Here is a 72,089-nt window from a genome sequence, read left to right as displayed (position 1 = left end):
TTGAGTGACTCGTTTGTGTGTGATTATTTGGCCACTGAGTGCCCTTTCTATTTGAGTTTTGTGAACGAAGCCGAAGAGTAAAAAGTACTCACGTTGACTGTTTTCGCTGCCTCCTGACTCCTCCATTTGCCCTGAGAATACTATCAATATTACACTGGTGCCGAAACCCAGGAATGGAGGATAACGTCATCATGGACCCTTCACCACTGGGCAAAGTAATCAAGTTCCTCGCCAGCATCCAGCAGAGCCAACATCAGGCTCTCATGGATTTATGCCTGGAGCAGGAACAGCGTTTCCAACTCCTGCTCCAGGCTCAAGCGGAGGATCGGCAGGCGTTCCAGAGCCTGATCGCCAGAGAGGGGGCTTCACCTGCGACCCCGGAGCCCACAACCCCTGTTACCTTTGTCAAGATGGGGCCGAGCGATGATCCCGAGGCTTACCTCTCCTTATTTGAAAAGACGGCCCAGGTGTGGAGATGGCCACCCGACCAATGGGCAGCCCGCCTGTTACAGTTGCTCTCTGAAGAAGCGCAGTTAGCAGCCCAGCAACTTCCTGCCACCAGCCTCCTCAGTTATGGACACCTGAAGAAGAAGATTGTGCAACGAGTTGGCCGTAGTCCTGAGAAGAGCTGTCAGCACTTCCGGACTCTGAAATTTGAGAAGTCCGGCCACCCATTTGCTTTCGTGCAAGAGCTCCTGGATGCCTGTCAAAGATGGCTGCTGGCTGAAGGAACCCACAGCGCCATGGATATCATCGACCTGGTGACACTGGAGCAATTCATCTCTCATGATTGAGGGGATGATCGAATGGGTCCATTGCCACCGCCCGGCGTCACTGGAAGAGACCGTCCAGCTGGCAGAAGACTACATGGCGGCGGTGAGTGTGCGGTGTGTGCACGGGGATATTCACATGTGTCCGGTGATTACCACTGAAATACTGTTTAGGGGGAAAAAGCATAGAGTAGATGCCACGGTTAATTCCCGCCTCACCCATCCACTGATTTTGGGAATGAATTGGCCCGATTTTAGGAATTTATTAAGGGAAATATGTGTGGATGGGTCCTGTAAAATGTTGTCTCGGTGTGTGATGTGATGCTATGCTGTGGAGGCAGTGCCAGGGCCATCTACGTCTGCTCTGCATCAAGATGACACAAGAGGGGGAATTCCTGTCCTCAGGGGGTTCCCTGAGGGGGATTTCCCTCTAGAGCAGTCACATGATGAGTCCCTCAAACACGCGTTTGACCAAGTTAGAGTCATCGATGGTCAACAGCTCCAGTCTGACGTCACACTCACATACCCATATTTTTCCATTATTAAAGATTGATTGTATCGAGTGACGCAGGACACTCAAACAAAAGAAAATACAACCCAATTATTAGTACCAAAGAGCTGTCGAGAAACCCTCTTCCAGGCAGCTCACTATAATCTAATGGCTGGCCATCTAGGTCATGAGGAAACGCTTAACCGAATAATGGCCAATTTTTTTGGCCGAGCATTCAAATCAAATCAAAATCAAATCAAATCACTTTATTGTCACACAGCCATATACACAAGTGCAATGGTGTGTGAAATTCTTGGGTGCAGTTCCAATCACAGGAACGTTCACAACTGGTGTGTGGCATGCTGTGAATGTCAGTTGGTGAATACACCGGCCACCCCAAAAGCGCCATTGCGCCCTCTACCGCTAATCGAGGTCCCCTTCGAGAGAATTGGCATGGACCTCGTTGGGCCATTAGAACGGACCGCATGTGGGCATCGCTTTGTATTTGTTCTGGTGGACTATGCAACGCAATATCCGGAAGCAGTGCCCCTGTGCAACATCTCAGCACGTAGTGTTGCGGAGGCACTCTTCAGTATAATCTACCTAGTGGGGATTCCAAAAGAAATCCTCACTGATCAAGGCACTACATTTATGTCACAAACACTATGCAAACTGTACAAATTGTTAGGTAGAAATAGGGATAAGTGGCTTGAACCCCTATTGTTTGCAGTGCGAGAGGTCCCACAAGCCTCCACAGGGTTTTCTCCATTTGAGCTGCTGTACGGGTCTTGGCCATGTGGCGTGCTCGACGTGATGCGGAAAGCTTGGGAGGAGGGACCTTCAAACAGTAAAAACGATATTCAGTACATTCTGGATCTTAGAGCAAAACTTTGGGTCAAATAACACAGGAGACCTTGCAAACGGGCCAAGTTGGCAGGCCGAATGTTGCCCTGGCCTGAGTCAGGCGGTTCCAAAGTTGGAGATGATGACTCCAGAAATATTAAAACCATCTTAATATCCTTTTAGATTCTGGTTTTACTATTAACATTTTTATTGATTCTTATGTGAAATATGGAATAAACAAAGCATATACACACAGAATCAACTTAACTCCCAATATTTCCCCCTGCCCCACCCCACCCTTTCCCTCAACAAATATCCCTGTGGTCAAAGCCTAAATTACACCATTCATGCATATAAGCAAACAAACAAAATGAAATATTTGAGAAAATAAAAATATAAAAATCAGCAAACAAAAGTGAAAAGAAAGAATTTCACAAGAATAGAATTTAAAATTACCACCACAATTTTGTTTCTCTCCACATGGTCCTCACTGAGAGCCCTCCAGAAAGGCCAAATACCTGTCCCATTACTTACCATATGCGTCTATTTTGATAAGCTGTTTATATGACATCTTTTTAAATTCCGCCACCCTGCCCAATTCAGTAAACCATTCTTGAAATGAGGGAGCACCAATTGACTTCCATCCACTAAGAATTATATGTCTACCAATCTTACACTAGTTTGGACCCGGCTTTTTTTTATATTTGTCACCTACTTTAATGACCGCCCCATCACCCAATATACAAAATCTGGGGCAGAATAAAATTTTAGTATCTAAAACCTCACAGATAAAATTCTGGACTCTTACCCAGAATTCTTGAATCTTAGCGCAGAACCATAGAGCATGGGCTATGTCTCCATCCTCCAACTGACATCGCCAGCAGGTAAGTGTGTCTTTTAAACCAAGCCTAAAGAATCTAGAGGGAGTCCAGTAGAAACAATGCAAAATCTTAAACTGAATAACAGATTCTGGTTTTGAACAAACTATGCGTAAATTGTTACATTTACCTATTTTCAATGGTCGAAAACCAACTGTGGGTGACATGTAGCTAGTTTTTGGTTGAAGTACAAATTAGTTTGAAACTTGAAATACCTTTATTTCTTCACATAAAAACAATAATGTCAAAATGTCGATTTTCAAGAGTCCAAAAATACACTACTATAAATAATAAGTGGCACATATAGCTCTACAGTTAGTTTAATACCTATATCTGGTTTTTGGATTTCAAAAAATGTACATCTGCAAAGCTCTGGAATGCATCGTAGGGGGTCCAAGCACCACAGCTGCTGACAATCCTACTGTACTTGTACTGATTTTCCTATTAAATAAAATACTCCGATTTCAGACAGACAGGGAAAATAAAGTGGCTGGAATAACTCTGCAGTGTGGAAATGGTGTGTCGGTCAACTGAATGAGAGCAGCATCAGGTTTGTCCAGCATTGTTGATTATAATTAGAGCAATCAAGCGTTCTTGGTGTTGTTGTTAAAAATTTATGAGGTGTGGACATTATCCAACCCCCCGGCCACTGACACTGACCCTGTGGTTCCAAGTTCCAGACCAGCAGGTTAAAGGGGTGATGCAGAGCTAATTATTCCAGTCCTAAACCACCTTTTCTTCGGTAAAACTGCTTAAAGAGGGCCAGTTTGGGCACCAGCAGTTGCTTCGGCACCAGCATTTGTGTCTGTAGACATTCCTTGAGAGATACAGCAATCATTTATTTTAGTGGAGAACACAAGCACAGGTGCCTCCAGCTGATGCATCCACAAATATGCTCAGAAATCAATAAGAACATGTTGAATTATACATGCTAACAATCGCTGAAATACTACTCCACAAAAGCCCTGCTGACATTCAATCAGGCGAATCAAAACAAATCAGTTCAGCATTTATTCTTGAGGTTTTTAATCAAAGAGCAACCGTTGACAGACAAAGTCGGATGTGAGACATATTGTCCTGTTCTTGGACAGAGGCTTTATGGTGGATGATGAAATAACAAGGATTGACAGTAGTACTAAAGTTCTACTAGAGTTCGGATCCAATCACACACTTTTTCATTCCCTCCTACTTTCCCTTTCCTGTTTTTACATTTGATCACTCTTTCTTCTCAGGTTCTCAGTCTTACTGTCACTTTCTGAGAAATGAGGCTACCAGAGCATGTTTCTTGTAAAGAGAGTGTTTCATGAAGTGTCTTGGATTGAATTTCCCATGTGTTCTGCTCACATGCTGCTTCCCGTTTCAATGTATCTGCACAGCACTCCCCCATCGCTGCCCACCAACCACAGCAAAGGTTTTATGAAAGCCAGCTTCAGGATGTTGATACAGGTGCCTCGGCCATCCCACTTTCTCCCTCTCTTTTCTTACATTCATCCAGAGACTCTTTTAACCTCTTTCTCCCCTTTGATTTCTATCCATCCATCTAGTTTCATCTCCCATGTGCCTTTGCTGAGACAGACCTTGGTAAACTAGACCCATCACAAAGAATAGCCTATTTTCTCTGCCCTTGAGAGACAGACATTTCTCCTATCGGATTGAAAAGTCAGTGAACAATATGCGCAAAAGACATAAAAGGCAGAAAATCCAGAGTCTCTCTATTCAGGCCTTTACTCCTGTAGATATTCTGACAGATTGACAGCTCCAAATCCAATTACCATTCGACAGGAAGTAGGATGGTCAGAACATGTCTAGTAGCCATTCCTATGGAAATGCAGGACACCAGACTGCTAACGCATTGCACAGAGTTCTGAGGGCCTGGCCTGGTGCCATGAGTGTCGTCAAGACTACCATGACATCAGTGAGTGTTCTTTAAAATTCAGTTGAAGCAGCAGGGGCTGCTCTACTTTCAGTGAGGTAAGAACAGACTTGTTGCAGTGACGCGTGGAGATGGGCAGATATTAACTAACCAATAGCAGAACACAGCATCTAAATTAGGGCTGCACATTTCATCTACAAAATAATCTAGATTACAAATTCGGCTGCCGCAATAAACTAATCGCGAAAACCGTTGATTACAGAATTCCTTGTAGGTCAACTCCAGTTGTGTCAAAATTTTTGCTACATTAAGCACTGTAACTAATCAGAGACATGTCCCTTGTGTTCATGGATGCAATGATGAATTAGAGTTTTTTAGATTAGTCCAGGCCCAGACACAAACTGACTTTTTTTTTTTTTTTTAATTTTGTTGGAAAATTTTATATTAGCGCTGTCTGATGCATGTTATATGTCTCACAAAAAAAAAAAAAAAGTTCTCAGCAGGCTTTGCATGTGTAGCCTACAAAGTACATAAACAACTCAACAGGATGATGTGGGCACTGTTACTGACTACGTTTACATGGACATCAGAAAGCGGCTTATTGCGAGAAAGTGGATTATTGCAAGAAAACAGCGCCCCGTTTACATGCACTGTTTAAGCTGCATTTTATTTACTCCAGTATACATGTGGCTCCGTCAGTGAGCAGCTCTCAACAGCAACGTAATTTTCCTTCAGTGCTTGTGTAATAAATAACACACATTGTATCCGAGGAAGAATTCACTATTTTACTCGCTGTTGATTCGCTTTTTTCCAGATATTCCAGAGTTGTTGCTGTGTTTGTTTCCTTAACCTACTATCGCAACCTGTATCTAAATTGCACTGCAATAGTGGGGATTCCCTCTTACATAAAACTCTGGGATTCCCCCAATGTACAAGTATATTCGGACATTAGGGACAGTCGATATTTTATATTTGTTTTTATAAATGGGTATAGTTTATAGTGGATGTGATTTTCCCTCTTTACTCCCAGAAATGTTGAATTCTTTCCATTGTGTTGACATGTTGTTGAGCTACATCCTATGACGTTTGTTATCCCAGTCTGTTTCACTCACATGCACTCTTCAAACACCCACCAGAACGCTGCTTATGAGTTTGCATGGCCACAATAAGCCTCGTTCTCTGAGAGAAACCTAAGCGTCAAACCACTTTCTCTTAATCGCTTAAACAGCACAAGGAAATCAGCGTTCTTGTTTACATGACGTTTCAGAACACCACTTTTTGCTAAACCGTTTTCTTAAGTGCATGTAAACATGGTCACTGAAAAAAGTCAGAAAAAGAACTCATGTTGCACTTGTTTCTTTCCCACACAAAAATCAAGCACAAAAACACACAGGCATACTCATTTCTGCACCTCACTTAGTTCCTATTATAGGTAAAGCCACAAATCTGCTCCAATCTAAAAAAAAAAAAAAAAAAAATCTTATTTTCTTCCACTATTTAAAAGCATGGAAATAAATTACAGAGGCAGCCAGTCAATATACTTAAGAACTTAGAAAAATTGCCTGAGCAGTCTATGGGATCTCACAAGGGAAAGATTTGAGCATGAGCTCACTGTTCTTATGATGAGCTTGTTGCAACAGGTTTGATACATTGGTTTAATGGGCAAAACTCTTGCTGTTTTTTCTCTAGTAAATGCTCTTGTAGATTCCTTTGAAGTCCTCAGCTCAGAACAGGATTCTCAGTTACACAAAGGATAAGATGAGATGTACAAGTCTCTTTCATAGCATGTCCCAGTTTTAGAGGAGGGCAAAAAGTGGACCTTGAAGCAAGCTGGAATAGCTTCTAAAAAATGCTAACTATGCCCATTTTCCCCTCTCCCTCCTCAAAGAGTGAGTCCAGCCCAACTTAACCATCCAACCCAGAGCATTCCTGTGTTCTTTAGCTCCTTTAACAAAACACATTGTAAGAGAGATGTTGAACACATTAATAACACAACTTTCCACTCAGCTGACCCAGACATCCCTTTTAAGGGCAAGCGGTTCAGATTTCTCTTTTCATTAAGTTAAAAAAATACTTCAGGAATAGAATGAGCGAGAGAAGGGAAGAGAAATCATTTTGTTGCCTGGTTTGAGCTGACAACTCGTGGCTTTGAAGACTAGAAAAGAGAACAGCCCTTACAGACTTGGACAGACCTGATAAAAATCCCCTGAGGCCACAGCCAGAAATATATGAGTCTGTCCAGAGGATTCAGAACACAAAAGTAATGTGACAGAGAATTTTTTTTTTCTCTTTCTTACTTCTCCAGTGATTCCTCTCCAACATCTCTGCCCTGGAGCAACACTCTTCAACCTATTCAAATGTTTTGAATTCTAATGTTACGGGAGAAACTTGTCCACTTTAGACCTTACAATCATCTTTGGAGCTAAAGTGTGCACTTCGCCACTAGAGTCACCAAACAGAGAAATACTGATTGTGTCCAAACAGGTTTCCTGCCTGCTATTGGTTGGCAAACAGATAGCCTCGCCCTAAAACTCCATGCTCCATTGGTTTATTTATATTTATTTTAATTTTTTTGGCCAGCTGGACGGAATGCTCAAACAAATAGAACAATGCTTCGACAGCAACACAGAAAAGCGTACTTATAGTAGTCTCTGCTCTGAAATATTTTCCCATCCAGTAAGACGCTCTTCCTAATGTTTTTTTGTTCATTTTTCTAATACATTTATTTCTGGAAAGAGAAAACAACTCTCTGAACATCTGCACACAATGTGTGCCATTCCTAGAGGTCATTTCTATTCTCAGGCCTTACACAGTATGAGCTTTTTTAGAACATTCTTGGAATCCTGAATAAGTTTGGCTTTGTCACTACACTAAAAAAAAAAATGACAACAAAAACCCAATTGTTCTTTATGCACCTTACAGATTTTCTTTTTTGTGGTGCTTGATCTTCATTCATAGTTTTCTTTTTACAGAAAGAGCTCTACAGAACTCAGTGGGATGACTTCTTTACATACAATGCTTGTCTTTTTTTACATTGCCTTTTTTACATCTTCATATAGCTACATGTGCACTGCTGAATCATCGTTTGTCTAAACCTATACATGAATACCAGTCAGTCAAACACAGGAAAGGGATGCTGCACAGGGATTCTAACAATTCCTTATCTTTTATCCCAGTCATGCTAAATGCTGGCAGTACTTTAAACTGCCAATCAAATATTAACATGTTCCCTTTAGCTTGATGTGTGGCATCCTGCAGGGCAACATATTAGGCCCCTTCTTTTTCAAACAGACTGTGTTTGCATGTAGCTGATCACAATGAATGGGAACTGGAGCTTTGAAGTTCAAAAAGGATTCAAAACCATCATAAAAGTGATACATGACTTGTGAGCTAAATTCTATGTAAATATTATCCCAAAATTCATTGGGTTTCAACAGGCATAATAAAGCCATATTTTTATACCCATCCTGATGGTGTGAAGTCCACCCTAAAGGCAATGGCCTTACTTTGTTCACATCATCACCTGCTGCCCCAGTGGCCCCCAGGTGCTTTCAATGAGATCTGCCAAAATCAACTGATGCACTGCACAATTAAAAACACCAATCCACACACCCATGCTCCCAGTGCATATCACACCCACACAGGCTTTGATGCGAGACTGTATTGTATGCACACCATCAATGGAACAGAATTCCATAAATGACCCACCAATGCCACTTGTGATTATTATTCCAGTCATGCAATCAATCACATTTATAATCACACGGTCACACAATAAAACACAATTATCTGCACATGCTCACACATTTGATGGTTACTGTCTTCTACAGAGCATAAATTCCTAATAACAGTGATGGCAGAGGTTCAAGATAAAGGAAATTCTGCTGTCTCCTCTCCTTTCACGATTATCCTCAAACTACAGTAAACATACAGTGGGGTTCAGCTGTTCACATTGAAAATATGGGATTCAAAATCTTATTTAAACTTGGGAATAAACAACAAATTTTAAGATGATTTTTTTTTTAAACAAATAAACATCATAATGTGAATTTACAGTTTTTTGCTAAATTGCTAAAACACTTAACCCCATTCTCTGAACCAAACGGTCAATTGCCTGAACCCATTTGTCCAATCAAACACTCTTTTGGGAAAACCTTAAACCATATTGGCCTACTTAGACACAATATGCAGAACTCAGAAACACTTTTTTTTTTCAAAACTCTAAGCACATTCTCATACTTTAAAACTAATTTTGCATGGAGATGCATTTGTGATGAAAAATGATAAACACAGGCTGCAAAAGTTAAACACAATTTCAACACAGTTGTCCATCATTTAAACACAATGACTCCAAATTGTTAGCACTTGTTTCTAATGATGAAACCAATTAGTGAATAGCATATAAGCCAGTGCAATTGGCAAGGGCCAGTTGAATGTTGATACCAACAATGGAGGGCACCTATCGACGAGGCAGAGGGGAAAGAATTCACGACAGAAATGACGATGAGAGAAGCTGGACAACAGGTTCAACCAAACCTGAGCCGGTTCTTAGTGTTTTAAGACCAATCAAGTGTTTAAAGTCCATAGTGGGACTTTCAGACAACATAACAGGTACAGTACAGTAATTGGGTTCTTGGTCCTTGAATATTTACTGTATGCAAATATTTCAGTACAGTACATCACTTTTCCAATAGTAAAGCGACTGGAGAACAACCTGTATCACCTATGTATTGAAGTCAAGTCCATTACTGTACTATCTTCACAGTACTGAAAGTGTATGTTATTCCATTTTTGCTTTTGGTAGAACTGCAAGACTGCCTCGAGGAGGTGGCAGACATTCCATGTTTACGCTACAGCAAGAGGCTCACACTGTTGATATGATCCTTCAAAATAATGCCATCCATCTTAGAGAAATTCAAGACCAAGTAATCAAAGATGATGCCAATTTTGAAGGTAACAACAGCACGAGCCTCTCCACTATTGACCTTATCTTGCAGTGAGTGGAACAGGGTATGCTTGAAACAAGTGTACCAGGTACCCCTTTGACCGCAACTCTCAAAGAGTGAAAGAGCTACGCTTTCTGTATGTGCAAGTGTACATTCCAACTGAGTTTCAGTTCTTACAGTACCTTACTACATACAGTACTGTAAAACTGTCAAATGTCTGTACTATAATGTAGTACTTAAAGCAGGGCTGCATAGAGATACAAAGAACAGAAGCGGTCAGTCATTCTGTAGCACACATACAGTTACTGTAAACCTACAAAACCTTTTGTATATATTTTACCTACGGAGAATATTTGACCTGGATTCAATGGAAGGGCCCCATGAGCATATTTATACTGATGAGGCTGGAATCAATCTGATGAAAAAGGCGAGGAAGGAACATAACATTGGCCAGCGAGCCATTGTGGAAGTCCCTGGTCAGCGTGGAGGCAATGTGACCTTTTGTGCGGCCTTCAGTAACAGAGGAGTTCTCCACCACCATGCCACCTTGGGGCCTTATAACACTCAACACCTTCTCACATTCCTGGGTGGTCTTCGGGATCTCCTGTTTGGAGAGGATCTTGGCCAGGCAGAGCATCTAGTCTATGTGGTTGTTTGGGACAACGTGAGATTTCACCGTGGTGCCCAGTGGTTCAACATCAACCAGCATTTCTTGAATGTTTTCCTTCCACCCTACTCTCCTTTTTTAAATCCAATTGAAGAGTTCTTCTGAACATGGAGATGGTAGGTCTATGTCCAGAACCCCTACACCAGGGAAATCTTCAGCAGCCCATGGAAATGGCCTGTGGTGATATATGTGTGGAGTCCTGTCAGGGTTGGATTCGGCACACCAGAGGATTCTTCCCCTGTTGCCTGGGATGGGATAATGTGGCTTGTGATGTTGAAGTCCTCTGGCCTGACCCAGCACAAATGTGTGATGCTGAGGCACAGTAAAATCTTGAATTTTGTCACACAGTGTGTACTGCACTGCATTGTAGTTTGTTTTCATTTATTCAATTTTCTTTTTCCTTAGGCCTTTTGCAGTACTGAAGCTATATTCTGAACGTGCACTACTGTAGTTGCCACTTGCTGTATACAATGCTGTAAATAATTATTCTGAAAACAATGTGTCTTTGTTGCAATTGGTCTCTCATTTGTTTTTATGCACTTAGCAATGGAGAATGCAAAACATAAAAGACCTTATGCACAATAAATATTTATTTCTGTACCTATATATCCTGAACACAGTGTTTAAAATTTGTGTATTGTCTAATGGTTGCTCAGTAGTGTTAAGTTATTTTGACTGGCTGTGTTTATGATCCGAGAGCATTTTTTGGTTTTGGCCAAAGTTAAAATGGTTTTGAGGCAATTGTTTGATTTAGGTAGAAGTGTTAGGGGTGTTGTAAATGTAGTTTGAAGATTTGGTTTTTGTGTTTGCAGTTGAGGGGAAATGGGTGAATGTTTCAAGAAATGTGTCTTAGCAATTGTGGAAAAACAAGAAATATTTAAGCCTCTGCATTATTTCTAGGTCACTAATCAAATATGCTAATTTGTGAAGTCACTGACCTTGTTAACTACATTGTATGAAAGGTCATGTTTTGGTCCATTCATTGAAGCACACCTTTCTGGAACATTCTCAAATCATGCTGGGATCATCAGCATTGCAAAAACTTGTAAAGTCTATGCCAGCTCGAGTGCGTGCAGCTCGAATCATTAAAGCAAAAGGGGGGCAAACCACATCCTAAGAAATGTATGTTAACTTTTGTATGTTTTGCTGATAATATAATTTTGTAATGAAAGCAAAACTGTTAAATAAGGAAAAAAGAAGCATTTTCACAAGTGGACTTCACTGCACCCCACTGTAGGAATATTAATTTGTTTTTAAAAAAATAAAAAAATCATCTTTGACAGATACAAGTTACTCAGATACTCAATAGCATTCAAATGTAACTTTACAGCACTGTACAGACAGCAACATGGCCTGTCAGCTAAAACTAGAGTTCTTGCATCAGTGAGAAACTGTGCGGCAGGAAGGCACAGATTCTTTCCCTGCCCATGACTGAACCTAGGCTGGAAATCAGGTCAGTGCTGAGCCTGAGAGTCCCTGCTTGTGTTTCGATGAGGAGAGTATAAATAGGTAGCACAGTGCAGAACTAAGAAAGCGAGCAGTCTCAAGACAAGTGAAGAGTGAATCCTGGGTCACTGGAGTGTGACCTTTTGGATGACATGAGCATGGGACTGAAAACACATCACAATCACTATTTGTGTGTTTTTTTCCAGTATAAGTATCTAAACATCCTTAAAACAAGATCAAATTACTTGGGAAGCAAAACTGTGTAAGATATTAAGACTTACACAATTATTTATTTCATTTTACCCCATTGGCAAATAGATTTTTCTTCAGTGATGTTTATGCTTAAAACAAGAAAAATTGTCAATCAAGAAAGACAAATAAATGCAATTCAAAATATATTCTCCGACAACAAGCCTTAATACAGTATACTACGCATTTTTTGCTTCACAAGTAAATGTAGATTATCTTAAGGATGTTAAGAAGCAAAAACAAGAAATTTAATGATTTTTTTATATATATAATTATTTTTTGCAGCGCAGTGCATGTGAGACATACTCACCCTTGAATAGATGTCAGACAGAGAGGGTGATCTGGGTAGGGTTGCACCAGCTGTGCGTAAGTTCTCACGTAAGTTAGGACGTAAAGTTCACACTAAGGGCTTAGTAACTACTAGTTAGTTTGTAACTAAGTCAGTGCTTAATTTGGTTGCACCACCTGTTCTTAAGGCAAGACTTAACTAGTAGGTTGTAAGCTCTCTGTAAAGTAATGTGTAGTCGCATAATATGACATTTACCTGTACTGATCCAATAAGCAGCCTTCATATTTGTACACAGAAGTGTTAAAAAGCTGTGAATTTCAGTTTGATCTTGTTACGGTTGATGTTCAAACCTTGTAACCCGTAACTGTCAGCTGTAATAAATTATATCCTCATTAAAAATACGATACGTAATAAAAGTAGCTACATTTGATAAATAGTATTTTTGCCCTGTGTAAATAACAATAAACTGGAACTGTATCTAAAATAAATAAGGGGTGATAAATAAATACTAATACAACAGGCTGGAAAAATAGACATTTATTCATTTTAATATCTTATATATTTCGTATATGTTGAAACTCGACACCGGGCGACGCACCCTGAAAACTGCACCATTATCGATCGGTTTCATGCTGAAGAGCTGCTTAAAAGTACGTTTTTTTTCTCTCTCTCTCTTAAATGACAATAAGTGTAAATGCCAACATCATCATGTACGTCGAAATGATTGAAGCCTGTCATGCAAAACATGAGCTCATAGATGTTATTAAATGAGTCTACTTCTTATTCCATCCATTACTCCTGGTCAGAGGCTTCCATAAATATTTAGTTTATACGTAGAGTCACGTCCTACCTTGGTTTAATGGTGCAACGCTCAAATATTTAGTAGTGCGTAAGTTGTGACTTAGTGCCCATTTACGCCACAACTAGGCTCAGTTGTTACGCACGTATAGCTGGTGCAACCGGCCCCTGTAGACTAAATCTAGGAAAACCTCTGTAAGAAAACTCTTACATCTCCATGGCACACTACACTTTATCAGTCCAGACTTTATTCCTCTAAGGAGGAAATCAGGACAGTGGTTGAGAGCCATAAAGCCAGATCCCTGATGGAATTCCCCATCTCCAACTAATACAAACATGCACATAAACAAGCGCACAAGCTAATGAACTTAAGGCCAAAGTATACTTCAGGTGTGCAAGTTGCGGAATGCTCCGCGCACAGTATGTGTGACGCAAATTGCGTCATCAGCACAGCTGCGTCTTCGCGGTCCTCGGCTGTGCGCATAATCTGCGCGTGCGCTGGCCAATGACTGTACTAAAAGAGTGTCAAAAAGCAGTTGTAGTGCGCATGCGTAGAACGCATTCCTATTAGATCGTGGTCAGAAAAGTATACTCACAAAGGCAACGCAGTCGACCAGGCAAGAGGCGATCTGGAACACGCAAAAACGAAGTACACCTGGAACTTTAGGCTAAATGTAATCATTCCATTCTGTGCAGTGGTGGAGCGCTGCAGCTGCGTTCAGCGTTCCGTCCCGGATACATAGGGAATATTACACCATCACAGAGCATGTGGGCTGCTGTATATGCATCACTCTGTTTCAGCTGAGCTATTTCAGGTGACCTTAGAGATACTTTGAACCCACTCCCTCTCTCACACCCATACTTCTCAACAGCAGCACTAGGGCTGGGTATCGGCACAGATGCCCCGATTCGATTCAATTTCGATTCACAAGATCTCGATTCAGTTCGATTCTCGATTCGATTAAAATCGATTCATTAGACATTGAAAATTCAGTACTACTAATTGGAGAGATGTTTCTAAAGCTGTACATGGAACACCCATTTAAAAATAAATAAGAGTTCAGTGTTTCCTACAGAATTCTGAGCAGCAGGGGAAGACCTGTAAACCACCCCCTCAAATTTTATACATTATATATATATATATATATATATATATATATTCTCGTTTTCTTGTTATTGTTGTTTTATTATTATAAATGACATGCTAGACAGCGACAGAGCTGGAATTACACATTTATAATTTAAATATTTTGATTCTCTGTGTTTACATTCATACCTTGATAAGTCACCAGATGGGTATTTTGACAGACTTTTTAAGCGTTTTTGAGCATTCTTGCGTGAATCTACATCGCGAGCACTCTTGGAACGAACACACACACACACACACACACACACACACACACACACACACACACACACACACACACACACACACATAACTGCTGGCTACAGAGTCAAGGAATAGTTGTACTCTGTCAACATGTGCTACACGGATGGATTCAGCTGTTGCACACCACCTCCATGTTTACATTCGCTTCTCCCGCTCTACAGGTTAGATGCGCTCCACTCGCAAATGCCTGGGAGTTGTGGACCCCTAAGCTGCAGGATTCACGTTAATCAGACCCAGTACACAAAGATCAATCCACTGCTTTTCAAAATCGATATCGATTCGGCCAAATAATAAAAAACAAAAATAATAAAAAAATTGATTTTTTTTTTGCCCAGCCCTAAGCATCACACATACCGTCAAAGAGGGCAGACACAGAGGATGGGGGTGTCAGAAAAAACATGTCAGAGGACAAAAAGGAATAATTTGCAGATCCCCTCTGTTTCTCACAAAGAAATACTTTTTACTCTTGCTCTCTGATACAAAACCTAGTGAGCTGCCTCGCCACCTATAGCCCAAATAGGCAGCTGCCCCCCACACAAATATTGGGTAAAAGAATAAATTTTATTCTCAGTGAGTCCATTTACATGCACAATATTATGCTGATAACTATCAAAAATCAGTGTATTAAAACAAAACAACGTAAGAAACCCTGTTTTTGAAATCTATTTTTAATCGTATTATTATCTGCTTCCACGTCAAAACATAAACAGGCATGAGCACAACACCTGCACACATTGGATAAGCTGGTTAAAATGCCAGTAAAGTTGTTTATATGCAAAGCAAAATCAAGTTAATGTGCAAAAATCGATGTGTTCCGATCAGTTTATGCTTAATCCGTTTATGACCACACACCAATAAAAAAGGTAAGCCGTTTAAGGCATTTTCATGACCTTACACATTGTCAGCTTATTAAGTATTATTGGCGTAAGCTCAATTAAATATACTAAATATAAGTTTATTTATAATCAACATTTATTTTTTCATTGAGTTTGTCACAAACATCTGATGCTGCCTTAGAACTTGGATTCAACAAGGTATCTTAGAAGGCAACATAATAAAGTTGCCTACCTTTTGGGGCAGCTTTCATTTCGCATCGGGAGCACATCTATGATGCCTTAAAATGCTGTCTACGTAGGCATATGACTCTTCAGTTCCGGCTTTCTCCTTAAATACACACCAGCTCTTTAAACCACACTAAATCTTCTGTATTCTGTACACACGCACACAAATGTAAACATGGGTGGGGTACTTCTCTGAAGGTGAGATTTCAGAAAAATCTTTGAGAGGGAAAGACAAACGGCATCCTTTCAAGATGACGTTGAGTGCTTTTAGCTTGTAGACTCTGATGAGTTCTTCTAACAAGTATTTTCTGTGATGTATGGCCTCATCAGCAATCCCAGACACAGTGCAGGATATCAGCTCCCTGTCACTCTGATTCGCACCTACAATGAGCTTATCTAAAGCTGAATAACTAAAGCTGAACTGAAGGGGGTGCCGTTTATGGAGCAGTACACACTTTCTCCTTCCATAAGAACCTGTTTTTACATCTGAATTGTGCAATTTCTGCGCCACTGGTGTCACCAAACAGAACTGAAAAAATTGGTTTTCAAAATAGGTTTCCCAAACACTACCCCTTATGTCATTGGCAGAGCCAGTCCTAGCCTTTTGGGGACCCCAAGCAAAAATTTGTGTGGGGGCCCCCATCAGTATGTCCGTAACACTACTTACAATGTCTTTTGTCTTTACAATGTCTTTGGATCAGGAGCCCTAAGCAACTTGCTTAGATTGCCTATAGGGAGGACCGGCACTGGTCATTGGTCAGCCAACAGATTGTCCTGCACCAAGCTCACTCCATTCGTTGAGCCGATGTTGATGTCAGGCTGGTTGTGATATTCAAACAAACAGATAAATATTTTAATAGCACCACAAGAGCAAGAGTGTTTGCACTTTTTGGGAAAATTAATCAACAAATGGCATACTTATAGTTGACTCTCAATCTTAAGCTGGGATAGGAGAAAGAATTTTAAAATGTAAAATAAAACTAGGCAGGTAAATTGTGTCTAGACAAACATTGGTGTTGGCTTGACAAAGGCTTGTCAAGTTTAAACTAGCTTTAAAAGTTTAAAGGTTATAGACAACTTATTACAGTAAGACCAAAAGCCAGTCAGCTAGCTAGATAGATCGTTAGATTAACCATCATAAATCGTCATAGAAAGCAACTTAAAGCAGATTGAAGGCCTTTTGAGGGTTTGTTTACATTTGAATTTTTGACCGTTGGAGTTTGAATTAACAAGCATTTCTAGGGCTGATCATGGTTATTTGAGCTAACCACAGTTATTTGAGATAACAGCAATTATTGTGCACTCCAATCACATTTTAATGCCCAAATAGGAGAATTTTAAGCCAATATATAAATGCCATCAATGGCACGTTTGTGTGTCTCATTCAGTTGAATTCCAAGCAGCACTGAGCCGCACCGTGTACGTCAACCAGAGCAGCTCCTTTCCGGAAGCGCTCTGATATGTGCACCCTCAACAGAGGCTCACACCAAACTCCCGCAAAATATAAACAAACAAACATAAACTTTGAAAGTGAATGCAAAGATCTCCAGCTCCACTTTAAATTATCTTTTAATGGTAAATGTTCCTGGTCATAGCGGGTTGAAGCACGTAGTTTTAATGACATACAGTAACACATAGAAGACGCACGCTTACTCTATTTCTGTGGTGATAAAATAATAAAACAAATTCTCAAAGGTTTTGCTTCATGAGAAATAAGGGCTCGTGGGTTTAATCAAAGAGAATTAAAATAACGTGAGAAAGTGAAGAAATTAGGACAGAAAATATTTACAATTGCATGATATTATATTATATTTTATAATATAATATAATAAAATATATATAAAAATGTCTATTTTATTGTTTATAAAAAATATATAATATAAAATATGTTCCAAAAATAAATGTAAAGGTAATATTGGCCCAAACTAAATTTGACTAAAAAGAGAGACATATTTAAAGTATTTAGAAATATTTTGATAGTTAAAACATTACTTTTCATGTTATTCATAAGTTTTAAAGCCTTAAGAGGAAAACATATATCCCTATTTCATTATTTGATTTATATATAAAATGTTAAATATGTTAAAAATCCTTCTTAAGCTGTATGAAACAACATGCACCTTAAGAAATATGACAATTTGTATTATAATTAATCGTCAGACAAATTTCATAATCGTGACAGCCCTAAGAATTCCATTGGCCCATTTGAACATTCTGCCAATGTAAGTCTATGGGACTTTCCAATTTTTTATTGTCCGCTGTGTGAAAACCTAAAGTCTGCTCAGTTACAAAAGACATAGCACATTATTCCAGAACAGTCTGAAGGTCTATGCCAAGTTTGATGGATGTTGCTTGAAAGCTCTAAGAGGAGTTAGTGTTACAAATTTTTGAAAAAAAAACCCTAAACAAAGTTTGTAGAATAATAGTATCTTGGCTTCGTTAAGCCAACATGATTACACACTTCAGCTTTAAGTAAATCCTTCTTCTTTAAAATTTATTTTTCTTACAAAATTCTAAATTTGTGTCTGATGAAATTACTTCCAACCTGGGTTTGGCTACTACTACCACATTTGTTCATGTGAAACTCACAAGTCCAACCATATCAACAAATCAAATGAAGAGTAAACTGTGTGTGTTATGATTCTCATTGAAATTCCTCATAAAAGAAAGCACTCCAGCTCTGAATCATATGTTCCTGTGTGGATATCAATACTCAAGGCTCAAAATACTGGGACAGCTGTACTTGTTCAGTGTGTGTGTATCTGTCTGCTGTAATATTCTTGTGTTCACACTTTAACACCTCTTCCTCAACAAGCAAAATGTCTGTCAGCCAGCTCTCCCTCTCCCTGACAGCAGAAAACTGAAGAGAGTGTAGCTGTGCACCAGATCTGGTCATATTTCCCCATAAACACCTCATTATGTGTCACTATCATGCATTCACAAGAATTAAGAGTCTTTTTGTAAAGACTGCAACTGGTGTTATTATTCCACCTGAAAATGGGCATTTTCAAGATGATCAACTGGTTGTTAACATCAGTGGCAGTGCTAGGATTATGTTTAAATGCTGTCAGAAGCTAGTCCTCTATTGACGTTTACAATGACCTTACTGTTTGGCATGCAAGAAGTTTTACCAACATCTGTCTGGTAAAAGACACAGACAATTTCACTTCCTTTTGCATTTGAGGAAAAAAAAACTCAATTCTTACTAAGAAAGGAGAACCATGGTGTCATGGAAAGCACCAATATGCCCCATGAGGTTAGTAAACTTTCCCACTTTTAAGTCCCTCTAAAAGAAAAAGTGCACTGAGAACTTCAACAAAGAGACTTACAGAGCAGCATCAGAATTTGTCAGCTCATGTGAGCGAGGAAGACAGGGAGTAAGAGGGAACTCCAGGAGAGAGCATGAAACCACAATATTAAATTTAAACCCCAGACTAGTCATTTAGCCACTCCATAATCCTCAGGTCTGGTGCTAAGTCTGGTACTTACTCTTATTGGACACCGATAACCATTAGCCTTCAGTTTCACCAGCGTTTTACTGCATGCTTGTTCCGAGTGGAAAAGCCATCAGCAGACTGGCAAAACCTGCTCATAAGTGAAAGTGGTGAGGGAGGGCAGGAATTACACTACACGGGTATTCATTGCTTGATCATTGTGCAACCTGTCATCTTCTATCTATCACTTGAACAAGAAGTGCCCTTGACCTCTCTCTCTCACACACACAACACACCTGTCCTGTTTAAGCTTACAAAGTTCACATGCACTGTTGTATTACTAACAATAACAACTCAACAGAATGCAACCTTTGCCCTTCTAAGGTGAGAGTGGAAGAAAACTGCACTGCAGGTCATGAAACTCACGAGAGAGAGAGAGAGAGAGAGAGAGAGAGAGAAGCTGCAACAAAAGACCAAGACAAAAACAGAGAAACAAAAGAAGAGTGTCAGACAGTTGTTGGCTAAAAACACATACATCTGACTCTAGAATGCAATCCAGAGCTTGGGCAGACTCTGGAAATGGTGTTCAAGTGTAATCGTGCAATTGATTTCTTCCAGTGTCCTAACAAAATCCAACAGTGTACACTGTATTTACATTCAATTACATTTATGGGCATTAATTCTAACCATGAAATGAAATTTTGTCACTGTCATCTAAAACTGATAAACTGTCAGCACAGATAAGGTCTTACCAAGGCCATGAAGGTAATGCACCGTAAAATATACAGGCATTAAAATTACATCCCGTAAAGCCTGAAACGTGGTTACCGTATTTTTCATGGTAAATCTGTGGCAACCACAGCGGCTGGTTATTTACTGTACATTTTACGGAATCTTTTTATAGTGTGATAAGATCAGTTTGGGTGAAAAATGGATAAAAAACTCTTTTTTCACTTTAAATCTTGACCTCTGCAGTTTCCTTGGCACAACATTGATTTGTAGCTCAATTACACTTCCTTGCACGTGATGCATGCACAGAGACCTTTAAACACTTCAGAAGACATGGATTAAACCAATTGAGTAGTTTGGACTATCTTTATGCTGCATATATGTCCTTTTGTAGATTGGAAGTGCTGGGCCCCATTGACTTGCATTGTATGGATATATTCACATCACATCTCCATCAAAAAATATTTGTGTTCTGCAGAAGAAACAAAGTCATAAGAGTTTGAGATGGCATAAATCTGAGTAAATGATGAGAGAACAGTTTTTTTGTTTTTGGTTTGTTTTTTTGGTGAACTATTCCTTTAAGGGATCACGGTAAGTTATCTTTGTTGATAGTTCAAGTAAATGTATCAGCGCTTAGATAAATTTAGCTAATAACTGAAGTGCATACAAATGTTCTGCAGGCACTAAGATAGACGCTGCCTCACAGGCTTACTGCAAATCCGTGAATGCAAACCTTCCAGTCTGGGACAGGTCATGGCAGGTCCTCTCTTTATGGGTCCCACCTGCCTAGCAAAATAGAGCTTCTGAGGGGATTGCTGTTCTCTCATAGCTTATGCTTCTTTTTTATGTCTGCTTCCAACCCCCCTTCCATCACCACTACAGCTAACCAGACAAAATAATTATCATGTGCATATACGTGAGCGTGAGTGAGTGTGTGTGTGTGTGTGTGTCCATGGTTGGACATACATATGGACCAAAATGTAGTCAACAATAGCCTTTGACATGCGCAAAGCTTCAAGCCCTCAAGCCCCTGACCTCTACACATGTAGTGCCAGAATTATGACATCCCATCGTTCCACAGCTCGAAGGTCAAATATAAGCACCCGGTTTTTTTTGGCAAGGGCAAAAACAGCAGATTTCTCTTCTAAAATTGGCTTATAGGCCTATTTGAGCCATGCAAAGCAGAGGTTAAACTTCTGTTTAAAGACATCAAACGTTTAATCGTGCCTGTCATCATCTGTGAACGCACCTAGCATCTCTAATAACGGCTGTCAACATTAATAGCCGCGACTTGAATACATTTTCTATTCGTGTATGCGGGTAGCAGAGCTGGTCTGTACACACACTGCGTCAAAAAAAGAGACACGTTACGAACTAGAAACCCACATTTAACATCGGACATCTGTCAGACGAACATGAGTTTCCTGACTGAAGCCGATAAAAGTCTCATTCCAGCCTGTTTTGCTTTGCTTATTCGGCAGAAATTTACGAGACAACGCTTTCAATGTATCTTAAATACCGTATAATTAAGGGGAAACGACTTTCTTTCATTAATAAATAATAATAATAATAATAATAATAATAATAAAGTGTTTTCTTCACTTTGACCTGTTAGAGATCTCTCAAAGACTGAGGTTTTGTTCTTAGAGAAAGCGACTTTTCCTGTTGGCAAACTCAAAATATTTGCCGAACAAAACCGCGTGCGTTTAGGTGTAATGTACGTGGCGAGGAATTTGAATCAGTTTGACATTTCTCTGTTCGCACGGGACAAAAGAAGACTTTCAAACCGCAAAGAATATTCCCAATGTTACATTGTAAACTTTAGTTGGCTACATCGCGCGATGCAGCAGCTGACGTAGAACATCTCAATCTGAACAGTGCAAAGACTTGGGAAATCTCTGGTCCTGCCCCCAAAAGAATCTGAACACACACGCTAGACTGTTTTAGATACCGGCTATGATATTGAACATCCACCGTTCGGATAGTTCCTGTTAAATTCGTTGTCACCGAAAAAATACCCCGATTAAAATCACCGCAGTCCGGATTCTCGAGGACCTGCTGCTCTCCGCTGAGGCGAACAGAAGGGGGAGGAGGGAGGCAAAGTTGCCGCAGTTTGGAGTTGTGTCTACGGGGCAGGATTCCACCATTCAGCTCCCCCTCAAACGGAGGTCAATAGCCCTAGTTCAGATTTCTCTTACCTTGAGCATTCGGTAGAACGATGACAATTCCCAACAATTTTCTCAAGAGCTCAGCTCGAGTCAGCGTCCGTTAAGTAAGCTCTCTGGAAGGACAAACTACTCGCTTTGACTTTTCGAGGATGAATAGAGCGATTCTCAGCAGGGTCCTCGCTAGTTCCTTTTCTCACCCCCTCCCTTGCGCCGCAAGATCAAACCAACACATTCCTTCGAGATCCAAACAATGAAAAAGGTGGGTTTTCCTTTGCCAAGAAAGACCCACCCCTAGAACGACTACGCCGTCTCTGACCGCAGAAAGAACGCCCTGCCCCGGCTAATACGTCCCGCCTTCCCCGAGAAGGGAGAGAGCCGGGTCGACCAGCGTTTAGCTCTAGAGGAAGTTTGGGGAATAACGGAAACCCATTTTGCAAGCAAAACTTTAGACTTGAATTAAGCATGATTTCTAGCATTCACATTAATACAGTTGCTAAACTTGTTAAAAAAAAAAAAAAAAAAAAAGGTAGCTTCAATAGAATTATAGGCTACTATTCTATCTACTATTAGGCCATATAGTTTAGGCTAAGAATAGGCTATCTATACTATACTGTATGTTTCTAATGTGAAATACGTCTAGTAGGCTACGAACGATAGATAGATAGATAGATAGATGCAAAGTTGTTAAATCATTGTTTTTTACGGTAGTTTTAGAGTTTTACTGTTTACAACATTAGGTCGTCATGGCAACAATGTTGTAACGCTGGATATAACTTTACACAGAAAAGATTAGTAAATGATTTGATCACACTAAAATCATGTTAATACACATATTGTTCTCGCCTTGTGGCTATAATTTTGGAACAGTGAGTATTTTAACATTTACAAATTAGCCCCGAGTCAAAATTAGGGAGCCTGGGTAGCTCAGCCAGTACTGATGCTGACTACCACCCCTGGAGTCAGGAGCCCGAATCCAGGGTGTGCTGAGTGACTCCAGCCAGGTCTCCTAAGCAACCAAATTGGCCCAGTTGCTAGGGAGGGTAGAGTCACATGGGGTAACCTCCTCTGGTCAGGATTATGGTTTTTCGCTCTTAATGGGGCATGTGGTAAATTGTGTGTGGATCACGGAGAGTAACATGAGCCTCCACATGCTGTGAGTCTCCGCGGTGTCATGCAAAGTGAGCCACGTGATAAGATGTGCGGATTGACTGTCTCAGAAGTGGAGACAACTGAGACTAGTCCTCCACCACCCAGATTGAGGTGAGTAACCGCACCACCACGAGGACCTACTAAGTAGTGGGAATTGGGCATTCCAAATCCAGAAAAGGGGATAAAAAATAATAAAAAAAACTTGTCAAATTCATTTTTGTGGTTATCAGCATTATGCCACAAATGCTGTCGATTGAGCATAACTTGTATTGAACCTAGAATATTCCTTAAACCCGCAAGCTACCACAAAAATGACAAACAACATATTTTCAGCAACCATGCTGTTTTTGATAGCAGTCTTTTTACTCTTCATTAGAATTATATCAAAGCAATGTCTTGTTGTTGTTTCTCTTAAGCACACACTTTTGTTTTCAGTCCAAAAAGAAAGAAAAGCTTTTTTAATTCTGAGAGTACCAGTATATCTTTATGGTGGCCAAGTTTCATTCTGGTGAAATTTACTTTAATTTACTGTAGGCATACATCTACTATTATTATAGCATGAAAGGTGTTTGAAAAAGTAAATTCTGTCCTCCATGGTAAGACAACACCATCAACATGTGGCCAACAAGTTATAAGAGAAAAAAAACTAGAAACTGTCAAGACTTCAGAGCTGTCAAGGCTGGTATTTAGAGGTCCATATACTGTATTTCTGAAAATAAATAATGAAAAGATTTCTTTCAAATTAATGTGGGCTGTATTATGTGGGATTTATCAACAATCTAATCAGGATCATTGTTAAAGCAGGGTTTAAGAGCACATCTTCAGATTGTGTCCCAAGGCTTGAGCATTTCTGTATAAGTTGAGGTGTTGTGGAAGCGGTCAGATGCAAATACAGTATCTACCACAGGGTGCCATCACAACGTGGAGGATGTATAGAGAACGAGGCGTTTTGGCAGCTTGGTTTCAACAAAAACTATTTTTGCAGTGAGGAGGAAGTTTTGAGTTCTGAAATTTATAGTATGTTTTCATAGTGCAATGACCTCATATGTCAAAAGATCAAGGATCAAATTTGATTCCTTCTGTCATCATGACCCATTTAAAGTTTCAGTCCAAGTTGTATACAGTATGTTAAAATTAGTCTGTGCTGTCTCCAGTGGCAGTGATCCTGGATAAGTACATGGCAGAAATAAAATAAAAAAGATATAAACCAACTACTGGCCTCAGAGTGGCTGAAGTGTAACAAACCAATAGTACACCTGTCATTTTCAAGGATAATCATCACTATACAGAACGTATTTCACTTGTCTATGGTAGGATAGCTGCACTGTATTGTAATAGACTCTTGAATTGTTTGCAAAATTACAGTGTTTTTTTAAGCTTGTTTAAGAACATGAAGTACATAACTAAGATCATGTATGCAGCTATCAAGATGGCACGTTTAAAATGTCAGGGACTGTGATTAGTTATTTGTTTGTGTGTGTTTTTTCTAATTATCTGCACATTTGAACAACATTGCTCTAATTGCCTCTTATCTTTTTATTTTATCACATTTGAACTCCTGTAGCTTTGACAATGGGTTTGAATGTCAAGGGGAAAAACAAAGCACATAAGTGGCTTTTCACATCTGTCTCACTCCTACGCAGACTGTCATTTGTTAAATCCTTAAGTCATAAATTATTTTTGTTTAATGCCACTGCATGTTACAAAAGGAGTAGCAGAACGTGGGAAGAACATGAACATCACAAACTCACACTGATTGGAGGACGGTGAGCTAAACATGTGGGGGGAAAACGCTCTCACATAACATAATAGACACTTTTTCATCAAAATACCACAATATTACCCTAAATATTGCAGATATTGCCTTGCCATGTATCCACGATTTGTAGATTACATATATTGCATGCATGGTTTTCTTCTGGAAACACTTTAAAATAAAAGGTCAGATATTCTCTCATTCAGTTTTCAACATAAATGTACATGTTTAGATGTGATAATTTCAATAGTGAATTAATTTCTATTCAAAATAATCTGATTTTGTTAAATCTCTAATGTTAAATCATAATAAGAACAGCCTCAACCATATGAAAGGCATGCTTCACAAGCAAAGCATGATGAATGTGCTGAGACATGCCCAGGTATCAGTGTGTCACAACATAGAAAGAGGACTGAATTAGCCTGCTGTTCTTTGTAGCTTTCTTTTGCTGATATATTTTTCACTCACTCCCACATTTACTGTAGATTTCTCTTTACACCTTCCATTTGTTTCTTCAAGTGTGGCCTTATAGATGTCAGGAGAATAGATTAATATTGAGTAGAATGTAATCTTTTGTCCCATGCGGGGATGTACAGTAACCACATATTCAGGATTGTGGAGAACCAAATGTAATAATTTAATAATCAACCATGGAAACAAACATATCAGAAGACCACTATTATGAATATTGAGGGTAGGGGGACATGTCCCCCTCAATGTCTATGGTGGTTACGACCCTGGTCCCATGAAAACTTATTTTTAACCCTTAAGACCCAATGTCGCAAAATTGCAACACTTCTTTAAAGCAGTAAAAAATAATAATAATAATAATACAAAAAATATAACAGCAGAACCCCCAGCACTCTAAAATGAATCATAATAACAAGTTTGGCTGATTCCCCTGGTGAAGTCGAAGAAGCTGGATTGCTGGGTTCATATTGCAGTCAGGTATTCTGTAATGTTGGCTGGTGCTGGCAATGACAAAGATGATGATGACGATGATGTGTGATGAACCCAAGTGTAGTTTATTATAAATCGTGATATCCAGAAACCCTAACTCTAAATGTGAACAAAACATTGACTTGGACTTGGACTTGGACTTGGACTTGGACTTGGACTTGGACTTGGACCCAACAACGATACATTCACAAACAATACCTGACAATGGACAATGGCAAACATGAGGCTTAAAGACATTGACAAGGGTAACAAGACAAACAAGTTAACCAATGAAAAGACAGAACTGATAACAAGATAACTAGACAATAAACCAATGAAAACAAGACACAAGAACATGGAGGGAAACATGAAATCACATGACCAGGGGACCACATGACATGAAAGAGCTAGATTTTCAAAATAAAAGACATGAAAAACATGAACCAACAGAATAAACATGACAATATTCCTGCTTAACACTATTTTAGAGTCTTGTAAAAATGCAACAGTGGGTTTTAGTAGTTTTTCTGTTTGTAGTAGAGACCATTCAGTAAATCATAGATAAGCAATTCCAAATGATTTTCAACAATGAAACTTTTTGAGAGTGTAAGTGGGAATGCTCTGAGATGAACAGTGATGTTTTCAGCTTTCTACATTAGCTTATTGAGAAGGTTTTTTAAAAGGACAAAACAACTGCACCATAGGCCTCTAAATACATTTTCAAGTACTTTACAGGGGGGTTAGTTAGGCAGAGAAATATTCCAGGATCATGAAACTTCAGATAGTGTCAGAGGACTGCTCTGATATTACTGTAACATATCCAAATTTCAACTTGATGAAAGTCAAAATGTAGCTAGTTGTACACTTACTGTACATTATAAAAGTGGTGAAATGTTGCTATTTTAAAAACTTTACAAGGGCAATGCTTTTACAAAAATCACCCCAAAATTAAATATCCTTTAATATATATAAAACCAAATCAAATGGACCTTGTCTGAGCAAAACACTCTCGCTTTTACTGTAATTCTTCAAACATCAATCATTTGACACAGAGGGCAGGCCCTGCAGATTAAATCTGGGAAAGTGATGGGGCAAATTCACCCAGGTGCTCTTCTGAGAATGTTGGCCTGCAGCCCAAAGGCTTCATGCAATATTGTGGAGATAGACAGAGTCACATTCCAGAAGAAGCTGAAATACATCCTGATGAACGACGTTTTTTTCTGCACACATACTCTCGTGTAGATGAGATGGCATAAGAACACAAGATTTTCTTATATCTCTGGACTGTGCCGTAAATAACTGAGATAGAGATGAAGGTCAATTGAACGATGCTGTAGTTATGAAGGGGTGGAATGGGGTGACGCATCTTATGTCTGTACTGATTGTAGATTGACTGAGAGATTTAGAATGCCTAGAGGCTCTTACCGTAAGAGCGTCCAAGTATAAATTCTTATGACTCACATCTCTGCAAGGAAGATGTTGGATAAAACAGCTTCTACAAGTGCCAAGGTTTTCCCCCTTAGAGACCCAAACACTGATAATGAATATATATCCACTAAATAAAGTCGGAAGTAACTTAGCTCTTCAGTTATGTGGAATTCTAATTTGTAATAAAATAAAAAAAATTAAATTACCTATTCAAAAACAGCAGTGCAATCCATCTTTGAGAAGTAACATGTTTTTTATGCATAGGCAATGCAAAACCTTGTTAAACATTTGCAGTTTTTTCTGAATGCTTAAACACTAACAGTGATTCTTGAAGCACTATCTCTGAAACCATTAACACTTGTAGCCAATTCATTTACCAAGTGTGCCAAACTTCTCAACATTCACACGTTCTCTGCTTTACACTCAGTTTGTAATTTAATAGCTCACTTCTAGCAAAACTGTAAACATTGGTCACTACATTGCTACACTATTTCGACAATTGCCTTTCCACATTGACACATGTGAAAACACTTTTAGATAATGAGTTAACTTACAAATCAGTGCTTGAGCACTATAAATAGGCCACAGTCTTATGGCCAGACTCACAAAGAAGGCTAGATGTAATTTCTTTCAGTTTTTTTTTTTTTCTAGCACAAATGTTTTTGTTTTCTTCTACAGTGCTTTTGTTGTTTGAGGATTGTTAGAACATTGAGAAAATAAATACAGTAAATAACATTTCCCCCTTATTTGTATTGATAGTTTGTTATGTTTGGAATACACATCCATACTTTAAACATTTGGATGCCTGTGTGTATGTGTTTATCACATGTATGGCAAAACATTATTGCAAACTGCTATGCCCTGCACACAGAAAAAGCAAAAGCCACAAGTGTTTTTCATTTATACTATAAGCGCGTAGTTGGTGCTTCGTGTACTTATTCAAATGATGGTTTGTGTGTACTGTATTGATGCAATGTAATACTGTAATAACACAAACTGACAAGCATCGTTATCATGTTCAAAGAGCTCATGTTTTGAACTTCTTTTTGAACTTCTTTTTGGAAATATCTCCATCTAGAGGACTTTGCATGCAATGTACATTTATCCTAACAGTCCGTGAACCCTATTACTTGCTGAAATGTCATAAAGAGTAGAGCCACACAAGACTCCCTTTCAATATGCCGAATCTGAACCACCAAAGTATGAAGTTATGAAAATGTAAAATGAGGAGCTGTATGTTTTAAATGTGACCTGTGGTTTAGGGTGTGTGTTAGAGTTTGCATGTTTTTCTTCTCTCTTGAAGGCAGTACTAACCATCATAACAGCAGTTTGGTAAGAGACTATCGTTTACCTTAACCAGGATTTAGTTTATGACTCCATCAGGGCTGTGTATTTGTGTGTGTGTGTGTGTGTGACTGTGTGTGTGTTGTGTGCATGTTGTTAAACGTAATATCTATTTAATATATTATGCAGCATTGCATGAAACAGCTTATTCTAACCACAAACTCAAGTTTTTTTTCCAGACTTTTATTGTTTACAGTATATTGGCCTTTCACATAGGAAAGTCATGAGAGACATGAAAGGGGAAGAGAGGGGAATGGGATCAGGACATGGTGTAAGCCGGATTTAAACCTGCATTCAGGGGTGAAATGAACTTGAGTAATTGTACTTAATTAAAATACTTGAATATATTTTCGGGAATTAGTACTTTACTTAAAATCTATTGAGACTTGCTCTTATTCAATTAAATTTCCAAAGCGAAAATAATACAGTTTTCTCCTACAATATCATTTAGACCTCCAGAATACAAAGTGCATTTTTAAACCTCTCCTTTGTTTGTCCATTGTTTGTCAATTAAATTACACCCTTAGCTGAACTTTTATACCCTATACATCATTTGGACACAATTATGGACATTTGTTCTTGTGAAGAGACATCTCATCAGATACGGCAGACTTCGTCCTAAAGCAATATATTTTAATTATAAACATTGCTGAAGATGGACCAACTTGACTTGAATGTGAACATAAAATATCAGTGTATAATCAACCATATTCAAATTTCAAAAACTTATAAAATCAGCTGAATTTTGAGTTGAACAATTTTGAGGATACTGGCTTCAGTTGAACATCTGACATTTCCTAGACTACAGCCATAGTGACGACGTTGAGATAATTTTTATTAAACAGGCTGCTTTGTGACAGTTATTTTAATTAGAAACTCCCTCAATGTCTCCTAATTTCAAAAGCTAAACATCAAAAGCTAAATCGTTTACTTTTTAATACTAAAGTACATTTAAATGTTTTTTTTTTTTTTTTTTTGGCTAGATACTTTGACTTTTAATTGAATTAAATTTTGACACAGCATCCATACTTCCCCATGAACACAACTGCCTTGAATGTGCCTCAGCACTGATTATTTTCCTACCCTTGAGGCATAAATCATGAACTGCTCCAATGTAGTCACGAATGATCTAGAAGTATTGTAACCCTACAATATTTATCTAATACATTACATCATTACAATTAAATTAAATTAAATTAAATTCAACTCAAATAAACTTCATTCATAATCACATTGTCACTTCAAATTCACAGTTTTCTAGCATTTACCTGCTCATCCTTGGGCTCATTCTGATTTCCTTAGTGATAACTTGCATTATGCTATAGCTACTTGATATTCCAACTACTACCTGTAATTTACCCTCTTTAAAAAATATTTTAAATTGAATTCAAACACTCTCACTCTCTCCAGTGCCCCTTTAACATGAGCTGGAGGGCAAGGGCACCAGGCAAGAAAACTTGATAAGAAAGTATAAACACCTGCAAACTCTATACCCTGCACTCCATTTGTCTGACCACTTCTACTAATTTGAAATTTCACTCCCACGCCATCTAATGGGCTATGGTAATAAAACCGAATCAAACATGACCAGAGTGCAGACTTCTAGGAATTATTGGTGCAAAAAGCTCTCAACAGGAGATCTGAGTAAATGAGCTTGTGGTTTTATACATCTGTGAAATGGGACACACTTACAGCCCAAGAAGTATATTTGCAGGCTAATGAATGACTAGATGAGACAATATTGTTTGATGCCTTGGTGCCACCATGTGGCCAATATGGAATCTGTAGGTGAAATAGTGAGAGACAGCAAGAATCCCTTTTGATCTGTGAGAGAGGAACATGATTGCTTGCTTCTACTTTTCTGAAAAACTGCAGGAGATCCAAAAAGAGTTCAGTGATGTCTTTCAGACTGGTGTTGGCCCACCTGAAGGACATCACTGAACCCTTTCTGGATCCCCTGCAGTTTGCTTATCGAGCTAACAGGTCTGTGGATGATGCAGTCAATATAGGACTGCATTACATACGTCAACATCTTGACAGACCAGGGACTTATACAAGAATACTATTTATTGACTTCAGTTTGGCTTTTAACACCATCAACCCCTTTCTCCAATGGACTAAATTAACCCAGCTCTCTGTTCTTGCCTCTGTCTGTCAGTGGATCACCAGCTTTCTGACAGACAGGCAGCAGCTAGTGAAAATGGGGAAATTCCCCTCCAGCACATGTACAATCAGCACTGTCCACTCCCAGGTATGTGTACTCTCCCCACTACCCTTTTCCCTCTACACAATTGAGGTGGACCCCTCTGTTAAACTCCTGAACTTCGCAGATGACACAAGAGTCATCGGCCTCATCCAAGATGACAATGTGTCTGCATACAGAAGAGAGGTTGAACAGATGGCCATCTGGTGCAGTCAAAACTATGTTGAGCTGAACACACTTAAAACAGTGGAGATGATAGTGGACTTTAAGAGGAACACCACAGCATTAACCCCACTCACAATTCTGAACAGCACTGTGGCAGCAGTGGAGTAATTCAGGTTCCTGGGCTCTGCATTCTCACAGGAATGTAGAATGTTTTGAAAAAGGCCCAGCAGAGGTTGTACTTCCGTCGCCAGCTAAGGAAGTTCAACCTGCCACAAGCGCTGCTGATATGGTTCTACTCAGCAGTCATTGAGTCTGTCCTGTGTACATCTATAACTGTCTGGTTTGGTTCAGCTACCAAGTCAGACATCAGAAGACTTCAAAGGATAGTTCGGACTGCTGAGAGGATTATTGGTGCTCCCCTACCCACCCTGCAAGAACAGTACACATGCAGAGTGATGAAAAGGGCTGGTAAAATCACTCTTGACCCCATTCACCCAGCAAACTTCCTTTTTGAACTGTTGTCCTCTGGCCAGCGCTACAGAGCACTGAGCACCAGAACAGCCAGGCACAGGAACAGTTTTTTTCCTCAGGCCATCCACCTCATAAACAGTTAAAACTCCCCCCAAATACTTTCCTTTTTGTCAATACAACCATGTGCAATATTCAGTCCATCCATTCCTACTTATATCCATATTTCATTTATATTCTTTAACATATCCTACTTCTTCTTCAATACATTGCATAACCTGCACATAACTGTATTTCTAAAATATTTGAACAACATTATTGCTCTATTGTATATTTCTCTTTTTATTTATCTGTTATATCTTATCTTTTATTTTTATGTCACTATATGTATACATGTTTAAATGTACAGTATATGTTAGTATGTACGTATGTATATATGGTTGCATTCTCTTTGAACTGGAAGCTTCTGTCACCATAATGAATTCCTTGTGTGTGTGTGTGTGTGTGTGTGTGTAAGCATACTTGGCAATAAAGCTTATTCTGATTCTAAAATAAAATTTCATTTTGCAGACTAGTACTTTTCTGTTTCAAGCGTTGTTTATAACTTTTCTAGGCAAAGAAAGTCTTAAGTGAACAAACCACGAATGATGCATTACATGGATGATGGCCATTACATGGCATTTGTACCAGCCATTAAAAGACCCATTAGTGGTCTAATTACCAAACAATATACTTTCTCTTTCTGTGTAGGCTAATCATTTGAATTTTTGTCCTTTTGTACTTTTTCAGAATAGTCATTCTGGAGTTTTTAACCATCATGTAACTCCATATGAAATTAAAAACTTTGGCAGAAAACACTAACTTGGCCTGTCCTCTCCTGACAAAGAAATTGTATGCGGTGGAGGCAATGCTGCATGTTTCAACTTGATCCCCTGAAAGACAGGAAATGTCATTTGTATGTGTAGAAATAGTTGTCTGTGGCATTTGGAACTTCCCTTAAAAACACGGACAACTGTGAACATGAACAAATGCTTGGTTAAAAAAAATATCATAATGTGCAGATTGTCTATATCCGTTTAAGTAAGGATATTAATTGGCAAGCTTGTACTGCATTTATCAATTCTGTAGTTATCCCTGAAATATAGCAATATCTACTTTTGAGTTAATGAGAATTACCCAAATATGTAAATTAGACAAAACATGTTTTATTAATATCACTAGATAAATAGAGCAAATACAATCTCAGTACCTGAGCTAAAAGAGCACAGTCACTGTCACCTTGTTTCCAAGGATTCTTATTCTGAAGTGTTTTCGTCCTCTGTCTTCTGTTTTCCCCGGACTACGTTTCCCAGAATGCACTGCCCTCATCACTTCCATCTGTTCCCCATCATTGTCACCTGTTCCCGATTCTGTCATCAGCCCTCTTGTGTTTAAATACCCACTAGTTTAGTTCCATCTTTGTCAGTTCTTGTTCGTTGTTAGACGTTACTTGTTTTTATGTTAACCCCAACGACTGTCATGTTTTATAACCTAAGTCATCATCTTCTCTGTATCCTGGTCACCTGAGTCATCGTCTTCAGTGTATCATTGTAGCCTAAGTCATCGTCTTCTGTGTATCTGCACCTTCTTGTCATTGTCATTAAAGTCTAGCTTCACTGGGATCCTGCTCTCTCGCCTCATCCTTACAACACTACCTGTGAAAGAAGAACTGACCCACAAACAATATGGATATACCTGCTGTTCGGATTATCCTCCTCGAGCAAGGGGACCGTCCAGTCAAGGATCATGTCTGAGTTTTTCCACCTGGCGAATTCGGTGCACTATGAAGACCACTCTCTGGTGGCTTTCTTCAGAGCTGGTCTGAATAGTGCCCTGAAGGAGCTGATGCCTTCGGTGGATCCTCACTGGACGCTGGCTGACTACGCAGAGGTGGCCCTGCAACTCTGTGGCTCACCCTTCACTGTGGGAATGGAGGATGAGGACAACTGCTCCAAGCCTTCCATGACTCCTTGCTCCAAGCCTTCTACTGCCCATGACTCCAAGGTAACTGCTCTTCATACTTCTCCCTAAATGAATTTTTGGGGGGGCTCACCATCTCCAAGCTCTGGTGATCGAACCCCCGAAGCAGTCAGCGGTAGCGACCACGGAGATGGCATTTCCCCCATACGCTGTGATTTATGGCGGGAACCCCGGGCCACAACCAACACCCACGCCTGCCCATGGCTAACGAGCCAGTTCCCACGCCTGCCACGGCTTACGAGCCAGTGCCCACGCCTGCTGTGGCTAACGAGCCAGTACCCATGGTTAAAGAGCCAGTGCCCACATCTGCCACGGTTATATAGCCAGCGCCCACGTCTGCCACGGTTAAAGAGCCAGCGCCAATGCCTGTAGCCTCGACCGTCCCAGATCTAATGCCTGTAGCCTCGACCGTCCCAGATCTAATGCCTGTAGCCTCGACCGTCCCAGATCTAATGCCTGTAGCCTCGACCGTCCCAGACCTAATGTCTGTAGCCTCGACCGTCCCAGAGCCTAGACCTGTGGTCATGACCATTCCCATAACTACACTCCCAGCTGTCCAGAAAAGGAAGAGGACACCTTCTCCCCAGTCTTTGTCCATGTTCATGACCACGGAGGTCGTTCCCCAGTCTCTGTCTGTACTCATGACCACGGAGGTCATTCCCTAGTCTCTGTCCATGTTCACGACCATGGAGATCGTTCCCCAGTCTCTGCCCATACCCACGACCACGGAGGTCATTCCCCAGTCTCTGCCTGTACCCACGACCACGGAGGTCGTTCCCCAGTCTCTGCCTGTACCCACGACCACGGAGGTCGTTCCCCAGTCTCTGCCTGTACCCACGACCACGGAGGTCGTTCCCCAGTCTCTGCCTGTACCCACGACCACGGAGGTCGTTCCCCAGTCTCTGCCTGTACCCACGACCACGGAGGTCGTTCCCCAGTCTCTGCCTGTACCCACGACCACGGAGGTCGTTCCCCAGTCTCTGCCTGTACCCACGACCACGGAGGTCGTTCCCCAGTCTCTGCCTGTACCCACGACCACGGAGGTCGTTCCCCAGTCTCTGCCTGTACCCACGACCACGGAGGTCGTTCCCCAGTCTCTGCCTGTACCCACGACCACGGAGGTCGTTCCCCAGTCTCTGCCTGTACCCACGACCACGGAGGTCGTTCCCCAGTCTCTGCCTGTACCCACGACCACGGAGGTCGTTCCCCAGTCTCTGCCTATACTCAGGACCTCCGTGGTCGTGAGTACAGGCAGAGACTGGGGAACGACCTCCGTGGTCGTGGGTTCAGGCAGAGACTGGTGAGCAATGTCACTGTCACCTTGTTTCCAAGGACTCTTATTTTGAAGTGTTTTCATCCTCTGTCTTCTGTTTTCCCTGGACTACGTTTCCCAGAATGCACTGCTCTCATCACTGCCATCTGTTCCCCATCATTGTCACCTGTTCCCGATTCTGTCATCAGCCCTCTTGAGTATAAATACCCACTAGTTTAGTCCCATCTTTATCAGTTCTTGTTCGTTGTTAGATGTTACTTGTGTTTGTTAACCCCAACGACTGTCATATTTTATAACCTCAGTCATCGTCTTCAGTGTATCTGCACCTTCTTGTCATTGTCATTAAAGTCTTGCTTCACTGGGATCCTGCTCTCTTGCCTCATCCTTACAACACTACCTGTGACACTTCTATGCATGCTATATTTAATGTTTATTAAACACATTGATCCAAACTGTTTTTACATGAAAAAGAATATATTGCTGATTTAGATCTATTTTTCTAACTCAAGGAAATTACAGGTTTACGGCCCTTTTAGAGTTTAAAAACCCACAAATTAGCCATTGTACTGTGTTCATATTGATTTAGACATATTATTAAAAATAATTTCTTACATACTCAGGAAAAAAGGGTTGTTGAGGAAACTAAAATAGGAATTTGCCAAAGTCAAGAGTCAGGAAGATAGCATACAAATGTAAAAATTCAGAACTATCGTTTCTTTCACAGAGTGATTATCCAAAATATGCCTGCATTCTCTTTCACTAATGTTAATATACACAAATCTTCGATTGGGAAACCACTGAACAAGGGGGATGGATTCAAGGAACCTCTTATCACTTAATGTTTTCTTAGTACTTCAGATACATTTCACCATTGCATATTTAGGGGACACCGGGGATGGTTATATATTATATTTATGAAGGGTTATATGTCAGTTGTTTTGAGTCAAAAGTTCAATTAGACAAAATTACATTTTATCCTCTTAAATAAAATTCCAATATCACATTTTTTTTTTGTAATAACTCTCTTAATAAATAAATGTACACCATAAAACTACAATGGGTTACATTCAGAGAAGGCTCGACTATATATTGAAGATAAATTTAATTGAAAAGTTCAGCTGTGTTCTCAGTACAAGGCTATTTAATGTCAGGTTGGAACAGGTTGTCACATGTGTTTTAAATGAATTTATTCATCACAATCTGTTATCCAAAACAATGGTTTGATATTTTTGTATGATACCTGTTCCATTTTTGCTGTTTCATGTGTTGTTTTGTGCTTCTTAACTGTTTTACAGTTTAAATTTCACAAAAAATGAATAGCCGGTAATAATTTCCAAGTGGATACACAGTTGCACCATCTAAGAGCAAATTTCCTGTGTTTCCTTAAAAAGAAACGTCACCCAGTCTCTGCTTCCAGTTCTCATATTCAGTAATATTTCAAAACCCTCAAGAAATTTTGATTGTATTTATTTAAGAGCCTAAAATAATAACACTCAATTTTTTTAAGTCATGGGATGTAGACATAATTAATTTTCCTTTTAATATTTTTCCTTGAATTGTACCTACTAACTAGTATATACAGTATATGCTATGTACTCTGTAATACTAGTTTGTAGAAACCATTTCAGAAGTCAGAGGATATACTATGTTATAACAAAGTTGCGTGGTGCCATGCGGGGGCTGCGCACTTGGCTAGTTTTTAATCCTTTTTGTGTCTTAAACCAGTGAGATTCGATACACCCTGTTGCATAACTGTTCTAAGAAGTCAACATGTCAAAGAATTCAAAATCCTAGGGCTCTGGAGATATTAAAAGACACTTATGTGCTCAAGCTGATACCCCAGACAGGGCCGCAGACCAGGGACTCAGTTTGGATGGTGCGGCGGGAGAAATTCAACGCCAGCTGTCGAGCATGTCTGTAATGCTGGCGAAGGTTGTGGGGGACTTGGAACATCTTGCGGTAATACGTCGATCAATTACTTCCATGGAGGCGAAAATCTCTGAGTTGGTTACAAAAATCGGGGAGGTCGAGAAATGGATCGATTATCTGGAGTCATCGGAGAGGGAATTAGCTGCTAATCCATTAGCGACCAAAGTAGATTTGCAACGTGTATGGGAAAAGCTGGAACACCTTGAGAATCGTAATCGGCAAAACAACATCTGAATTGTTGGAATTCCTGAGCATGGGGAAGGCCGATATATGGTGAAATTCCTAGATGAGCTCTTCCCGAGTCTGCTCTACATAACAGGCCATAAGATGGAAATTGAGCGAGCTCACAAAGTCCCGGCTCAGAGATCCGATGAGGGAGACAGGCCCCAATCAATTCTGGCCAAATTTCTGAGATCATCTGATAAAGATCTCGTGTTATGCGAGGCGAGGAGCAAAAGAAGGCTTTCTTGGAAGAATCACAACATTTTCTTGTTCCCAGACTTTGCGAATTCAACAAGAGAGAAACAAGGAATGCAAGGAACTCTTACATCCATGGAAGATCGCTTTTGACTGATGTTTCCGGCCAAACTGAGAATAGACACTAAGGATGGCTGTAAAGTATTTACATGTCCCCAGCAAGCATTGTCTTTCATAGAGACAATGAGGTGAGTAAGCCATTTGGTGATTTTCATGTTGCCCCCAAGTAAGCTTGACTCGCTGAACATACACTTGACTGAGGAAGCTGGGCACCTTTTTGTTTCTTTTTGTGTTGGTTCCGTCTAGTGGCTGGAGTTTGTTTTGTGGAATAACACTCCTTTAAGAACTTTTGCATCGATGGAGGATCGCTTTTGCATTGATGTTCCCAGCCAAATTGAGAATGGTTACTAAGGATTGCCGCAGGGTATTTGCATGCCCACAGCAAGCGATGTCTTTCATAAAATTGATGGACTGAGGAAGTCATGGTGTGTTTCTCACATTGCCTCCAAGTGAGCTTGTTTCGCTGAACATACACTTGACCGTTCGAGGAAGATGGGCACCTGTTTTGTTTCTCTTTGTGCTGGTTCCGCCTAGTGGCTGGAGTTTGTTTGTAGAATAACACTCCTTCGGGATAGTTTGTGGATGAATCTGCACGTGGTTGCCCATGCCTGCTATGGTTTACAAGCCAGAGCCAAAGACTGTAGCCTCAACCGTCCCAGAGCCAATGCCTGTAGCCTCGACTGTCCCAGAGCCAACACTTGTAGCCTCGACCGTCCCAGATCCAGTGTTGCAAGCCCTGTCCGTCCTACAGCCAGCTCTCACTGAGCTAATAGACCTGGAGTTGATTCCCGCCCTTGTGCCCACCCTGAATACTCCTCCTCCGCTGGTTCCGTCCAGCATCATGGACTCGCTGGTTCCGTCCAGTACCTTAGCTCTTCCTCCTCCATCTGTTCCATCCAGCATGATGGCCCTTCCTCCGCTGATTCTGTCCAGCATGTTGGCCCCTTCTCCTCCGTTGCCACCATCCAGGACATTAGCTCCTCTTCTTCCTGATCAGCCGGTTCTCCCCAAGTCACCGGCTCAACCATCACCCCCTGTGAATTCCCAGACAAGGGGAACTGTTGACACTCTGTCTACGCCTTGGCCCTCCGAACCCTGGACTCCGCCTTGGCCCTCCAAACCCTGGACTCTGCCATGGCCCTCCGAGCCCTCGACATCACCTCGGCTCTATGTCCCCTCGTCTCCACCGTGGTCCTCCAGCCTATCGGCTCCACCGGGGACCTCCATCCCTACGGCTCTGCCGTGGTCCTCAGTCCCACCAGCTCCGCCTCAGTCTTCCAATCCCCCAGCTCCACCTTGGTCCTCTGAGCCTCCGGCACTGCCTTGGTCCTCAGAGCCTCCGGCTCCACCCTGGTCCTTTGAGCCTTTGGCGAGTCTTCCATGGCTCTGCCCTCAGAGTCTTCCACGGCTCCGCCCTCACTCCCAGGAACTCCACCTCCTACAGTTCCGCCCGCTCCTTCTCCAGATCCATCTCCAACTCTGCCATCGGGATCTGAAATCCCTACTTCTGCTACTCCGCCTCTGGATCTGCCTACGGCTCCACCCTCTAAGTTTCCACCTCCTGCGGCCAAACCTCCGCACCCAGTTTCCTTCCTAGAGCTACCTCCCAAACCTCCTAACCCTGTCCCTACTCTGTGGCTGCCTCCCAGGCCTCCTGACCCAGTCCCTGCTCTATGGCTGCCTCCCAGGCCTCCTGACCCTGTACCCGCTCTATGGCCGCCTCCCAGGCCTCCTGACCTTGTTCCTACTCTGTGGCTGCCTTCCAAGCCTCCTGACCCTATCCCTGCCCTGTGGCCGCCTCTAAGGCCTCCTGACCCTATCCCTGTCCTGTGGTCACCTCCCTGGCCTCCTAATCATCCCCAGACTCCTCTCTGGCCACCGGATCATCCGCCAATTCCTCCTGGACCCCATAAACATCCCCTGGATCCTTCCTCATCATTTGCGTCTTCCTGCCCTCCTCTTCCATCTGTGGGCACCAGGAGTCACCCTTTTGGGGGGGTGGGGGGTTCTGTCACAGTGTGTCACTGTTATGTTCTTAAGGTTTTTTTGTCTTATGTCATCAGTTTGCCATAAACTACATTTCCTCTAGTTTTGTTCCCTCTTTGTCAGTTCTTGCTCGTTGTTACATGTGTTCATGTTATCACAGACGACTGTTAAGTTTTGTAACCTTCTTCATCATCTTCTATGTATGCTCGTCTTCTTTATGGATTAAACAAAAGCTGCATTTAGATCCTGCTCTCTCGCCTCATCACTACAAAACGTGACAGCTTTAATGTATCCCTTTTGCAAAATCCTGATTTCCAACAAATGTTAAAGGCTGAAATCAGTGTTTATATCAGTATTCTCTCTGAATATGGCTTGGGAGGCACTTAAGGTGGTTCTTAGGGGCCAGATCATACAGTATGCCTCATTCATAAAAAAATCCAAAGCACGAGAACTCATGGAGTTGGAAGGGAATATTAAAAGTGCCAAGGCAGAGCTGAAGTGCCGAATGTCATCTGATGGCCTCAGAGAATTGACCCAATTGCAATACAGATATAATACTGTTTTGTTGTGGAAAGTAGAGTTTTGGTTATTCAGGGCAAGACAGTCATACTTTGAGTCGGGGGACAAAACAGGAAAACGTTTGGCTAGATATATAAAGCAGAGAGAGTCTTTTTATACCATTCCCTCAGTGAAATCTGTTGGTGGTGATATATTTACCTCAGCCATTGATATTAATAATGCTTTTAAAGAGTTTTATCTTGATCTTCATAGTTCCACATCTTTGTCTACTGATGAAGATATTAGAAACTTTGTGGAACCTCTAGAACTGCCTAAATTGATGACTGAGCAAAAAAATTTTCTTGATTCTGAGATAAACTTGGAGGAGCTTAATGAGGTAATTAAGGCCCTGCCTACAGGCAAGGCTCTGAGGCCAAATGGCTTTGCCGCTGAATTTTTAGATCTTATGCAACAGAACTGGCTCCACTTTTGTTAGAAGTTTATACGGAATCATTAAAGAATAGAAAGCTTCCGCCAACCATGACACAAGCCCAGATCAGTCTGATTCTTAAAAAGGACAAAGATCCAAACGAGTGTAAGAGTTACCGTCCAATTTCCCTGATCCAGCTAGACGTTAAAATATTGTCAAATTGTTTTGCTAATCGATTAAGTAAAGTTATGACATCTCTTATACATATAGATCAGGTGGGGTTAATTCGGGGCCGCAGCTCTTCTGATAACATTAGGCGTTTCATCAGTATCATGTGGTCAGAGGCAAATGATCAGACTCCGGTTGCTGCCATCTCACTTGAAGCAGAAAAGGTGTTTGATATGGTAGAATGTGATTATCTTTTTAAGATTTTGGAAATGTATGGGTTTGGGAGTACGCTTATTGGATAGATTAAGTTACTTTATAGACACCCGGTAGCAGCAGTACAAACAAATGGATTAATTTCAGATTATTTTACTCTGGATAGGGGCACCCGGCATTGTCATAATTCAATGCTGGAGAGTGTCTTTCCTCTGCTTGCTCATGATCCAAAGTCAAACATCACCAGCTAACAGTTTATGGCTGATTTCTATGTTTATGTTTCTGTTTAAGGAGGATTTTAAAGGGGAAAAAAGTTTTGATTTGAAAAAGAAAACAAAATCTAGTTTTAAAGAATAAATCAAAACATATATAAACTTTTAGTGTGTCTTTTCAATTACTTATTCCTAATTACTATAAGTGATGCGCAAATCGTGTCAGTATTGGCAGCTATTCCTGCTCCCGCCAAATGATTAGGGCCACGGATTTTTTTGAGCACTAATGCTAACTCATTTTAACACATTTTATTATTAACTAATTTTAGCTAACCTAGCTAATGTGATTTCTGTGTGGGTCTTATTACCTTCAAATTCTCAGGTCCTTGGATAATGAGAGCATCTTCACAGCTGGAAGGCATAAATTCCACTGAACTTTAATGTTGTTTTGCTTTTCTCTTTTAAAGAGCAAATAATGTTAAAATTTCCAAGAAAATAATGCATGTTCTTCCGTGGCCATCGCCGTGGCTATTTGGCTGTTCGGTTCTCCCTATGGCCAGTCCGCTCTGGCCATCGTGATGAAGCAGCCATTTTCCTCAAGAGCAGAGTGCTGATATTGTAACAAATGATAGTGAGACAAACAGACCCAACAGCAGAGGAACAGTTCAAAAGATTTAATAACAATAATCATGAGCAGTCACTGGGTTGAGGAATGTAGAAAATCCAGACACCAGTTGCAGCAGTGGGAAGCGATCTCCAATGCCATGCACGTTGTAGTCGCACAAAGGGCAATCCGAGAAGAGTGTTCGTAGGATGAGTGTGTGCATTGTGGAAGTCAGGAACAGATTCGTAGAATCCTCTGTTGAAGCTAGTGAGATGCAGAACAACTGCCAGCAGAGATGAGCGAACTTAACTCCCGACACGCAGGCAGAGACGAGGTATCCTCTGTGGAAGACCAGCTGACACGCAGCAATACTGGAAGGCAACCACACATCCAACATGCAGGTAACCAACAGATACACGAGACAGGACCAACTAGGTAGAGAGAGTGAGGTTAATACTCAACATCAAACAACAATCTAGCAAATATATTGAGAACACAACGGGCTTAAGAAGGGAGTGAATTAGAGGAGAACCGGTGTTGCTCGGCACGCTAATCAGTGGCATGATCAGCGTTCCCCCGGGAACAATCAGTGTTCCCATGGAAAGGCAGATCATGCATGCCGGCTGCGCCTGCGAAACATGAGGGAGAGACAATGACAAAACATACAAAACAGACCGACAAACTCACCGGAGCCATGACAGATGTGAGACAGGTGTTATTTGCGCATGTGACAGTAGGAGGCACTCCTGATTCAAGTGAGTCATGAGAGAGAACCCGAAGAGAACGCGCATCTAAACCATCTCTCACTCTAAACAAACAGCTGTCTGTATCACTTTATGTCAGGAAAATTCCCTTTTTTGTCAGAAATTAAAACTTGTAATCCTGACAGTAATCCCAATTTTTTATGTAACTGTAATCTGATTACGATGGGTTTTTATGTAACTGTAACAGATTACAGTTACTTTTTTATCCTGATTACCTAACGCCGTTACAAGTAATCCATTACTCCCCAAGCCTGGTTGATGTAATGATGGCGTCCCCTACAACTACAGATATTTATATGGCTTTAATTATGCCATATTTAATTATTTATATGGCTTTACACCTTTGTAAACCTTTGTAACCAGTCTCATATAAAGACGGTAGATATACAATAGTTCCACGTTTTGTATACAAAGACTGTTTCTCTGGAAGAGTGACAAATTTTCTGACAGGGAGGGGGTATGGAGAAAGAGGGGCGTGACTCTTGAGCGTCAAATATAAGAGTCGTGCTCGTGAAGTCGAGAGAGTGCAGCACGAGAGAAGCGCCTGCTGGATCAATCACATTGAATTTAAATACGAGGTGAGTTAAGAAGCAATTTAGTGATTCACGACTTTTCAAGACTGCAAGAAAGACTCGACGCGACAAAGTGAGAACGTTCCCTTTATTATCATTAAACTGTCAGTGTAGAGACAGTGGTGATGACAGTTCCGTTCATGATAATGGGAGCGTTCTAGTTTTATCACAGGCACCGCACACTGTAGACGGAGTGTAACACTTGTTGTGTAGCTGATTTCTCTGCTCTACCGAATCTTGTGCTTATTTAAGTAGAACCAATATTATCAGGAATATGGTTTTACATAATGCACTTATACAGAACTCAAGAGGAGCATGAAGTGTTTGAATATCTACTTGCGATTAAATGCTTATGATGAATTGGTTATCGGTTACTGGTTGTCTCTTGTTCGGGTTTGAGTCTTTCGAAACTTCGCGCTATTGTTAAATTCCATATGTTATCACGAGGCATGTTGACTATGGGCAATGCTGGAAAACCCCGCTGTACAGCCTAATTCATATGCAATAGTGATGACTCTGAGGTGTTCATTACAGTGACAACTGTGAACAAAGTGAATAAACTAAATAATATTAGAGCGTAATAGTGTAATATTAAATGTTGTGCACTGCTTACAATTACGCATAGTTTTTCTTATTGCTGTGGTAATCAATTATAATGTAATGTGTATCATGACGGCTACTAAATGTGATGTCTGAGAAGTCACAGAATTAGAGTTATTTATTGTATTTTAAGAATAACCATTCTGTTAAAGGGATAGTTCACCCAAAAAACAAACAACTTTAATTTTATGGAAAAATATACAATGAAAGTGAATGATGACTTAGGCTGTCATTCTCCAAACATCTCCTGTGTTTCGGAAAGAAAGAAAGTAATATGCTTTGGAACAACGTGATGGTGAGTAGGCCTATTGGATGACTTTTCCTTTTTGAGAATTTTCAATTTTATATGAACTATCCCTTTAACTCAGGTATTGTAGTTCCATTGATACTACTGCAATGAAAAACAGCTTTTGATGCAGTGGGTTCTGTGGTTTTTAGAAAATGAAGCTTCACCCGTTTATTTCCTTTCTGCAGCAAGAGATAGATTGCAGATAATTATGATGAGAGAAAAATAATACATTATAACATCCGGAACTTGTACATCAATCATGAGAATTAAAAGGATAGTTCACCCAAAAATGAAAATTCTCTCATCATTTACTCTCCTGGCATCCCAGATATGTGTGACTTTCTGTGTTCGGCAGAACACAAATGAAGATTTTTAGAAGAATATTTCAGCTCTGTACTGTAGGTCCTCACAATGCAAGTGAATGGGTGCCAAAATTTTGAAGCTCCAAAATCCACATTAAGGGAGCATAAAAGTAAACCATAAGACTCCAGTGGTTAAATCCATGTGTAAGGGATTTCAGTAAGGGATAATGTACAGTCAGCCAGTTGTTATCGCACAATAAACCCCGACAGGGTGATCAGGACCCAGACGTGAAGCCGGAGGACTCTTGTATCACCCTGAAGGGGTTTATTTTGTCATAACAACTGACTGACTGTACATTATCCCACTTATTACATGGCTTCTAACCAAATAAATAAATATATGGACATAAAATATTGATTTGCATTGAAATTGTCATTCGAAAAGAAAGAAATTGCTGAAGAGCTGGAATCAACCACCGCGGAGTTTGTGTCGGAGTTCTGTTGGTATTTATTTTGTGAAAATGACTGTCTGACTCCTCAATAATCAGCCTATTACAAGACTGTTTGCCAAATAAATAAATAATTGGACATGAAACATTGATTTGTGCTGAAATTATGTAATTATGCAAGGAGAAATAAATGGCTGAACAACTGAAATCCACTTCCAGTTTGCGTCAGAGTTCTGTTGGTGTTTACTTTCTGAAAATGACTGTCTGACTCCTCAATATTCAGCCCATTACAAGACTACTTGCCAAATAAATAAATAAATATATAAATGCACATGAATCATTAATTTGAGTTAAAATTATTTTATAAGCTTACTTGTAGATATCGCACAGTGAGCCGAGAAGCAGGAAAGAGGGCTTGCAGAACCCGGATCAGCGGTCTCGTATGTCTAAATCCCCAGATGTGTGGTGGTTACAGAGCAATATCTGACCGCTGGATGGCACCACTGACTCATCAGAATCAAGTATTTCACAGACTGGTGTGGGTGAGAAACAGATAAATATTTAAGTCATTTTTTGTCATAAATTCTCCTCCCTGCCCAGTAGAGTGCGATATGCACAAAGAATGTGAATCACCAAAAATGGAAGGAGAAAGTGAAAGTGAAGGAAAAAGGACTTAAATATTGATCTGTTTCTCATCCACACCTATCATATTGCCTCAGAATATATGGATTTAACCACCAGAGTTGTCTGGAGTACTTTTATGTGGCACTTATGTGGATTTTGGAGCTTGAAATTTTTGGCACCCATTCACTTGAATTGTATGGACCTACAGAGCTGAAATATTCTTCTAAAAATCTTCGTATGCGTTCAGCAGATGAAAGAAAGTCATACACATCTGCAATGGCATGAGGGTAAGTAAATGATGAGAGGATTTAAATTTTTTGGGTGAACAAACCCTTTAAAAAATACTTTTGTCAAAAGGCACATTTATTATTTCCCAATGTGTGTGCTGTTCAGTTGAGAAAACGTGTTACTGCTCTCATTGCAGCTCTAACATTTTTTTAGTTAAAGGTATAGTTCACCCAAAAAATTATGTCATTGTTTACTCATCCTCCATGTTGTTCCGCACCCATATGGCAGTCTTACTTTTGTGGAACACAGAAGGAGATGTAAGGAAGAATATTACCCTTCTGTATCTTTTCTTCATCCAAAAAAGTAAATGGTGACCAAGACTAAAAGTCCCCCCCCCACTCCCCCCGCATATGTGGTTATGAACTTGCATCAGACAGATTTCCGGTACAACTTTTGATTAAACTCCATAAAATTTGATTTGAGCCAGAGAATAACTGAGTGCCAGTGTCATATGTGATGTGTATGATGTCTATAAGAGTCTGTGTAATTTTCAGATGCACAACATGGTGAGTCCAGCAGGAGACTACAGCCTTGGGAATCAGACAACGAAAGACAACGAATCCTGGACATTCACTGACTCAGAGTTTCGTTACACTCTCTTCCCTGCTTTCTATGGCCTGGTCTTTGTCTTTGGGTTGGCAGCCAACTGCTATGCGCTTTATGTACTGCACCATATGCGGGATTCCAAAGCCATGAATGAGATTCGTATCTACATGACAAACCTGACGGTTGCAGACCTGCTCTTCGTGTCTGCTCTTCCATTCTGGATCGGCTACTATGCGCATCGAGGTGACTGGAAGTATTCTGATGCCCTCTGCCGTATCACAGGCTCATTTTTCTTTATCAACACATACTGCTCTATCTTCTTCCTCACTGTCATCAGCATTAACCGTTATTGGGCTGTTACTAGGCCACTGGTGGCCGCTTCCTCTGACTGCTGGAAACGTGGGGCAATCGTCTCAACATTGGTGTGGGTTGTCACTCTTGCAGCAGCAATTAAATTCCTCACTGAACCTGGAGTCCAGGAGGACACAGAGAAGAAAATTTTACGCTGTTTTGAGGGTTATCACGGACAGAGTTATGCTACTAAATATTCAGTGGCCACAACCCACTTCGTTATTATTGGCATGTTTTTTGTTGTTTTCTCAATGGTCATTATCTGCAACATCTCGATCGCGCAAGCTCTTCTGTCCCAACCCATCAGTCAGCCTCGAGCCAGCACGGGAAAGCGGCCTGGCGGTACCAAGCGCAGAGCCTTGAGGATGCTGTGTGCTGTTGTGGGAGTGTTTGTGATCTGTTTCCTGCCCCATCATGTGGTGCAGGGTCCCTGGGTACTTTCAGTGCTGGGTATGAAGGAATACTGGAGCAAGGAGTCTCACCAACTCCTAAATGATGCTCACCAGATTACCCTGATGCTTATGGGCTTCAACTGCATTCTGGACCCATTGGTGTATTGCTTCGCCACCACAAAGTTCCGCAAGTACATCAAGGATCACTTTAAAAATGTCAAGAATAACAAAAGCTGCTCACGCAATACAATAAGCACGGCTATGTCCCTGAAGAGCAGACATCAGAGCGAATTATGAACAGTGCAGAAGAGCAGAAAGCATAGGTGAGGAATATTTGAAATCCGCTCCCTTGGTGTTTGAATATTTAATCAATTCTAATCTTATTTAGGATTTTAGCTGAATTTGATTTTACAACTCAAAATTGTCTCAGTAGATTCTGTATGGATCTTAATCAAATTAATGACTTTTGAAATTAGATGGTCATCTCACAATTGCTGCCACTAGCAGGCAGAGGTAGGGCAACACCTTCAACCAACAGACCAATGCAAGCACGATTATTTGGCACATATATTAAACATTTTTATATGCTGAATAAAATAGTCTATAGACTGTAGTCAGAGTTATTGATAACAGCATGGATTTCTTAAATTTCCACACTTGCACTGAATAGAGGTGGAATTGACCCCAGTATCTATTTGGGTCAACCAAACCAACTGAACTGTGATGAGATAAACAAGCGAAGAGGATGCTTCTTGTTTATCTGACAACAGTAAAATGTGATGAAAATAGAAGACAGCTCACATTTGTTTTCAAAACAGTGCTAAACAATACAGTTTTCTATCTCTTGATACTAAAGAAAGTGTTACCGTCTATCCTGATAAAGAGAGTGGGGCATACCTTGGTTGTGGTGCCCCTGAGGAAGGTCTGGATTATTTCTAATTTAAAGTGCACTTCTTAAAGGGATGGTTCACGCAAAAATGAAAATTCTTGAAGAAATGAAATATATTCTTTTAAAAATCTTCTTTTGTGTTCTGCAGAAAAAAGAAAGTCACACACATCTGGGATGGCATGAATTTTCATTTTTGGGTGAACCATCCTTTAAAACAGCTCTGAGGTCTTCAATAGATTTGTGTCACATTTTACTATAAGAACAAATATCTGTTGTACTTCCTTATTTGTGAAGTAGCTTTGTAAGGATCTTTACTCTAAATTTCCTTTTGAAGATTTTTGAACTTTGTATTGTCACACAGGAAATGCTCATTTTCTTTTGCAATAATTTGTCCAAAAAGGGGAACGTGAACCGCACCCAGCTGTGCACGTAGACCCTGGAAGATTTTAGACAACACATTTATTACAATCAATATAATTTACAGTATAATATAATGAAATTATTGTTTGACAGAATTTTTGTTTCTCAATGGAAGTTTAGTGATTGTCATTCCAATTTTGAAATATAGGTTTGTTAACTTGTACAAATTCTACATCTAAAAAACTGTTGAAAATATAATTTTATCTGTTGGAGTTTTATTGTGTTCAGATGTTATTTATTGAACAGAATGAAATATACTCTCTTACCCTTTTAAGGTGAGATTTATGTTTTGTATGTATGATTTAACGCTTTGCAAAATCACTTTCATGAAAATATGTCAAATATATTATTGTTTTAAAAATGTGAATTCTTTCCAGTGATATCTTGGTGTTCTTTTATGTGTTTATATGAGCCTTATGTGTTCTGGTGGCATTTTGAGACATTTTCATTGATGCTCAATGTTTAACTTTTTTCTTTGTGGTATTGGCACTTTTTTTTTATCAAGTTCATATCAAGCATGAAGTTTGTCTAGAAGGTGTTGTGTACTGACACGTTTGGTCAGAAAAAGAACAGAGGGTAAGAAATGCAGATCTGATTAAATATTCTTCATCTCACATTTTAGAGAAGTGCAGATCCTATCTTAGACCTTTTTCACACTCTGGGTTTTGGAAAGCAGAAGTAAAAGTTTGCAGGGTACACTTCGACAGAGGTGAATGGGAGTGAATGGGGGATCACAGCAAATATTATTTTCACTTACCCATTTGCTCCAAGACCAAAAGAAAAAAATCCTCTATTACATTTGAATGACTTTCCAGAAGAAGAAAAAAATAAAGAACACTGGATTAAGTAAAATGGGAGAAGATGCCAAATTTACTGTCACTCTCTCAGCAGCTGTGGTAATTCATTTTTTTAAAAACTAATTCCAGAGTAATATAACACAAAGCATAATGTTATAAATTTACACTCAATATTTTAAAAATGTCTAATATAGAAAATTTGCGAGATTTACGCTGATATATAAGGCGGAAACGCGTCATCACAGTCTGTGAAAAAGGTCTATTGCAGTACACCCACTGTTTCTCTATAATTGTTATTCAAAAGACGGGTGATCATTGAATTTTGCATATGAAACAATGCTTTTTATGTCATGTAAGGCTATATCAGTACTGGCAAAATAATAATAATTAAAAAATATTATTCAGCTACAGACTATTCCTGGTTCTCTAAAGACCAGAAAGACCGTTGTATTACACAATCATATCAACATTGCATCAGCGCCCCCAAGTGGTGACTTCAAAAAATTGGTTTGAATTCTACAGGATAGGCTGCTGGTCCACTTTTCAGCTTTTTCTGGCCATGAACCCACTTAAAGGGTCTACCCACACAAAGGGTCTATCTGATAATTAATAAGTGGCCAGCAACGGTTTATTTTGTTTTTAAATTCTGTTTAGGGGCTAAACAGGTTAGGGGGTTTATCTGAAATAGTTGAACATAAAAAATAGAAAAACAAAATAGATCACAAAAATAGAATGCCATACACAGCTATATACAAACATCCCAGAAGAAATTAACAGAAATGTGTGTTGGTATCATAATAAAAAGTTTCAGTCTGTGCTGATTATTTCATAGATATATCTCAGAAAACAAAGTGGAATATACAGTTCTACTCATGGATATCTATTGTAGCCTGCTTGCTATTAATACTAAGTAGTGTACTAGCTGGGTCATTCCTACAATTCGGTGGCATTTAAGTCCCCAGTACAAGTGTGTGGTATTTATTTTGTTTAATTTCACCCGATATATGTACCATTTTTAAAGAAAACGTGTGAGCAGGCAAAACACATTTCTTTTATTTCTTATGGGATTCTTATTCAACTGCAGGCTATAACAGAATGGCACAACCACATCGTCTTTTTCCAGAGCAGCCTGTATTTCTCCTGAGGTTACTGTGGGTTTTTCTTTGTATCCTGAACAATTCTTCTGGCAGTTGTGCCTGAAATCTTTCTTGGTCTACCTGACCTTGGCTTGGTATCAATAGATCTCAGAATTTTCCACTTCTTAATAAGTGATTGAACAGTACTGACTGGCATTTTCAAGGCTTTGGATATATTTTTATATCCTTTTCCATCTTTATAAAGTTCCATTATCTTGTTACACAGGTCTTTTGACAGTTCTTTTCTGCTCCCCATGGCTCAGTATCTAGCCTGCTCAGTGCATCCACATGAGAGCTAACAAACACAGACACTAATTGCAATTTAAAAATTAATTTAAAAAACCACAGGTGTTATTAACCTTTAATTGCCATTTAAACCTGTGTATGTCACCTTGTGTAAGGGTATGTAAACTTTTGATCAGGGCCATTTGGGTGATTTCTGTTATCATTATGATTTAAAAAGGAGCCAAACAACTATGTGATAATAAATGGCTTCATATGATCACTATCCTTAAATAAAAGACAGTTTTTTTTTTTTTTTTTTTTTTTTTGCATGATCAGTCATATTTTCAAAATCAATGCCAAAATTTCACAATTTCTGCCAGGATATGCAAACTTTTGAGCACAACTGTATGTTATGAAATGCCATCTCACATACTGGAAGTGGTCATCAGCTGTTCTACAACATTTTTTGTTATTTGAAGTTTGTAACTCTTTTGTTTTATTTATGTTTTCCTTTATTTTGTGGTGTTAGTCATATGTGGTCAAGCATAACATGTCCACCCTGTTATGGGAAGATATATGGGAAATTATTTTAATTATAAAATTTCAATATATTTTATGTTAACAGAAATAAAATCATCAATATAAGTTTATAAATATGTTTGCTAGATATCAATTACATACCATGTAGTGGCTAATTTATTGACTGAATGTCCACCCTCTTATTGTCCACCCTGACGCTGCCCATTTAAATGGATGGACATCTGATTTTTTTTTTTTTTTTCATTTAGCTTGACCAGCATGACTAATACAATCTTTAACATGTCCCTGTAATGAAGAAACATGAAGAAACTTGTAAAAGTATGTTTTAAAGTATGACCCAGTACTCAGACAGAAAAAAGCACATACATGTCTATACCTCCACAAACCATAAACATGAAATTTCCTCAACTGCCACATGCAGCTTGTTACTGGAAGTGAGAAAAATTGCATTCCATCAAAAGGTAGTCATTTAGCAGACGGTTTTATGTCGACAGAGACTTTCCCCTTGCTCAAGGGCACAACAGTAAACTAAAGCAAAAGCATTCAAGCCATCACATGGGTTCAGAATCACATACCACCATACTACTCTTACTATTTCTTCAGCATATACTATAGAGAAAGAAATGGAGCGAATTGTTTGGTATTTGTAGGGAACGAAGCAAAACCCCTAATGTTATAGACCATTTTACACAAAATAATGCCCAAATCAGCTGAATGTTCTAAAAACCTGGTAACTTCCTTTTCAAATTCAATGATGCCGAAACAATAAATAATGTAATATCTGTCCCTCAAAATTCCTGTCCCCATCACCACAGAGTGCCCCCATCCAAGTTCTAGGAGGCTTAGCGAAGGGTTAGTTGGTAAACTCCCACAGCATCCTAAATCATCTGACATTGTGAGTGTTCAGTTATGCAGTCTTCCTCTCTCTCTCTCTCTCTCTCTCTCTCTCTCTCTCTCTCTCAGAATGTATAAAAATGGATTTCTTGGTTACAGCAGTAGATCTACAAGCAAAGAAAGGAATCTTGCTTCTGGTGATTAGTATTCAGCTCTTTTTCAATGTACACTGGTAAATCAGATACAATCACTTTCAACAATGGACAACAACTCACAGGCACAGACACATCAAGCTCTCACAGGACAAACAGTACTGTTAATCAAAGCCATTCAATTGTAGGGGTTATCTTTCATGTTGACAAACGTTTATGACTAAGCACATGTACTCATCCAAACAGGAAACTATTTTTTTTCTAAATTGTGAAATTTAAAAGTACTTCCCTTTGTATGTACAGCAGCTATTTAAGACAGCTAAACAGATGCACAAGTAGCTGTAATAACCTGTCGGGCATTATTGCCTGCTGCACCTCCACCAGTGCCTTAAGCCCAGCTACGGGGTCAACAGCCGGAAGCCACCTATCTTCAATATTTCGCCCCATTAATCCTGGAATATCTCCTGGTGGTGGGGCAGCGGTAAGTCTCCTTGCCACCCACCGCAGATCCCCTCCAACACCTCTCATACTTGTCTTCCCATCCAGACATCCTTCCTTCACAAATTACTTGCAACCAGGTTTCTATATGTCATAATACCTCGACATGACCATACGCGCCAGCCCGTTGGCCAACTGGCGCTGAGATGCATACTTATCTCTTGGTAACTCAGTGTCATTGGTTCCAAATGGCATACTACCTCAGCACAAGCCCTCACCACATATCACCCAGGTTCCCTATTCCTCAGTTTCCTACTTCTGAACCCCCCACTTTTTGTCCTTTCTTCTTAACCATAGCCAGAAACTCACTTTCTCAGCTTCCTCTGCCAATTCCTTCAAATACTTTTTTTAAGCTGCTCTTACGATGTCAGTGTCTCTAAATAGGTGCTGCATTGATGTTCCCATAAATCCTCTGCACCCAACCTCCACAGAGTAGGTGGCAGTCCTCCATCCATTTTCTCTGCACTCTGCGGCCAGGTAAGCATATTTTAGCTTCTTCCTCTCATAGGCTGTATCCAGACCCTCTTCCCATAGAACAGTAACCTCAATCATTACTATATTCCTAGCTGAAGTCGACCACAACACTACATCTGGCCTCAAGGAGGTAATGGCAACCTCGGTATGAAATTTTAGATGCAGGCCAAGGTCGACAATCATTGACCAATCACTTCCAGGCGCCAAGCTTGATCTGGTTTCCCTCCATGCTGTATCTTGTGCGGCACCTCCCTTTTTAACAAAATCAACACCCTGCCTCTGGGGAACATGGTTGCCTTTGTTTGCCTTTACTCTATGCACCTCTAGGATCTCTGCCAACTTCCGCAGGACCTGATCCTCTGGTGTCAGGAGCACAACCTCTCCCTCAACATCAGTAAGACAAAGGAGCCTGTGGTGGACTTCAGGAGAAAAGACAGAGAACACAGTACCATCACCATCAATGGAGCACCAGTGGAGAGAGTCAGCAGCTTCAAGTTCCTGGGTGTCCACATCACTGAGGAACTCACATGGTCCATCCACACTGAAGTCGTTGTGAAGAAGGCTCATCAGCGCCTCTTCTTCCTGAGACAGCTGAGGAAGTTTGGAATGAACCGCCACATCCTCACACGGTTCTACACCTGCACTGTAGAGAGCATCCTGACTGGCTGCATCTCCGCCTGGTATGGCAATAGCACTGCCCACAACTGCAAAGCACTGCAAAGGGTGGTGCGAACTGCCAGGCACATCATCGGAGGTGAGCTTCCCTCCCTCCAGGAAATATATACAAGGCGGTGTGTGAAAAAAGCTCGGAGTATCATCAGAGACTCCAGCCACCCGAGCCATGGGCTGTTCTCACTGCTACCATCAGGTAGGCAGTATCGCAGCATCAGGACCCGCACCAGCCGACTTCATGATAGCTTCTTCCCCCAAGCAATCAGACTTCTGAACTCTTGATCTCCCACGATCAAATACATCAGCACTGCACTTTATTACCCTTACTCTTATATCTCACACCGGACTGTCATAAATTATATTATTATTATATTATATTCTCTCTTAACAACTGACTATCAACTGACAGCTGAATGTCAATACAGTACAATACTGTAAATTCTATATATACTTTTTTATATATTTTATTTTTTATTTTTATTGAATAATGTGTATCTATATAGTGCGTATTGTATACTGTACAGTGTATGTTATTATTTGTATATTGTTGAGTGTAATTATGTGTATATCAGATGTTTAAATTGTGTTGTGTTAATTTGATGTTATTGTAAATTGGTACTGTCTCATCACTGTCACGACTGCTATGTTGATCAGAACTGCACCCAAGAATTTCACACACCATTGCACTTGTGTATATGGCTGTGTGACAATAAAGTGATTTGATTGATTTAATTGATCATGCCGCCACCTGTACCGTCCTTGTGCCAGGGCAGTCTTGCACCCAACCAATATGTGCTGAAAGTTTGCTCTTGGGGCCTCAAAAAGGGGGTGACTCTCCTCTCTGCCATACCACAGAGACAAATTCCCAGGGCTTGGTATGGTATCGTAGGTGGATCTTATTAGAAAACTTAGCCTGGCATGGGGTACCTTCCACAGGTCAACCAATACTAACCCTCTATCAGATGTCCTCTCCCATATTGTGCAGCACCCTTGCTGCTGCTGGCTGACTGCCCTAACCTTATACCCTTCCTCTTCCATCCTAGTTACTTCCGTAACTACCATTGCTTTCCTGCTTTTTTCGGGAGGCTGCTGACCACAGTTTGGGAGCCACCACCCATCCAAGGCCTGTTCTTCCTGACTGTGTTCTTTCAACAATCTCTTGATGTTTCAGTCTTGAAACCGCCTGGTTTACGACCTCCTCTGCCTTCCAAATTCTGCCTGTTCGGACTTGGACTTGACCTGCCTTCACTGTCTGGTCTGTCGATTCCCATAACTCCAAAACAAGCCTGGTCTTTTCCTGCTTGTAGCCGGAGTGTTTGATTTTAGAGGCAGTTGTAAAGCATTTCTTCCAAATAATGCTTCATCTAAGAGACAACGTGGCAGGCCTAGCCACTTTCTGATGTAACTGTTGGCCTTGGTGTCCATCCTTGCCACTGCCGCTGCAGAAATCTCACTCATTTTTAGTGGCCACATCAGGTGATGGTAAAGTGTAAATTGGTAACACCAAACCTTTAATTTGCCTGGGAAATGACAATTGTCTATCTTATCCAGGCCCTCTTTCAGTTGTTTAAGCATCAACTCTGCCATGTGTTTGTCTGAAAGATTTGCTGTGTATTCTCTCCCTAAACTTCAAATAGGCTGCTCTGCCACAACCGGGATTCTTTCCCCCTCCACCTCAAATGAAATTCGATCGTCCCTCACCCCCTTTCTAATAGAAAGCCTACATGATTTTGTTGGCTTAATCTTCATTCTGGCCCATGCCAATAGCTCTTCCAGCCTTTTCAAGAGCTGGTTAGTACATGCAGCAGTTTGGAGGATGCTTGTGACATCATCCATATAACTGCGCAGAGCTGGCAATCTCCCCACAGATTGTGCATGGATTCCTCTGATCATTTGTCTTGCACCAATTAGGATGATCTCGAACGCAGCTGTGAACAGTATGGGAGAGATTGAACATCCTATCGCTATTCCTTTTTCTAGTTGCTGCCATTGCGTTGTGTAGTCCAGTTTGTATTATTTTCTTGTGATAATTAGTATAATGGGATGATCCACAGTGGGTTGTGATGGGTGGTATTTTCCCAGTCCTTGGTTCTTCTCTAAGATTTTCTCCAATTAAAAAAAAAGATAGATAAATAAATAAACAATCACATTGTAAAAAAAAAAAAAAAACAAAACCAAAAAAAAAAAAAAAAAACAGTAAATGCAATAAAGCAAAGAATAAATGACCAGGCAGCAATGCTTTGAAAGAATTCACACAAATATGTCTAATTTTCTATATGATGAAATACTGTAACCAGTAAACTAAAGCAAAAGCATTCAAGCCATCACATGGGTTCAGAATCACATACCACCATACTACTCTTACTATTTCTTCTGCATATACTATAGAGAAAGAAATGGAGTTTTATATATATATATGTATAAAAAAAAAAAAAAAACAGGAATAATGATAACATGAAAAAGAATGGTGAGAAAACAAACAACACAGAAAGCAAGCAAGACACATTAATTTGCTTTGTAAAATCCCTCCGAACAGTTTTACTAAAATACTATTACAGCAATCAATGTAGTTTAGTTTCCTCTGTACCTCGGAAAGCAATTAGTAAATTTAATTTCACTCAGATTTACTAGGGTTTCACTTAGAGTGGGATATAGTATAGTAGAGGAAAAAGAAGAAGACTATTGATCTGATACTAATGGGAAACTCTGGAGTGTGGAAGAGAAAGACAAAGAGAAAGAGAATAACGAAAAGCCTATGTTTTGTTGTTTAAAGTTAGTGTTTGATTTCCCACTGATAAAGATAACAAACTTATCCTATTCTGAGCATACAATTTCTGCAAAGCTCAGCAGTTAACTCATAAGGCCTGTGTTTGTCTTGCAGTAGCTGGCATCCTAATGAATAATCATGGACACTGTGCTGCTGAGTAGCTTCATTCTGTCATTGATCATCGAAACCATTCTGAAAAATGAAAGCGGCTGCAATTTTATCCACCACTAGGTGGCAGCAACTGGCAGCAAATGAGACGCGTCGGGCTACATTATAAATGCACCTCAAAAAGAGGCTGCGCGAGTCGTGACGTCATAATGACACAGACAGCAGAGGCTGTGCTTACTGCACAGATTGAGAGTGGTATCTAGAATGCCACAAGAGTTTCACTGCCAGTTCTTCTGACACAATTGAGTTCGTTCAGTCACTCTGAAGACTCATTTGTTTTTCACAGCTCTAACAAGAGGTCATGATGGCACAGTCAAATGGCCTGTCAGAACCCCACACACTGCACTGTCTATTTTGGCTGTGCCCCGTACTTGCTCCCTTGCAAATAAAAACAGCCACTGCACGTCTCCATTCATTTACCCCCCTTCCACCTGCCCTGGTCGCTCACTTAGTATGAGATGAGATGCCATTCATGTGTTTGATGGTGCTGGTTGTGTGGATTCCTCCCCTGAGGCAGAGAAACGCTGCTGTTTATCATGAATGGGGTTTAGCAGTCTCATAATCCATTTTGTGGGAAGCTGGCGCACATGGGGGAAATTGGATGTCAACTGTGTTTGTCACATTAATGGGAAACGTGTGATTGTGACAGACAGGAGCTCGTAGTGGCGCTTCACTGCCTCCCTGAGAGAGAGAGAGAGAGAGAGAGAGAGAGAGAGACTGGGGGAGGGGGATCAGGAGAGAGATAGAGAGACGGGGCATAAAAGTGGGGGAAAAGAGAGAGTTACATAGCTAGAGAGATGGGTGATATCAGAAGGGGAGAAAGGAGGAGAGATGTATTAAGAGATGGGTGAGAAAGAGGAGATAAGATAGTGATATATTAGTGTAGGGAGCATATTCTGGCTCAACCTCCACAAGAACTCACAAACTGAGTATTTCCAAAGGAGGAAACCATTGAATTTTATATTAGATCACTCATCTTTCCTCTTTCCCTTTTTCACTTCTCTCTATTGCTCATTGATGCCTAGAGGTAATTAGGCAATTAAGGGTTAATTGAAAAGCTTTGTATAGAACTGAGGGCTCAGAGATCCCATAGCGACACACAAAATCACCTTAACAAGGAAACAAATGAACACACACATTTTGACATGTGTATTGTTTAGGAAAACAAATAAAATGTCATCTTGAAGATTAAAAAGACAAACCGGCACAAAAAGAAGAAAATTAGAAGAACCAAAGCACAGAACGAGCATGTATTGATGATGTTGGCTGACATCTTGAAGACAGTAAACATGAAGAGGTTGTCAATACCTGATAGAGTGAATCCTGATTCTATCTCTCTGATGGAAAATATATTCTGTCTGAACCTGTTTCTATCTCTCACGCTATCAAAACTTAACGCTTTTAAAACTACATTCAGCTGAGCGCGGCGCACCACAGGACATCAGACCTCAGAGGAAACGGTGTAAAAGACAGTATTTTAAAAAGAGGCAGAGTCTCTGTAAAAGGAAGTATTTGGAAAAAAAGAAAAATCTTTTTTGTGATGATTTGAGAAGGTTTTGAATATCTTTTTGATTAATAAAGATCCCATGAAATCAAAACTGGACTTTTATTGCTTTTAGTCCATGTTTGTTAGCTTTGTGTAGCTAGTTAGTGTACTTATAAAAGTGAACAAAATTAACCTTTAGTACAGATACACCAAAATTACTGTCTCTCTCTCTTCCCGGAAACCAGACCAAAAATATTGATGACTTATCATGATCGTGTGCCAGATTTTTGTCCAATCAAATGCTCTCTAATGTCCCTCCACGTAATACCAGCTGCAACCGACTAGCAAGTAGCAAATTTTGCCCAAACTTCCTGTTTTAATTGGAAATATGTTAACACAGGAAATAAAACTGCACTTGTTAAGCAATTTCACAGGTTCCTTATGAAAGATTTATTAGAAGCATTTCTAAAGCCATTGTTTGTAAAAGTGTAAAGATAGAGTCAGATTTATTCATTAGATTCATTCAAAATTAAATAATTTAGAAAGAAAATGTAAAGAATAGAAAAGTAAAAAATAAATAAGTATGATGACAGCCAAATCTCTCTGGGATGCACAAGACAAGGTCCTTGGTGGAAGTCAGGGATCTAGAGATTCAAGGGTTATGTTTCCTATTTTCAGAGGTATTAAGTTCCAAATCAGAGGTGCATGCTGTCTATGTCCAAGATTTGTAACTTTCTGAGTGTTTTCAAATGGTGGTTTTACTTAAAACAGCAATGCCAAATATCCTCTTATCTTAGCTGGGCTGTCTATTTACAGTTTATTTTATTTTTTATGTTCCATGATGTTCCTCAGAGGACCCTTTCTACGACCCCCTGGTGTTTACAAAGAGCAACAGAATGCTTATCAGATACCAGATTTTCCTCACACCTGATGTTTTCTTTGCTGATGGGGAAACCTTACACTATCTAATCTAATCAATAAGAAAAATGCTAAATGGATAGCAACACACAAACACAAAGGCCTGCTTCCACTTTTGCAGGTAGAACCCCTCACACATAGGCTTTAGAATTATTCTTACTAGCCTGTGTAAAGTGAGCGTAAGTAATCGTTATTCTTAATTTAGAGGCCATTTAAGATGCATTAGCCCCTCTATAATTAGTTAAAAACTCAATTATAAGAATCCACTGAAGTGCAGGCATGAGCTGCAGGGCTTAAGCCATAAACAGTAAAGCTGAATGGATTGAGAGTTGATGTAAGTACAGAGTGGAAGGACTACACTGCTGGTTTTAGGTGGGGGAGAGATGTGTTGGGGACAGAAGGTCAAATCATCAGCTGTATGACAACATACATGATCCTGATGAAAACATTAATGGTGGGTTGTTGACACATAACATGCTCATGAGTTTATATACAGGTATATATACAGGTATATATATATATATATATATATATATATATATATACAGGTACATCTCAATAAATTAGAATGTCGTGGAAAAGTTCATTTATTTCAGTAATTCAACTCAAATTGTGAAACTCATGTATTAAATAAATTCAATGCACACAGACTGAAGTAGTTTAAGTCTTTGGTTCTTTTAATTGTGATGATTTTGGCTCACATTTAACAAAAACCCACCAATTCACTATCTCAAAAAATTAGAATATGGTGACATGCCAATCAGCTAATCAACTCAAAACACCTGCAAAGGTTTCCTGAGCCTTCAAAATGGTCTCTCAGTTTGGTTCACTAGGCTACACAATCATGGGGAAGACTGCTGATCTGACAGTTGTCCAGAAGACAATCATTGACACCCTTCACAAGGAGGGTAAGCCACAAACATTCATTGCCAAAGAAACTGGCTGTTCACAGAGTGCTGTATCCAAGCATGTTAACAGAAAGTTGAGTGGAAGGAAAAAGTGTGGAAGAAAAAGATGCACAACCAACCGAGAGAACCGCAGCCTTATGATTGTCAAGCAAAATCGATTCAAGAATTTGGGTGAACTTCACAAGGAATGGACTGAGGCTGGGGTCAAGGCATCAGGAGCCACCACACACAGACGCGTCAAGGAATTTGGCTACAGTTGTCGTATTCCTCTTGTTAAGCCACTCCTGAACCACAAACAATGTCAGAGGCGTCTTACCTGGGCTGTTGCCCAGTGTTCCAAAGTCCTCTTTTCAGATGAGAGCAAGTTTTGTATTTCATTTGGAAACCAAGGTCCTAGAGTCTGGAGGAAGGGTGGGGAAGCTCATAGCCCAAGTTGCTTGAAGTCCAGTGTTAAGTTTCCACAGTCTGTGATGATTTGTGGTGCAATGTCATCTGCTGGTGTTGGTCCATTGTGTTTTTTGAAAACCAAATCACTGCACCCGTTTACCAAGAAATTTTGGAGCACTTCATGCTTCCTTCTGCTGACCAGCTTTTTAAAGATGCTGATTTCATTTTCCAGCAGGATTTGGCACCTGCCCACACTGCCAAAAGCACCAAAAGTTGGTTAAATGACCATGGTGTTGGTGTGCTTGACTGGCCAGCAAACTCACCAGACCTGAACCCCATAGAGAATCTATGGGGTATTGTCAAGAGGAAAATGAGAAACAAGAGACCAAAAAATGCAGATGAGCTGAAGGCCACTGTCAAAGAAACCTGGGCTTCCATACCACCTCAGCAGTGCCGCAAACTGATCACCTCCATGCCACGCCAAATTGAGGCAGTAATTAAAGCAAAAGGAGCCCCTACCAAGTATTGAGTACATATACAGTAAATGAACATACTTTCCAGAAGGCCAACAATTCACTAAAAATGTTTTTTTTATTGGTCTTATGATGTATTCTAATTTTTTGAGATAGTGAATTGGTGGGTTTTTGTTAAATGTGAGCCAAAATCATCACAATTAAAAGAACCAAAGACTTAAACTACTTCAGTCTGTGTGCATTGAATTTATTTAATACACGAGTTTCACAATTTGAGTTGAATTACTGAAATAAATGAACTTTTCCACGACATTCTAATTTATTGAGATGCACCTGTATATACATACACACAATATATTTACTAATGAGACAAAACATTATGACCACTTGCTATGTTGTTGGTCCTCCACGTACTGCCAAAACAGCGCCGGTTCTCTGAGGCGTGGACTCTATAAGACCCCTGAAGGTGTCTTGTGGTATCTGGCACCAAGACATTAGCAAAAGATCCTTCACGTCCTATAAGTTGCAAGGTGGAGCCACCATGGATAGGATTTGTTGGTCTAGCACATCTCACAGATGTTCAATCGGATTGAGATCTGGGCAATTTGGAGGCCAGGGCAACACCTTTAACTCTTCATCATTTTCCTCAAACCATTCCCAAACAATTTGTGCAGTGTTGCAGGGTGCATTATCCTGTTGAAAGAGGCCACTTCCATCAGGGTATACCATTGCCATGAAGGGGTGTACCTGGTCTGTAACGATGTTTAGGTAGGTGGCAAGTGTCAAATTGACATCCACATGAATCGCCGGACCCAGGGTTTCCCAGCAGAATATTGACCAGAGCATCACACTCCCTCCACTGGCTTGTTGTCTTCCCACAGTGCATCCTGGTGCCATCACTTCCCCAGGTAAACACACGTACACGGCTGTCCACGTGATGTAAAAGAAAACAGGATTCATCAGACCAGGCATCTTCCTGGTGTTGTGACACATTCCTCCCGTAACCATCATTAAAATTTTCTGTAACTTGTGCCACAGTAGACCTTCTGTTGGTTCGGAGCAGATGGGATAGGCTTCGTTGCCCTTGCGCATCGATGAGCCTTGAGCGCCCAACACCCTGTCGCCAGTTTGTGGTTTGTCCCTCCTTGGGCCACTGTCGGTAGGTACTCACCACTGCTGACCGGGAGCACAAGTCTTGCCATTTCAGAGATGCTCTGACCCAGTCATCTGTCTATAACAATCTGTCCCTTGTCACTCAGGTCTTTACTCTTGGCCATGTCTCCTGCATCCAACACTACAAGAACTGAGTAATCAGTATATATATATATATATATATATATATATACAACAGTTAGTTCCAGTCCTCGAATCTGATTGAATGAGAAACATTCCATGATTACTGATGTCTCAGAACATCAGCACTCATATGCTTCAATGTTTGTATCACTCCACTCGTCTTCGTGGCGTTCTAAACTAAAGTGTAAGAGAGCAGCAAAGATAAGAGCAGCTAGATGACTGTCTTTTCATTTATCCTGTGACATTAAAGGTTTTAGCCAGCAGGTGGCGACAAAAGACCATTTTTATGTGTTATGGGCCAGTTAAGTTTGACGTGGATTGAGTCAACGCATGCCAGTCAGTGAGCGGTTTCTTTGAAGTCATTGCCATTGAATCTCACTGCATGATCGCTAGAATCACTACTACAACATTACAGCTGGGAAATACAGTTAAATTAACAGCTTCAACATTAAGGTATATCACAGCAGAGAGACACAACTGACTGAGGAATTACACATGTTTACCCGATGCTTACTATTGGTTACCGGGGTGTCCACGTTGGGAAATGTAAACATTCAAGATGGTGGAGGTGAGAAAGCACTGGCTACAGCGAAATACACAGGAAGGACCCACCATTCGGACGTCTATTTTTACACAGAGAAAATTCTATTATCTTCAGCAAGCTAACACTACACTACAGCTGTGGAATAAAGTTAAACAGCTATAGCTTTACTGTTCATCACTGCTTGGGAGTCGCAACAGATGAAGGTAATCACACACACACACACACACACACACACTCTCTCTCTCTCTCTCTCTCTCTCTCACACACTCTCGAACACACATCATTGTTTCCCAAATTACTTGTGCGAAACAGCCCAAGCCATCGGTTCTAGTCCTAAAGTGATTTTTCAAATTAGTAAAAGGGGCTTGTTTGCATCTTTTGAACTAGCAATGTCAGATCCTTATCCGTGGTGTAAGAAAGTAGTCCCATGCAAAAGTGCGTTTTGTGACAGTCCTTAGTTTTTCCCTCATTGATTTATTTACTTGTTTGTTGAACTGTTGTATAAAAGCAATATCGGCAGGAGGCCACCAAATCACAGACGTGCTGATGTTGGGCCATACAGAACTCGGTAACACTTTATAATAGTGGTCCGTAATTAATAGGTAACTATGGGGGGTCATGTCCCCCTCAATGGCTATGGTGGTTACGGCCATTATCATAGTCAGCTTACCTTACAGAAATATAGGGATGTATGTGCCCAACATGTGTATTCCTTGAGATATCTCTTCTGTTCATTAAAAAATTATTAACTTCTGCATGTTTGATATTACTGAAGGTCTTTTTTAAATAATTCTGGTAACCCATAAGTAATGAGTCAAGTGTTACCACATAAACATAAAGCAATTACTAATTATTTTAAAGTGAGGGTCATGGTAATGCATTATTAATTAATGAGATCTTACTGTTTCCTTCCTTGGGAGTTAAAGGTTATCTGGACCATTATTCTAAAGTGAAAACACATTATAAACCATTAATAGTAACTGGGGTGTTACTTGTCAGTTAGTAATGAATACTCAAGTGTTTGCTCATAAATGTTATTCATTTAATCAGAAAAATTGTTAACAAACATTCACAGACATTCAAAAAATGTTTTTCCTGGCATTGAATTATGAATCATTGAAATAATTGAACATAACTGCATAGGCTACAAACCTTTAGCAGGATAATGCTTTTAATTGCTGGTGCTCACTGTTACTTCATGTTTTAAAAGTCTTATCTTTTAACATAAAGTAAAATAATAAAATTATGCGTCTAAAAGACAAGTGTGTTGATCTCCTCAAGACTTCAACAGAAAATAGAGAGAAAACCAGCATGCAGAATGAGGCCGATTCCACATGTGTACTTCCGCCCTAGACAGCCCATTGTGTAAATATGTACAGCTTTTATGAAATTTCATAATTTCAAAGGAGTTTCCTCCTTTGCCTATGTTCTGTCTGATCAGAACAGAATGTATTTTAAAGTTTACCGTGTGCAGGCAGATCGACGGGAGGGTGAAGCAAAATCGCACTCGCTCTTCTTTCAGTTTCAGTGCGAGCATTGAAAATGGCGAATCCTGATTGGATTAGAAGCTTGATGGACGAGACACTCACTCTTTTTTTTCATTGGATCCATTAAGTTACTCAGAAAAAAAAATGCACTTCAAATAAAATTAAACACTTGTAAGATTAACCAACAGTATCTATGAATAAAAAATTCATTTTAAAAATGTTTTGCAAAAAAAAAAAAAAAAAAAAATTGTGTATATTCAAGTGTGTATTCATTAATTAATAATGTGTTACCATGACCCTCACTTTAAAATAATTAGTAATTCCTTCATGTTTATGTGGTAACACTTGACTCATTACTTATGGGTTACCAAAATTATTTTAAAAAGACCTCCAGCAATATCAAACCTGCCGAAGTTAATAATTTGTAATGAACAGAAGAGATATCCCAAGGAATACACATGTTGGGCACATCCATCTGTAAGCTGACTATGATACTCTACCAGACACTGTAGCCATGATTTAGAGAGCTGTTATATTCATAAATTAATTCCAGCAAAGAACACACGTGAGGCGCATGTTTCTCTGAAGAAGCATTTCATGATCATGTTCACAATAAAAACATAATCATTCACATTTTAGACACGTTAATGTTTTGATTAGTAATTAATTAGTAGTTATTTTAAATTAGCCATAGTTAGTTGATAGTTCTCAATGAGGAAAATTAAATTCAGTAATTATTGATTAACTAACAGTGAACTACCTCAGTCATCAGTTTGCTATTAATTACTGATTGGTTAATCATGTTTCCATATTAGTTAATATTAGTAACTAAAGTGTTAATGTAGTACTACTCATTAATCCTGCATTAATTCCTGCATAGTTACCAATTAATGACAGACCATTATTATAAAGTATTACACAGAACTCTTGCTCGTGTGATATTGCTTTAATATATACAGTAGATACAGGGCTGCATTAACACATGGGCTTACCTCGGCTGAAGCCTTGGCATCCATTACAGTATTCTCCCCCATCAACATTTGCGGGAGCAAGCGTATGTAAACTCGAGGGAGTTGCAAATGTAAACACGGAGATGGTGCGCAACAGAGATAGCGTGAAAATGTTCCGCATCTCAACACCCCCCCCCCTACCCCCTTTCCCCACTTTTGTCTTTACTAGTTCATTTACTAGAAATTAAAAAGTACACATATTTGAGGGGGCCTGGGTAGCTCAGCAAGTACTGACGCTGACTACCACCCCTGGAGTCACAAGTTCAAATCCAGGGTGTGCTGAGTGACTCCAGCCAGGTCTCCTAAGCATCCTTATTGGCCTGGTTGCTAGGGAGGATAGAGTCACATGGGGTAATCTCCTCGTGGTCACTATAATGTGTGGTTCTCGCTCTCGGTGGGGCATGTGGAGAGTTGTGTGTGGATGCCCCAGAGAATAGCGTGGGCCTCCTCACGCGCTACATCTCCGCGGTAACGCACTCAACAAGCCACATGATAAGATGTACAGATTGACGGTCTCAGATGCGGAGGCAATTGAGATTCGTCCTCCGTCACCCAGACTGAGGTGTCACTATGCCACCACGAGGACTTAGAGCGCATTGGGAATTGGGCATTCCAAATTGGGGAGAAAAGGGGAGAAAAAATAGTACAAACATTTCATGTAGTCTCTCAATTAATGAGGTCATAAAACTACATGTATAACAATTATACATTTAAAAAAATGAAATAGTTTTAGAGAAAGTTAAGCATGTCACAGCGTAGAACATAACATTTGTTGACATAAACTTCCCAAAGGTATTTCATGTCTACTGCCCTAATGTACTTTCACATTTATATGTTATATCTGCAGCTTTGTGAAAATGTTGGTTTAACTGTTATGAAACAGAATAAAAATGGAGAGAGCCAGATCTTTGGAGATTTGTTGGATGGAGAAAAAGCAGATGGTTCAGCACTGCTCCTACCTGCTGGTGGGTGTATACACTTGTGTACATATGTATGTGTGTTTTCATGTGTGTTAATACAGGGGTCGACAGGGTTATGCCAGCTCTGTCTCTGTACTAGGCCCGATGGTAGACCCCTGCTACAATGTAAATAGGTTCCCAGACTAACAGAGAAATCTATCAAAGACAACCTGGTCTCATAAAAATCACATTTTTATACCTGCATTTTTGCAAAATAATTATGTGGCTTGTTGTACGAATAGCAGCAGAACACTAGTGGAGCCACAACAATGACTTTTCTCGAGCAAAAAGGCAGATTATTAGTTCATAAAAATGTACTTTTCATTCTGTTCCTAACACAATGCTATCTTATGACATTTTAACACTTTTATTATGGTACATGACTTGTAAGGTGATACGTTTGAACTTTTGCATTACATAACCAACTACATTTACAAGCTTGATAAAGCATGATCAAACTGCGCAGTAGCTTAGCTGATAAAGCATTGCACTTGCAATGTAAAGGACAGAAGTACGAGTCCTGAAGAGCATGCGAGTCGACACATGAGTTGAAATTGTCATAGAAGCACAGTAAAATTATGTGGTTGCTTCAGTAATTAAATTTTTATGTCACATTTACTTTTTATGATACTTAGGTTTTATGACTAAGTTTAAGTTTTAGGGTAGGGAAATATGTTTTGTTGATTTAAAACTTGATAGAGCCTTACCCCTTAAAAATCTGTTTGGGAGAACATTAAACTTGCTTTTAGCGATACATAGTGGACATTTCACCTCGGAAATGCCCTAAGTATCAGGATCCATGTAGTATAATTTTGCAAAATTTTTGCCACAGTCATTTTCATGAGATTAGTTGGATCAAAGAGGTATAGTATGCAGTATCAGGTGAACAGTGTCATTTTCAAAATGAAAGTCATTGAGAGACATAATATGTCACTATGGATTTATATCCTGGACTACTAAAATATTGAATTCAATCCAAGATTAAAATGTGCGGAAAATCAATGTCAAACTAAACTGAATCTGGTAACTTGGATATAACAGCAGTATGTGGAAAGCATAATTCCTAGAAATGTCATGTCTTGTCTTTCTACTGTTTCAATTAAAGCCGAACGATGACAGCATTTTTTTTTTTTGCATATTTAACATTAAATGGACCTTGAAACAGAATTATAACCCCAAATTAAATGATGATTAATAGCATCCACAAATAGTCCCAAAACTTTGTACAAACATACCTAATTAATTATTCGATTAGTGGCTAGTTCCCAAGCATAATCAACAACAGCAGTCATAACACATGGTTCCAGTGCGCACTGCAGTCTCAAAATCAAATTTTTGCATGGATATAAGAAAGTGGTTTAAAGAGTCATCAATTTGGACCAACATAAACAGCATACGACTGCGAATTAGAATGGAGAGTAGGGCGGTAGAAGGAGTGAATGGGCCTAACGAGACACAGGCATCGGCATCGCCATGGAGCAGCAGGTAGACATGCTATCGTGAATACTAGCAATAGTAATGTTGTAATTAGGAGCCAAGCACCGAAGGTGCTATGGCACTTATTGTATCCGCTATGATATTTATTATTCTTCCTCCTCAATGGGAATCTATGGCAGCCCAGAACCATACAGTACATAGGAAAATGATGAAATTTGGCACACTGATAGAGGTGGGCATCAATAACCACCAGACAAATTTCAGGGTCTCTAGGCCACACTCTATAGTGCCACCACCAGTTCAAAAATCCACTTTTCTTTTGGACATTTCTTTTGAACCATTTGTCCTAGAAAAAAAATATTTTTGCATCTGATTACTCTACTCTCCTCCTGATGATTCCGATGGATCCCAGTGGGCCCATAACAGTGGCTACTATCTTGGATTATGACATTTGAAGTTTAAACCTTTCACATCCTTTAAACTTGGTCTGATTTTCCCAAACAATGGCTCAAAATAATCTCCAGACCGAGCCACACAGATAAGACTTTACTTCATTTTGATTTTTGCAATTGTTGAAAAGTCAGCATCGTGAAGGTCGACATTAAATAAGATTTAAAGCTAAATCTCGGTAGCAGATTTAGCCTTAAATGTTTTTGCCAGTAACTTTTGAACCGTTTGTCCTAAAATCATGAGGTTGGTGTCTATGGATCCTGTGGGTCATGGGGATTTAAATCATACCATTTTTTCCCCCATATCAACCATACTGTCTCTCCACCATATTTAATTTGATCATAAAGTGATACATGTTTTAAAAGCATTGTCAGATTTAAAAGAAAATTAGAATGCATCATCTACATCATATTCTGAGTATCCCTGATCAGCTTTGAGACAGCGCCACCTATAGTTCAAAAGATAATCCACAATTGTGTGCTGACTCTAATGTTGTCATGTCTCTTTGCCATCAGTCTGACATGTCAACTGTGTGAGAATGTCTGGTCAAAGTTCTGAGGTCATGGGTTTGAATCCCCACCTCGACAAATCATGCAGTTAAAATTTGTGTTGTTACAGAGATCTTTGCATTGTGCTTTTTGAATGGTTGCTGGGATTTTCCCCAATACAATATTTTTTTTCCTCTTTGTTGAAAAGTTACATGAATACAAAGATGATAATGGTGACTTTTATGCTTGGCTGTGATTCCTCTAAGCTTGGTATGTCCCTTTGTTGACTGTCAATGTTGTGGCAGTGGATAGCATACTGACCTATAGAATGGAAAGGCTTAGGTTCGAAATCATCCTGAGGTGTATGGGGTCTATTTGAATCATCAAGATGAGAGTATATATTTCTTTTGAATGCATTGTTGTGTTTAAAGGAAAATTGTGTGCATCATCAATATGCATCATCGACATTATGCCCTGAGGATACCTGAACTGTTTGGAGACAGTAGCACCTATAGTTCAAAAGATAGGCTAACCTAAACTTGTATGCTGACTCTAACCTTGGGAAGTCTCTTTGCCATGGTTGGGCTGTGTCAACTGAGTGTCTCAGCATCTAAGGTTCTGGACTGTTGTTCCAAGGATTGTGGGTTCAATCCCCAAGTGTGTGAGTCATGCAGTAAAATTATTTGTAGTTCTGGAGATTTTTTAGTTGTGTTTACTTAATGGATGCTGGGCTTTTTCCCAAGCATATTTTATTTTCCCCTTTGTTGAAAAGTTACATGAATATAAAGTTGATCATGTTTTTTTTTGTGCTCAGTTGTGATTATTCTCTGCTTGATATGTCCCTTTGGTGACTGTCAATGATGTGGTGCAGTGGATAGCACAATGACCTGTAGAATAGAAAGTTGTATGCTCACATCCGTCCTGGGGTGACTTGTAATGTCGTGTGTGCATGCTCTGTGTGTTCTTTGGGTTGTGCTTAGTGTTGTGCAATTGTTGCCATGTTGGTGCCTGGCCCTGTAGTTGCTGCTTGCAGCTATATCTGGTGTTGTTTTTATTGGTGTTTCATAATTTTGGTTGTTTATTATTGTGTTTGGTTGTTATATTATTGCAACTCAACCTAACGAAAACTGAGCTCCTTGTTGTTCCAGCCAACCTTGCTGTTGAGCACAACATCACAATTCAGCTGGGTTCATCCACAATAATACCTTCCAAAATGGTCAGAAATCTAGGGGTAACCATCGACAACTAACTCAATTTCACCAACCACATCTCAAAGACTGCACGATCATGTAGATTTACACTCTACTACAGCATCAGGAAAATAAGACCCTTTCTGAACATGCCACACAACTCGTTGGTCACTTGTCATATCTAGACTGGATTACTGTAACACTCTCATTGCCAGCCTACCTGCATACACAATTAGGCCTCTGCAAATGATCCAGAATTCAGCAGCACATCTGGTCTTCAACGAACCTCAGAGAGCCCATGTTACACTACTCATTGTCTCTCTACATTGGCTGCCGGCTGCTGCATGTATCAAGTTCAAGGCTCTGATGCTGGCATACTGAACAGTCACTGAATCTGCTCCAGCTTACCTAAAATCATTCCTGCAGATCTCACCAGGAATCCTGCAGTCAGCTAATGAGCGGCGTCTTGTTGTACCAACACAAAGAGGCACCAAATCACTTTCCCTGATTTTCGGCTTCACTGTACTTCGGTGGTGGAATGATCTTCCCAACTCCATCCGTGAAGCAGACACCCATTCGGTCTTCAAAAAATGGCTGAAGACTCATCTTTTCCATGAGCACTTGACCATACACTCATAATAATAATATATACACTGGTGGCCAAAAGTTTGTGATAATGTACAGATTTTGCTCTTATGGAAAGAAATTGGTACTTTTATTAACCAAAGTGGCATTCAACTGATCAGAATGTATAGTCAGGACATTAATAACATGAAAAATGACTATTATAATTTGACAAAAAATTTCAGAACTTCTTAAACTATTTCAAAGAGTTCTCATCAAAAAATCCTACACGTGCAGCAATGACATCTTTGCAGATCCTTGGCATTCTAGCTGTCATTTTGTCCAGATACTCAGGTGACATTACACCCCATGCTTCCTGTAGCACTTGCCATAGATGTGTCTTGTCGGGCACTTCTCATGCACCATACAGTCTAGCTGATCCCACAAAAGCTCAATTGGGGTGTTATTAAGATCTACAACACTCTTTAGCCAATAGTAATATTCTGAACTATTGGACTCAAGATGGCGCCGAGTATGGCTGCTGCATTGCGAGCTCTGACACAACATGGTACTGTTTTGTTTGTTTTGTTTACAATTCTTATGTTTTTTGTCTTGGATGTTGTCTGCCTTATTGTCTATGAAAGACAAACACTTTTGGACACTGGTTCAGCAATTACACACCGTAAACCAGACTTCAAATTCCTCAATGCCGACCCGCTGTTTACAAACACGCAAGCGGAGCCCTTTGTCTGGGCAGCCCGGACGCGGAAACGCAGGAGGAAAAGGGGAAACAGAGCCGGCGTTCTCATCAGAGTAAGACACCGTGCAAATCGACCCCCACTACCCAGTATTCTACTGGCAAATGTTCAGTTTCTGGATAACAAGCTCTGTGAGCTGAAAGCGCGGATCTCTTTCCAACGAGAGACGAGGGACTGCTGCATTATCTGCCTTACGGAAACTTGGATGTCTGCGGAGAGTCCAGACTTGGCCATTGAACCCATGGGGTTCTCCGTGCACCGAGCGGACAGAGTGAAATACCTCACAGGTAAAAGCAGAGGTGGTGGTGTATGTTTTATGATCAACAAATCCTGGTGTGATCAGAGGAACGTACATTCTATCAAGTCTTTCCGCTCTCCTGATCTGGAATTTCTCATGCTTCTGTGTCGACCATTTTGGCTACCGAGGGAATTCACAGCGGTCATTATCACTGCTGTGTACATCCTGCAACAAGCCGACACAGACTGGGCACTCAAGGAACTGTATGGGATTATAAGCAAACAGGAAACCGTGCACCGTGAGGCTGCGTTCATTGTGACCGGGGACTTTAATAAAGCCAGTTTCAAATCAGTCGCACCAAAATACCACCAACACATTAGTTTCAACACACGAGGGGACCGGGTTTTGGACCATTGCTACTTTCCCTTTCAAGATGGCTACAAATCCCTCCCCCGCCCACCATTTGGCAAATCGGACCACTCTTCCATTCTGCTTCTGCCCGCTTACAGGCAGAAACCGAAACAGGAAGCACACACTCTCAGAACGATCCAGTGCTGGTTGGACCAATCAGACTCTACACTACAAGACTGTTTTGATCACACGGACTGGGAGATGTTCCGGTCCACCTCTGATGACGACATTAAGCTTTACGCTGATAGCGTAATGTGTTTCATCAGAAAGTGCGTAGAGGACGTCGTTCCGACCAGAACAATACGGATCTATCTGAACCAGAAGCCATGAATTAATAGCGATGTTCGCGCGGCACTTAATGTGCGGACCTCTGCTTTTAATTCCGGGAACGCAGAGGAGCATAAACAAGCCAGTTATGCCCCCCGAAAAACCAGAACAGCAAAACGCCAGTACAGGAACAAGATTGAAGGACAGTTTAACACCACCAACTCTAGAAGCATGTGGCAGGGAATTAACATCATCACGGACTTTAAAGGGAATAAAAACTCTGCCATGAACACCGCTGCCTCTCTCCCGGATGAGCTAAATACTTTTTATGCTCGTTTTGAGGGAAATAACACCGCCCTCGCGGAGAGAGCTCTCGTGGCCGAAGCTACAGAGGTTAGTTCACTCTCCGTCTCTGTAGCGGATGTAACCCGATCCTTCCGACGGGTAAATATCCGCAAAGCCGTGGGTCCAGACGGCATTCCGGGCTGCTTCATCAGAGCGTGCGCGAACCAGCTGGCTGGTGTTTTTAAGGACATTTTCAACATTTCCCTCTCTTTGTCTGTGGTCCCCACATGCTTTAAAACGTCCACCATTGTGCCTGTTCCAAAGCAATCAAAAATCACTTGCTTAAATGACTGGTGTCCTGTTGCTCTGACCCCCATCATCAGCAAATGCTTTGAGAGACTAATCAGAGATTACATCTGCTCTATGCTGCCT

At 40.2% G+C, this 72,089-nt stretch overlaps 1 protein-coding gene across 1 annotated transcript; it reads left to right on the top strand.

Annotated features, from left to right (window-relative positions):
• Positions 1–42,605: 42,605 nt before the first annotated feature.
• On the top strand, positions 42,606–48,210 carry ptafr (platelet-activating factor receptor). The gene is made up of 3 exons (XM_051646985.1): positions 42,606–42,694; positions 44,697–44,870; positions 45,735–48,210. The coding sequence occupies exons 2-3, from the start codon at positions 44,787–44,789 to the stop codon at positions 46,824–46,826; spliced, it is 1,176 nt and encodes a 391-aa protein (XP_051502945.1). The 5' UTR covers positions 42,606–42,694; positions 44,697–44,786; the 3' UTR covers positions 46,827–48,210.
• Positions 48,211–72,089: the final 23,879 nt, after the last annotated feature.

This window comes from Myxocyprinus asiaticus, chromosome 20, assembly GCF_019703515.2.
Source record: "Myxocyprinus asiaticus isolate MX2 ecotype Aquarium Trade chromosome 20, UBuf_Myxa_2, whole genome shotgun sequence".
NCBI lineage: Eukaryota > Metazoa > Chordata > Actinopteri > Cypriniformes > Catostomidae > Myxocyprinus > Myxocyprinus asiaticus.
This window is presented reverse-complemented; position numbering and strand designations above follow the sequence as displayed.

Excerpts from the sequence above, each read along its gene's own strand:
- ptafr (XM_051646985.1), top strand. The coding sequence starts at position 44,787 with ATGTGTGGTGGTTACAGAGCAATATCTGACCGCTGGATGGCACCACTG. Across the intron at positions 44,871-45,734 it reads TATTTCACAGACTGGTGTGG|ATGCACAACATGGTGAGTCC; the intron begins GTGAGAAACAGA and ends TGTAATTTTCAG.